This window comes from Engystomops pustulosus, chromosome 6 (assembly GCF_040894005.1).
Source record: "Engystomops pustulosus chromosome 6, aEngPut4.maternal, whole genome shotgun sequence".
Lineage (NCBI taxonomy): Eukaryota > Metazoa > Chordata > Amphibia > Anura > Leptodactylidae > Engystomops > Engystomops pustulosus.
Genome location: NC_092416.1, coordinates 51,673,426 through 51,745,514, shown reverse-complemented (window position 1 = coordinate 51,745,514; position 72,089 = coordinate 51,673,426). Strand labels below are relative to the sequence as shown.

At 41.9% G+C, this 72,089-nt stretch overlaps 1 protein-coding gene across 4 annotated transcripts; it reads right to left on the bottom strand.

The window, feature by feature from the left end:
- Window positions 1-13,771: 13,771 nt before the first annotated feature.
- On the bottom strand, window positions 13,772-69,409 carry MIB2 (MIB E3 ubiquitin protein ligase 2). 4 transcript variants are annotated; one of them, XM_072156061.1, is made up of 19 exons: window positions 69,255-69,409; window positions 43,690-44,012; window positions 42,871-43,042; window positions 37,857-37,963; window positions 37,542-37,736; window positions 37,319-37,461; window positions 34,694-34,801; window positions 33,226-33,330; window positions 30,987-31,149; window positions 30,065-30,198; window positions 29,443-29,591; window positions 28,815-28,971; window positions 27,729-27,883; window positions 19,982-20,108; window positions 18,401-18,619; window positions 17,586-17,764; window positions 17,023-17,204; window positions 16,679-16,744; window positions 13,772-14,643 (listed from the first exon to the last, which is right to left on the bottom strand). In XM_072156061.1, exons 2-19 carry the CDS (start codon window positions 43,934-43,936, stop codon window positions 14,402-14,404), a joined length of 2,850 nt encoding a protein of 949 aa, XP_072012162.1. In that variant the 5' UTR covers window positions 43,937-44,012; window positions 69,255-69,409; the 3' UTR covers window positions 13,772-14,401. The 4 variants fall into 4 exon arrangements, with proteins under 4 accessions (XP_072012162.1, XP_072012164.1, XP_072012163.1 ...); XM_072156063.1 differs by lacking the exon at window positions 69,255-69,409 and adding an exon at window positions 53,550-53,619; XM_072156062.1 differs by lacking the exon at window positions 69,255-69,409 and adding an exon at window positions 52,133-52,439.
- Window positions 69,410-72,089: the final 2,680 nt, after the last annotated feature.

Genomic DNA, 72,089 nt, shown 5'->3' with positions numbered 1-72,089 from the left:
AGAATGTATATTTTTATTAATGACCCATACTGTTTCCTCCTGCAGTGCTAAACACATTGGCAATATCCATGTGTTGACATTCATGATGTATTTGTTGTGAGTTTTGGAATTTTGGGTCATACCAGCCCTACCACCCATTATGGGGATGTGGTAACAGTTGTAAATATATTACTCCATGGCTAAATGTAGCAATTCAAGACTCCAAAACAGCAGGAAAATGGACTATTCAACATGTATTTATACCTATATGAGGACTGAGTGCATAATGCTTATTTGTGCAGAAAATCTGATGTATGTCCAATGTAGCAGTGCTGAATTTATTATGTGGCATGGTATATGGTGAGCATTGTGTGATTACTACTACTGAATAATACAATCTTGTGGGGAACATGCAGAAGAGATGGAGCACTACAGCAAAATATCCACATGGACACCTTCTACGTGCTGAGTTTAGTTTCCCCCTTTATGCCTTTTCTGCAAATTTCTTTTAATTTCAGAAATGGATAGAGCAGTTGACAATACACTTTATATTATTCTTTTATTAAGTAAAGTAGCTTCGCTGTGCCTTTTTTCTGTTTCTTTGTCCTGTAGTGACCAGAGTATATGAAAGCCTTCAGAGATCTATCCACTTCAGGCAGATAAGGAGGCTAATGATTTACACTTTTCATACCCAGAGATTGTTTTCATTGATGATTCAGCACCCTGAGGAAATAAGACTGTCCAAGGTTTGTCCGCAATTAAGTTATCAAACACTTTATAATAATAATGCTTTATTTATATAGCACCATCATATTCTGCAGCGCTGTATGGATCATGGTGGAAAAATGTTAATAAAATAAGACATTAAGGAGTAATAACATAATCAGATGAAATAATAGGAATTAGGGTCTTGCTCGCAAGAGCTTACAGTCTATTTATGAAGTTCTTTTATCTTTTAGATGTCAGCAGTGCCACAATCAGGGGGTAATACTGGGACTCCAGTCACAGGCCCAGCCAAAGAGGGGGCCTGTGCCTCAGAGTCCCACTTCCCCCCTCCCAAAACCCCTGACTATCCCATTTTTTGGTTCGGTCTTAGGTGGTGGGAGGTATGTCCGTGCTGAAACTCTATCTGCGCCCTACCATCCCAGATTGATTGATGAATTCCGAGGAACAGGGTAAAGTAAGTGTGTTTTTTTATACAACAAAGAGACGGAGCATATTAGTAGTAGCAGTGGGGTCATAGTGTATTGAGGAGTACCGGGCCCACATTCTAAGAAGGAGTAGTAAGGGGCATAAAGTAAGGAGGAGGAGGGGGGCATCATAATGTAAGCAGGAGAAGAGGAGGTCACAATGTGAGGGAGAGGAGGAGCCATAGTGTAAGGAGGAGGGGGCTAGAATATAAGAAGTAGGGGGGCATCACGATGTAAGCAGGGGGAGAGGAGGTCACAAATTAAAGAGGAGGGGCCACCGAGTAAGGAGGAGAAGGGGGACCACAATGTAAGGAGACACATAAGAGGGATCACAATGTAAGGACAGAGATAGGAGCAAAAATAAGAGAGGGAGGTGGTGTCAAAATGTGCAAGCAGTTTTTATTTGTAAACTTTTGTGGTACATACAACTCTTTGATCGCTTTTATGGTGACAAATGTCTATGGGCTCACACACATGGCCAGGGAGGCCTGTGTGTGAACCAAGTATCTGAGCAGCAAAACTCAGAGCATGTCTCATTCCCGTCCGTGATTGTAGCTGTGACACAGTCTTTTCTGCCGTCATTGATAATGAATTGATAACGAATTGTGGATCCGTTGTTTGCAGCCCCATAAAGCACTGGTTCTTGTCAAGGTAGCCTAAGACCTATTGTGCAGATCAATGGTTAAAATATTTTGCACTTACAACAGGTCCAAGATTATAAGATTTCTGCCATAAATTCCTTAGCTCCTCCACTTCAGATAAGGGATCCAACATTTTTTCTGTGATCTAGTAAGAAGGGCCAGGATGTGGGAAGCCTCTCCCGTTCAGCTGGATATATAGAGATTATGGTAAGAAACCTCAAATTGAAGGCTAGAGCTGTAAAAGGGCAATGAAAGGCAACATGTTCTTGGTGGTGCTGAGATATACTACTGTTATACAAAGCAGAACACAAGAAATGTATGTAGATAACACAAATATTTCCCCTGGTCTGGGTAATTTATGAGTAAGCGGAGGAGCTGGGGAAGTAGTCTGCCATGCACGTAAGAAAGCCATCAGCTATCTCCGCCATAATTATCCATATTCAGACTGGCGGAGCATGCATGTTTATTTCAGTGGGAGAGAAGGGAATCAGCTGCTGCCAGAAATCTGTAGTCACATTAATCTAACAGGGAAATACTAAAATACAACATCTAACTGTCAGGCTGCCCACTTACATATTGCTATAATTATGTTTTATCATCTTAAAATTTACCTATACAGCTAAGTACAACATCCCCCACAGGGGCCTAGCCTTTCTTCGGTGGTTGTAGACAACCAGGGCCCTGAATACCAGAATGGCTGGCTTATGCGGCCTTGGGCACGGTATGTTCACGGTGCTTGGTATTAGGACTGGAGGAAGGGCCTACAACCTGCAAGAAATATGGAGGGAGAGACTGATGAAGGAGGTTTCTCCCAGGGGCAACCCCTGAGGTGTATATGGGAATCCCTGGACGATGGAGACTGGGGAGCCTGTGATGGTGAAGCAGCCTGATCCAGGGATCACACGGAGGCACTTTGTGCAAATCAATTCACAGTTATTGGAACTTGAACAGCAGGCAACGGCTCAGCAGGTTCAGCAGGCTGGAAATCTGGTAGGAGATAGCTGGTCCACAGAAAAGGTTGCTCACATCCTGGTAGTAACTTCAGGCTGGGCTGGGTAAGATGGAGCCGAGTCCGTACAATAGACTTCTGCTCTAGCCTAGTCTCCTGCTTCCCATGAGACACCTCTGCTTTCTGGTAGTGTGACTGACTGCTCTGGTTCTGCTTAGACTGACTAAATGGGGCTTATTTACTACTGACTGTTCATGGTTTTCGGGATTTGCACAGCTTTGACAGGTATTTAGCAGGTATTGTGCCGCAAGTGATCGGATTTTGCCACGGCTGTGCAGGCTTTCATGCGACAGAAATTGGGGGGCAGGCCACCGGACGATCCGACGTATTCGGACTGAGCGCGGGACTGAGCGCGGATTCTATTCCCTGCAGTGCCCCCACAGGATAAATAATGCATTACACAGTGGGGATATAACATTGGTGCCATGTGACTGCTGCAGCCTGTCACTGGTCTCTGTTGTGTTTGGCTGAGGCCAGGATTGGGTTGCATCATGAGAGTAGTTGGGAATAGTGTCTACATCTGTGATGGGAGGTGCCTCACCAAATAGGAGCAGAGGAGAGACTTATTTGTTATTATATAGACAGAATTTTTTGTGCTGGACAATCCCTTTAAACAGAGAGAGATCTGCAGATGAAGATGGTGTCTGAGCAGTGCTTCCCCCAGCTGACCACCTGTTATATGATTTAAGTACAACTGGGTGTAGAGTTTATGTAGTTTATAGTATAATAATTTAGTCATTTGCTATTTCTTTGTAATGTCCATTAATCCAGAATATGCTGAATTGTCAGAAGTTTTCTATATTTTTAGTTTCTTTTAGTTCTGAATACAGGTCCTCATTTGAAGGATACTTTTGCGACCATCTGTATTTTTGTGATTTTGGTTTTGCTGTTACTGGCGTGTGCTGCTGTTCTCTTGTCAGGAGGTTAAGCTATTAAAGAAAAAAAGTCCTGAATAAACAACACATGTAAAGCAGCTGGTTCATTACAAGCAAACAAATCCATCAACACTCATCTAATGAATGTAAGAAAAAAATAAAATGACCATCTTCATGTGTGAGGTCTTCCAGGTCCACAGCTCCTCTATGTATGGGATGGTCACATGGATCTTTATGACTTTCATTATTGCTTTTACAGTATTTCACTTTTAAGAAAAATCTCAAAAAGGATTGACAATACTTTTGTGCAGTTAGGAATTACTGACTTCTCAATGAATGTCTTATAAAATGCAGTTACATTTGACTTGTGGCAATATCCTTGACCTTGAACAAGCTCTTTAAGATTGTCCACTTCCAGCCCCTACATGCCCTTATCTCACAGGTCAAATGGACCCATATTCCCTATTTACCTGACATCCTTGAACTTATGATTGCCCCATCAATCTGATTCTTTGTTCTATTCCTCCTCCTGATCATACATACCCGATGTTATACTATACCTCTATCTGATTCAATGTCTGACTATGTGAGGACCAAACGCCACCTGCGTCTGTGCACAGAAGACGCTGTCGGAGGAAGACATGGGAGAAGAAGCGATTGACTTCACTGACTAGCAGCCGGCATAGCATCGCTGCAGGTATTAGTTTTATTATTTTAACATTTGCCACAAGTTTTTATGTATATTGGTGTGTGTGTGTGGGTGGGGGGGGACTGATTGGAGGTGGTTTTGTTAATACATTTTTGCTGGATTGCATCTGTTTATGGGGATGTGCATTAATGGAGTGGCTGTATATAATATACCTGGGGACTTTGTATGATGTTCCTGAGGGGGCATCTGTATATAGGGGCTGGTTTCTAATATAGGAGGATGGATGAGGCTATATATAACATAACTGGGGCTGCATCTGTACTGGGGATACAGAGGCGGATACTAATAAAGGGGGCTGTATAGAATATAACTAGCACACAATTTGTGTTTTGGAACACATCAGGCAAAACATATCCCAAATCCACAAATGTTATTTAAGTAGTAACTTGTATACTTTGTTAATTATCATTATTAATGTTAAAATGAACACATTTTACTTATAGAACACAATATAAAGGCATCATGTGAACCAAGCAATAGGCTGTATATTAATTAATTAATTAGTGGATGCTGTAACTAATGTAATTGATATGCTGTAAGTGACTGTGGTATTTTTAGCGGTGTAGTGCGAAGATGTGCTGCATCGAGCTGGCCGGGAGAAATCATAAGAAAGTCCCCTTCTTGAAGGAGCAAATCGTCAACTTAAGGGTACTAGATGCCAATAATGTCTGTGTCACTAACTACTAGTGTGTAAGACACCGTCAGTCACAGGGGCCATGTCTTTGCCTTCTGATTGTGAGTCTGTGCCACTGTGTGGGGATATAATCAATTGCTAGTCTTTTTGACAGAACAATTAGATCAGGTTATAGATGCTTTTTAAAAATTGTCTATAAATTCAGTGAAGCAATGTGGCACCAGTGAACCAAGTAGTAAGCTGAGTAAGGGGGGGGGGGTTGCATTTAAATTTTCGCCTCAGGCTGCAAAAAAGGCTAGAATTGGCCCTGGGTGTAAGTACAGGAGTAGCAGCCATAGACGTGGGGTATTGGGTGTGCTATATGCTGTTTTTGTGGAGTGTATATACTGGGAGGAACATTTATCAGAGCTTTTACACCAGTTTTCCAAGAATTTGCAATTACTATTGTGACTTCTCCACGCCATGTGAAGAGGTGTAAGGTCTCCGGTGGACCGTGAAGACACACAGCTTTCCTGCCCTGTGCATGCACACTTTTTAATAACCAGGTCGGACCTGGCATAGTTTTACCCGGCAGCCTTACTGCCCAATAGACAGGCCTAAGCCTCTTGATGTATCTGATGGGACAAGGGGGACAATATGTGTGTATATGCTGCATGTTAGTATGTGATGTGTTTGTTTATACTCTATATGCGCGTGCATATGTGATGTGTATATGTTGTATACCTGTGCATATGCTGCATGGGTGTTTAATGTACTGTATGTATGTGTGTATATGCTGTATGTTGTGTATAAGTGTGTACGTTTATGCTGTATGTGTGTATTTAGTATGTATATGCTGTATGTGTGTTTATGGTATATGGCACGTATATACTGTATGTCTGTATATTGTACTGTATGTATATGTTTATATAAGGTTTGTATATACTGTACATGTAGTAATATGATGTATAGAAACTATATGTATGTGTATTTGATGTTTATTTACTGTGGGTGTGTATAGAAGAAATATATAAACTGTATGTGTGTAAATGATGTGTATATACCGTTCGTATAAGTATACAAAGTGTATAAACATATAAGTGCATTACTGTATGCATATTATAGTATAAATGTGTATGTATATTTTTGAAAGGGGGAAGGAGACCCCATTCAGAAGTCTGCTATGGGGCCCAGCCTCTCCTAGTTAAGCCCCTGCACAATATGGTTGTGATATGATGTGACTGACTTACCCGATTTGCTGAATTACAGGAAGAATATTCTTATGGTTCTAAAAAGGTTATGGGAAAATAGACTTCACGCTTAACTGAAGACATGTTTTCTTGAGAAATGTGCTTTGGCCATTCTTGGAGACCACAACATGTAAATGGACCAGCAAAGCCTTTCTCTAACCTTAATCAGCTTAGACCACAAGTGCTCAGCGCTACCCAGTGATTCTTGGTGTTTTCCACATTTCTCTACTCACAGCAATGAATGCCAAGAACTGGACTTTTCTTAATGAATCAGCCTTTTAAGAACTAAAAAGGGCCTTCAACTCTTTAGCTATCCTGTATAATCCACACATTTCCAAGAAGTTCTTTCTTGTGGTTGTCATATTTTTTGTCAAAGTAAAAGCTGTTTTATTTCCCGAAGGCCATAGTCTTGCATTTTCTATCTCTAAGTTTTTCTAGTTTCATTCTATTGGGGGTCATGAACCTCTGGCCTTCAAGTGGTCAAGTGGTCATAGAATGGAAGTATTTTCTTAGGAGAGCCCAGTCACCATTTATACTGATAACAAGAACACATGTAACAGAATATTACTAATATCCTCGCCAAGCCAGATGGTCACTCTCTTTTTTTCCTAGCTTAGATTTTGTTCTTTGCTTCTGGCTGCTGATAAAATCACGAAGAAGTTAAACCCTCCCTTTTAGTTAAAGTATCTAACCCATTTCCAGATTGAAACCAAAAATTCATCCTTCTCCTTAATTTGAGCATATTTCTCTTACAAGAAGTAAGTCCAGTAGTCAGTTTCCTTTCTACATAGTTTACGGACAACATCATTGAGTTCCGTCACCTCTAGCATCTTCTTTCAAAGTACAAGCTACTATATCCACCTGAAGGGACTTATTTCAATTCTTTCAAAACACCAAGGCCTCCTTGGTCCAAGCTGTTTCAAATATGTAGAGATTTCTAAACCAAAACTGCAGCCTCCTCCTTTGCTTCTTTTAGGGTGATAAATACTGGCTTTCCTATCTACAGGAACCCTTTTTGCTCTGCATTTCTGAGGGGTGCGGTCACACGTAGCGCTTTGACTCTGTGTAGAAATGGAATCATCACAGGAGCGATTGGTAACCAGTTGTCACCGTTTACAAGGAAGCTGGTAACCGTATAACCATAGGAACAATAATTAGGGAAACAGGGAAGGGAAAACTGTCCCTTACTCTAAGGCTAAGCTAGTCCTTACCTGTGGGTGGTGGTCAGCTTACCTGGTTAGCCCCGGACCCGACAACTTCTCTCACTCCACACAAAGATCTTTCCAGATAATAGGGAAAATAATGGTGTACTAAATTTGGCCCCCCCAACAAAACAATTGCTGAAAGTAAAACTTGGTGAACAAACATAAGCAATCCCAGCAAGCACACAAACACACAACCGAGACTGAATGCAGGAAGAAGGGCAATAGAGCGGACATGAATAGAATGTAAAAACCAGAGCAGGTCCAAATACACTCAGTAGAAAATAAACACAGACAAAGGGCAACAGACAGGAAAGTTGTGAGAGAATACAAGAGAACAGACAAACTTCACAGAATCTCTCACCACAGTCAAAGAAACAAGCTACTTAAAATGTATAGAGATTCCTACTGAACAGAGCCAGAGATAAGCTGCAGATACAACAATACCTAGCAAATACTGAATAATAAAACCAGCATTAAATGGAGCTCGACTACTCCTGATAGGATAATACAAATTACCAGAAGTGAGACACCAGCAGGTAACGCAGAAACATCAGACTGGTAAAAGACAGGTAAAACAGACTACATAGCACAGTGGTAGAGAACCGACTACAAAGGCCACAGGATGCAGGTTCAAATCCTGACACCAGCGCCCGGTGTCTTGTATTGTGTTTTCGTCCGCTGGTTACCGAAATGCGTTTGCGATTGGGCTGTGGCACACCCCATACTCTTTGATTCCATTATTAAATGGAGTCAAAGCGCTACATGTGACAGCACTCTTAGGGACTTTCAAAGTTCAGAAAAAGATAAATATCCACCATCATAAACTTTTTTCACATATGTTCCTGAAACTTTCTGCACCAATGTCCTGCTCCACCCCTGTACATGCTCCGTTGCTGTTTCGGTAATGTTGCCTGTTTGGTTGGTTCTCTGACAATGTCCTGCCTCTATCGGTGATGAGTACAAAGCTCTCTTGAGTGTTTCTACAAAACAAACTCTCTTGATGTCTATTTTAGCCACCTAGGTGTTCATTGGGGAGTTAAGGGCTACATTTTGTAAAGCTGTTACTTTATAGGAGAGGCAAATTTTGAAGTGTATTTGTATGTTTAGTAAAATCACCTTATGTTTGGATCCCTATAGGTAGACAATTTGAGTACAGACGCATCATTATAGACATCTTTACCAAATTATATTGTGACCATTAGTTAAAGAATGGAAGCAGTCCGCCAATCACACTGGATTTATACGTTTCATGTTTTTGTGTCATTATGTAATTTTCCTAGTTACATGAGGCTTATTCATCCATACTCAGTGATGAGATGGTACTTACCACCTGGTGTTGGGCAGCACTAGAAGGTTAACAAGCGATGGTTAAATTTAGCATGTTTTTGTACACGCTCCACAGCCAACAGTAATAGAGCATTTAATTGTGTTATGTGGCCATTTTGGATGGTTTCTGTGTTTGGAGTAGAAGCGCAGTGATGTGGACGGTTTTCTGGAGGGAGTCCAGAGCCGATGTGTAATCTCCTAGCTGAACTTAGGGTGAGTGTAAGCACAAAATAATTACTTCTAACATTTTACATTATATTACATTTTCTATCTATGCTCCCTCTACTATTCAATGGACATCTTATGAATTTCTAAGACATTATTAGGGTAAATTGTGATGTAATTTACAGATTGGAACATGTTTACAGACCTCTACAAGGCCCCTAAGCAGTCTGCTAAGGCATAAGAGATGTTTTTCTTTTTGGAATTTTTATCAAGATCTTGCTAAGTTAGGCTCATTCCTTACCTCCATTAAAAAAAAAGGAAAGAATGAAGGTTTAACGGAGCAATTAAAAATCCCATTGACGTCAATGTAAACTTTATGTCATCTGTTATGTTCCGTTTAGGCAGGTATTCATTGTCAATGGTTTTATGGACTTTAAAAAATGACGGACGCTGCAGTATTTTTCCTCCGTTGAAAAAAACGCACGGATAACGGATCCATGCTAAACTGACCATAACGGATAATCTTACATTTACATTGATGTCATTGGGATTTTTAATTGATACGTTAAACCTCCGTTCCTTACTTTTTTAAATGGAGGTAAGCAACGGTGGTCTGAAATTAGCCTAAAAGTGTACATCTGTAACATACTTAGTAAACTATATAATGATAGGAATGATAGCAATATGCCACTTCATTGCTGTTAAGCTCTGTCATTTATTATTATAGAGCAGGAGTAAGTCAGACTAGAAGGACCCTTGGGTCATTACAGCCCTTTACTTTCTACTTACTGGGAGTGAATAAAAGAGAATGAGGGTTACAGGCAAAATAACTTTAAGATTTTAACCCAAAAAGGAATTGAAAACATTGGAGTACAAAGCATGATAGATTTCCCCCAATGTTTTTTAGAAGGAATGAAAGCCCTGTGATCACAATCAATCTGTGATCACAATCAATCTGTGATCACAGCAGCATCAGCACTGATTTGAGGATCAAGTATCTCTGTAATATCAGAGAAGAGGGGACAGAAGTTAAAAGTGCAATGTGAAGTACCGTATTTTTCGGACTATAAGGCGCACTGGATTATAAGGCGCACCATCAATAAATGCCTGCTAAAATGTCTAGGTTCATATATAAGGCGCAGCGGATTATAAGGATGAGTGACCAGCAGGTGGCAGACCTGTGCACAGCTCAAGGCAGCTGTTGTCTGTAAGTACAGTTCATATAATAGGCGCACTGGACTATAAGGCGCACCTTTGATTTTAGAGAAAATCAAAGGATTTTTTTTGCGCCTTATAGTCCGAAAAATATGGTAACTGGAAAGAGTAACTATGGTAATGATCTAGCTACACTTTATAACTGACAGTAATGACAATTGTTTAGTAAACTTTTAGAAAGTGAAAATGGCTGGGTCATGAATAGTAGAGAAAGTTCTGATACCTTCTATACAACCCTAATCATGAATCATCTGCATTGAGGAAGGGGCTTGCATTGATCTTGATGTACTCTTCTCAATGAGGACTGGTCACAAGTGAATTACACCTTAACTGGACGAAGTAAAGTCTATGCATGAAACGGCAAGGCAGACATTACTGTTGTAGGCTGTGGCCTATAAAGGTGGAGGGCAGGGAAGGTTGGAGGTATATATGTAAGTTTACCCATCACTCCATAACCTCCAGCTGTGATGCAGTAAATCTCCCCCAGTCTACATGACATAGGTCTCAGTGTTCTTTTATGGGCTTCTAGAAGCTTCACACAATTTGTTGAGCTCCCCATGCTGTTCTGTGTGCCCTGGCACCAATCTATGGGTTGTGCCCAGAATCTGTCTGTCTGCAAATAAATGTCTGTCTGGATAAATCCAATAACTAATGATAGTGTCCATGCAATTAGAAGCTTGTAATATTTTATAGCAAAGGTCTTCTGTTTAACCTTTTAAAAGGACAATGAATCAGATCCATCTGCTTTTGATTCACTGTGTATAGAAAATACACAATACATTCATTATACAATCCAGATGGAAATAAGTTGATTCCAGTGGAAAAAAAACCAAAGCACTTGCTAAAAAATATCCACCTACAGGGTTAAAAAGCTGTTCCAATGAGACATTACAGTGCACTTACTAAGGTAAAATGTCCAGTACTTGTATTGTATCTCCTACGACTTGCCACACACACAATGATCCTTATTTATTACATTTTTACTATATTCCTCATCTTTTACGATCTACTTATCCACACTGCAACTTACAGTATGTAAGAACTGGACGTCTGTTGCCCATTTACTTAAGATTTAATATGATTTTGCAGGTTATGTGACATGACCGGGGCCCGGATTGGAATGGATTTAGGAAAGACTACACAAGAGCTTTATCCCCCCTCCACCTAACTGGACCTGCATTGTCAAGGAGAAATAAGGGACCAAAAATATGTTTTGGAGTCAAAAACAAAAGCCGAGCTCTATTTGGCTTCTTAGGCAATAAAGTCAGTGCTAGTCATAGACAGCTTTGCAAGATGAAGCCTTCTGTGTTATCACATCACTTAATCTTCCAGTTAGAGAGAGGCAAATCATCCAAGTATCGAATCATCAAATTTTGCTTAAGATTTGGAGTGTCTATTTGGTCTGAACCGATGTTCCTCCAATTGTCCTGCATATTGGTATATAAACTCCTCTAATCATCTAAAACACAGCTTGTTCATGAAAATCTCCTATTTTGTTTTGTTAATTTTTAAAGATTTTTTAAATCTTCCCTTGCCGATTCCCCATGCTTTAGGATGAATATAAGCAGTAGCTAAGCGCCATATTACAAAAATTACTTCAGTGCCTAAAAAATGGGAGCTTCCGATGAATATACATATATTCTCTAAACAGGTTTTCCCTTTACAGGGAAAAAAAACTAGGCCAGGGATTGTTCTGACCCATATCTTATCGACTTCTCTTTGGTATTTGCTTTGTCCTGCACCAAACATCAACTTGTGCTTCACTGCTTAGGGTTGAAGGGGCAATTAGGTAGGGACAGCCTGAAAAAAGAAGGGACCTGTCTAAAAAAAGAAAAAACATATTTTATGAGTTTACCATTGTTACTTTTACACGAGTATAACTTGATCATCAATATTCCGTATTTTCCGGTATATAAGACAACTGACTGGGACTATAAAATAACCCCCAAGTTTTCCCATAAAAATATAGAGTTTGGCATATACTCTCTGTAAAAGACTACACCGCATCCAACGCACATATGGTAAAAAAAAAAATAACTAGATTTAATTTCAATATGGTAATTCTTGTTAATTAAAACATTCTGTACAAAACAAAAAATCTTAATTTCTGCCACTTTTGTTGCTAATAACTTTTTTTTATACTTTTTTGTCCGGGACTGTTTGAGGTGTTTCATTTTTTTTGCGAGATCACTCTTCATTGTTACCATAAAATTTTTTATGTTGCATAATGGCAAAAAAGTGGCTTTTTGGACATTTGGGCGCTATTTTCCATTACAGGGTAAAACGATGTGAATAACTGTTTTGATAGATCGGACATTTTGGGACGCGGTGATACCTAACATGTTTATGATTTTTACTGTTTATTTCAGTTCTAAAGAGTGGGGGTGATTTTTATTTTTAGGTTTTTTCATTTTGTACTTTTTTCCATTTTTATTTTACTTTTTCTAGACCCCCTAGGGTACTTTAACCCTAGGTTGTCTAATTGATCTTATCATATGACAGTATGGCAGTATATGGGGCTTTTACTGATCATTTATTACAATGTGCCACTGGCACATCGCAACAAATAACCAGAAAAAATACAGTCTTGGGTATTACAAAGACCTGAAGCTGTCATGGACACAGATTGTTGCTCCCCGTTGACTACATGGGGAGTGGCGATCCAAGGCAATATGGTGGTGCTCATGCGCCACTGGCTTACTACTGCCGCCGTGTGTTAAGGGTGAGTGTTTGCTGCAAAGGTGTCTGGTGTACAAGACGACCTCCGAATTTTGAAAAGAATTTTGGGGGTTAAAAAGTTGTCTTATGGTTAGATATGTAAGTCAGATATGCCAACATGTTACTTTGAGGGGATTATGTTACTATCTACCCTGCAGATTTTCCATTACAGTCATTCCTTATCCTCTGGCTTGGGAAATACACCTGTGTTGTGGTTAATAAATGCTGCATATTTTAATTTTATATTTCTCCTAAATATATTTATAGGGGGAAATCTGTGGAACAACCTCATCGCTTCCACAATGTACATATAGTGAAAGTACAGATAGTTTGGATTTGCTATTGAGTTTCCGCTTGTGATCACATTTTTAGCATTCATTACATTTCTCTGTCAGGTCATACCAAAGGAAACATGGAATAGAAAACTGCGATGGATCCAGTACATGATATGGGCAGCACAGTGGCTTAGTGGTTAGCATTACAGCCTTGCAGCCCTGGGGACCTGTGTTCATTTCCCAGGGTCAACATCTGCAAAGAGTTTGTATGTTCTCTCTGTGTTTGTGTGGGTTTCCTCTGGGTCCTCCGGTTTCCTCCCACACTCCAAAACATACTGGTTGGTTGATTAGATTGTGAGCCCCATGGGGACAGGGACCGATTTGGTAAGCTGCACAATCTGTGTGCGCTATATAAATAAAGGAATTATTATATATTATTATGATGGACATCGAATGTGCCAGACAGATCCCATTGACTGTTATATTATCTGTAGTCCATAGTTCCTATTTACACAAAATAGGGGTTTAGGGGGAGAAAGATCAAAGTGCAAGATCTGTCAATAACTGCAAAAATGAAGAGAGAAAGACTAAAAAGCATGAATTTGGTAATATTAACAAGCCTGCATTTATTTCAGTAATATACACATTTCATACATTGTACACAAAAATGAGCAAACTTGAAGTTTTTAATTTACTCAATCGTCAGAAAATGGAAGATGTGGAATTGTGTATCTAATCTAATGTCATGTATGACCTCGGTCTCATCTACTTGGGTCACTGGTTATACCCAGCAAGCCTTTCTATAGGCCCACAGACACTTTCCAGGCCACTCATGTGGGGTATTGACCTCATGTATTGCTTTGTCACGTCCCATGAACATGTATGAAAAAAAACTAAATGCAGCATTTCTGTATTGGAAGGCCGTGATCCAGAAACATAAACTAATGATGACTCTTACACAGACACCATGATGGCAATGGGCAGTGGTGACCCAGTATAATAGGAGTGATGGGAATTGGCCTTTCTGTCCTAGGAAGACTATAGGATAGCCCTTCCAGTGTGGAGAGATATAGATTATAGAAACACACAGCAGCCACACTTCTTCATAAGCAAAGTAGGTCGGCTCTGCTCCAGACCTTGTCCTGGTGGAGAGTCTAGACCACCATGCTGAGCTCAGGCAAGACTTCTGTCCTTAATGTTGCTGACCCCCGCACTCGGGCAATACTCACTATCAAACAAATAACTGTATCCTCTCCCGAATTCCCTGCCTACAAATGGGGCACGAGGTGAGGGAGGTGCTGCAATCTGCGCAGGAGCCATGTCCGCACTGGAACACCAACTTGATGTGACTGTCAATGCAGATGGGGCAGGTCATCCTTTCCTCCATTTGGCGATATCGGTTTTGAAGTTCTTCCATCATCTTGCGTTGATCTGATGCTTCCAGGCTGGGAACAGTGTCTACTTCTGTACTGTCTACATAGGAACACAATACACAAAACACATCAGTAAATGCAGTTTTATAGTGGATTGGTAGAAGTCTGATGCCAGGGTGGATCTTGCTTCTTCATGCAAATTTTTGGGACTGAAAAAGATCTAATATAACTTAATGCTGCTGAGGGATTAAACTGGGTCCTAGAGGGATGTTTCATCATATATGGCTACCAATATGTGTACATACACTTAAAGGGAACCTGTCAGCAGAAATTGACCTAATAAACCACTACCAGTATGTTGTCAAGCAGCTGAACACCTTCTAAATTGTGTTTCTTTCATGGCCCAGTGTGTTGGCATCATCCAGAAAATCTACTTTGAAATGAGATGTAAATTGGATGCATAAAGTCATGGAGGTGGAGATTTTAACACTGAAGTCAAGCTCTCTCTTCCTCAGAAAACCCCCTCACCTTGACTTTATGGTTCTGCACCCAAAGATATCTCTAACCAGATCTTCTGAAGTCCGATGCATGATGTCAATTACAGAGGAGGAGGCTTCAGAGCTCCCCACCTTGACTTCAGTGTTAAACTCTCCTCCTCCTTGACTTTATACAACCAATTTACATCTCACTTCAAAGTTGATTTTATGGATGATGCCATCACACAGACTAGAAGGTGTTACTAGAAACAAAAACTAGAAGGTGTTACACTGCTTGCCATTATTCTGGTAGACATTGTCATTATTGCTTATGACAGGTTCCCTTTGAAAGAAATCTACCATCAAAATCAAGCCTGATAAACCAAGGGCACTTACTCATAGACCTAATCTTCTTATATTTGTTATGCAAGGCCTTCTACTTTCTAAAATCAACTTTTATAATTATGCTAATGAGTCACAAGGTCTCTGGAGGCGTTACCCAAGCCCTTTCACACGCTGTTACACTGTGCAGGAACACTTCCCCCTTTGAGCTGTGTGCTGAATGTCCTCTGCTGCAGTGAGATTACATCAAGCAAAGGGAGGTGCTAAGGAAACAGGTCGGAGGCGGAGACAGTGTAACAGCCCGCAAAGCTGCAGCTCGGGACACTCTAAAAGATTAGCATAACTTCAAAAGTAGATTTTAGAAGGAAGGAGGTCATGGATAACAAATATAAGAAGATAAACACAGTCACAGTGTCTGGATCTATAAGTAAGTTATCATGCTGGATTTTGATAGTAGATTTCCTTTGACTCCTTAATGACCAAGTTTTTTGTTCTCCTTTACAGGGGTTGTAAAGAATCTGGCACCCAGAAAACAGCAACAAACCTGTCCAAAGTCTGTGTCAGATCAGTGGAAGTAAATATGGTAGAGCTGCAAAAGCAATGGATAGCCATGGCTAGCAGGTGTAGCAATGCTTTTGGAAGAACATATCCATGTTTTCCTAATTTTGTACAAGCAAGAGGATTGTTTTCTGTGAAAAAGATTTGATTTCATGTGAGGGTGTTTCAGGACCCTTTTAACAAAAAAAGCAATAAGTAAATAACCCCATTAAACTTGCTAAACACAAGAGGTCCTTGCACTGTGCAGCGGGTGGTAGATCCCTCAGCAGGATGATTCATTACATTTAGGATTTACAGGGCATTAGGGAAAAACAAGTTCAGTGCCCAAATCCAAAGCAGAAACTTCAACAACAAACAGGCCTCATAACCTATGAAGCGAGCCTGATGCTATGTAAGAAATACGTCATGTGTAAGGAGACTGTTTGCTTTCCTATTCACATGAAGCCGGAGACAAAATTGACTCCTTAACTTTTTGATGGAAACAACCCATTACTCTTGACATTATATGGATGCAAGTTGTCTCAGAATCATCAGGTTTGGCTATATCTAATATGTATCCCCCTACCAATACAATCTTGACTATAATTGTGGTTATATAAGGAGGGGGTTTCACAGCATCTTATGCCAGGATTATGCTGTGTTATACTGATCCATATTGGTTCTCAGAAGCACTTGGTACCTTCCTATTCATGACCCAATAGTGTTCTCAAATATTAAACCTGGAAAAAACAAAGAGGTAACAGTTAAACGAGGCATCACCTTGTCTAATCTTCTTGGTGATTGATACTTGACACTTTATACATTTCTTCATCCTCCGGGAGCATTCTGAAAAAGAGAATCATATGGCAAATGCTGACTAGTTCTTATAAAGACCAGCAGTCCCCATCAACAGAGTCCCCATCAACATTCTCCTGGAATAGCTCCATACTTTTAGTAGTGGCTGTGACTGGTATTGCAGCTCAGTTCCATTCTAGTTAACTAAACAGAGTTGCAATACCATAAATAGCCACTTGTGAAAGTATAAAGTTATGCCTAGGACAATTCTAGCGATGTCCTCCTAGCCCATGTTACCAGTATATATGACTGCTGCCATCTTCTCTTACCTTCACATACTATGCTGTGCTGACACGGGAAGAAGCTGATGAGCATGGCCAGTTCAGAACACACAAGGCATTCAGACGGAGTGGTAGCACTTGATAGACTGAGGTTGGTCATTGTGTTTGGAGTCGTGTGGACCCTGCGGAGGGTGCAGCTGATGGTGGATGAGTCTGTCTCAACCTGTTCCCTGAAACCAATATAATGACATTTACTTTATTTTGCAGCTCGGAGCGATTATGACAATACCATATTCATCATTTGTTTTAGTATTTTACATGGTTTGCACAGTAATTGCACATAAACATTTACTGTTTTGTCATTTTCTGGCACATTTATTGGATGGATATGGACTTGTTTTCTGTGGGATGAACTATAGTTTTTGATGTTCAGTAGCGACATCAGCATTCTTGTTTTTACATTACCAAGACCTATTCTCTGTTTTCCTATTCTAATGTTAATATATAGTGAATATGACCCACAAAAAACTTGCTGACAACCACACACATAGTATGATCGCACATTGTTACATGGAGCTCTACCCAGAAGATGCAGATTCTATGTCACATACCTGAATTTTTGAGAGAAGCTCTTCACTAGATGTGCTATCCTTCCATCAATGATCAGGTCCAGAGGTGACTTTCCCCTGTGATTGGCGTAGTTAATGTCTGCACCTGACTGTGCCAAAAAGCAAGCGATTGCTGCACTGACATTCAGTTCTGTATTTCCAAGCAAACCAGTAGCCTGCAGCTGAGAAAATATAAAAAAGAGGTTTACCACATAATAACCAAATTATAATAAATGATCTTAGATCTAATTTAAAACATGGCTGACAAATATGTCTCCTTTTATAGCTCACAATATCAATAATTGTTAATAGCCTATAAGGAGGTTTGGCCCCACCCCAGGTGAATGTTGTTTTCATCAAAGTGATCATGTATAGTCTTATTTTTAAAAATCTTTAGTGACCATTTTCAGGGAATATGAATTATTCTCCTTTATGGATTATTATGTTCTAAGGAATATCAATCCGAGTTATTTTTCCTTCTTTCCAATGTTTTTCCGCAATGTTTGTCTGCTCTGAAGACTGAGTTACCGCGTATTTGCTAAAGAGGTGTGTGCAGCCCACGAGGATGCGCAGGTAGAAGGGATCGCAGAGGCTACTGGGGTGTGAAGTAGCCTTTGCTCTCACTGCCCAGGGAGAGGCTTCTCCACAACCCATTAGCCTCTGCTGCTAATTAGCATATTAGTTAGATAAAATATGGCTTAGTTTAGAAAGTATTTTAGGATTATCTAAAGATTGATTAGCGCTTAGCATGTGAATAGCAACTTCCCATCAGATCAACCTTAAAAGGTACATTTATGATGGTAGGTTTCCTTTAATACCTTTGCAAGAATAACTGCGCCATTGCCCTCTGGTTCCAGGCATGAGAGGTGCTGCTGGACAAGCACTATGTGCATGGGGGTGTCACCATCTTCATCCTCTGCATTCACATCTGCCCCTTCAGTTACCAGCAGCTCCACTAGGTTGATGTGGCCATGTGTCACCGCCAGATGCAGGGGTGTTTGGTTTCTGTTGTTCCTGAGATTGACATCACATCGACCCTGAAAAGTAAACCAAAAATGTTATCATATAAGACTACACATGGTACCATTAGCCTGTTAAGAGTTAGAAGTCATCATTTTCCTGTAACGCATCCCATAAAACTGAATGACCCCAGAAACCAGCCCCACAAAGTGCTCGGAGGCAAGTTACAGAATACTTCGGGACCAGGGAGAAGCAGGATAAAGACCCGGATCCTACCTGTCCACTCACTGATTTGACAAGGTGGCCACTGTCATCCTTGTCTATTTCTTCTTTCTTCCCATCCCATCTCAAGTGCTAGCCAGAGGGGAAGAAATTTACCAATAGGGCACATAACTTTACTTTGAGCCCCAAATCTGCCAAATCTGACAAAATCATCCCTTCTTACTTCCCCCACAGGAGGCATAACCTCAACTATACTGGCATGATACTGCAGAGGCTCTGCTCCTTCCCTGACAAGCAGGACAGAAAGCCATTTCTATTGGCTGCCCTTCAACTTACCTGTTTTGGATCCATATAACTATCTTTGGGCAGAGTGACTGATCATGTGCGTCCACTAGTACCCAGCTTAGTACCCACCTTACCAACCAAAAATTCAGTTAGGGCTTCCCGCTCTTAAAGGGGTATTCCAGGAATCAGCATAATTCATATACAAAAGAGTCAGTAAAATATAAGCTAATATGTAATTAGTTGTTATTTAAAATGTGCTCCCCTTAGCAGAAACATGCAGTGGACATACACTATAAAGAAGAATTGAAATGCTACTGGCCCTTTAATCAGTCCGTGAATTTCCTCTGTGTGGAGAAGACACAGGACAGAAGACGTCCGCTGGTCACATGTCCGCATCACATGTCCTGCACTTGCCTGGGCAGGTCATGTGATCACCCCTATGTTTGGCTGTAGTCGGTTGGTTGCAGTGCATCCAGTATGGCCAGTGTTGTGGTAATGTGCAGTGATGGCAGTTACACATCATTACTATGGTACCAGAGCAGGAGAGTCTGTTACATCATCAATGGGAGCAGAGTATAAGAGGGAGGAGGAGTTACTAGAACTAAAGGATCATGGGACTTGTAGTTTCCCATGACAGCCATCTTGGTTATAACTTCACCTACTTTAGAGAGGCCATAAAATTTTGTGAATCATAAAATCAAACTATTTGAGCTCCATTTTGTAACTAATGAGATTGAGTTTTGTTACATTCATTTATTTAAAGCATCATGGGTTTTTGCAATAGACGTTCATATTCCCGGAATACCCCTTTAAGATTAAAAGGTGCCAAATGCCACACATCCGCCAGCCAGCAAACATGTCATCAGAGAAACGTTTTCATTAGAAGAAGAATAAAGAGTTGCATCACAAATAGTTAATACTATGTGCCTCACCTCTTTGATTAAGATGTCCACGACTTCTTGATGGTTGTTGAGCGTGGCCAGATGCAGTGCAGTGAATCCATCTTCCTTCTTGGAGTCCACCAGCTGTCGGGCCCGATGCAGAATCTTTCTTACAGCTCTGGAGAAGAGCCCAGGACATGGATTAGAACTTATTGTCACAATAGCCATGTTGGACTAGTAAGTAATACTAACTTTCAGGCTTCAGGCCCCTTTCACACTTGCGTTTTTCACGCGCATTTTCTGCACGTGTTTTTGACACGCAGAACTTGCATTGCACTCTGACCCATTGTAATCAATAGGTCTTTTCAGACTGGAATTTTTTTTCACGCACACACGCGCGTTTTTTTTAACGCACGTTTAAATCTCGACATGCTCTACTTTTGCAAGTCACTGGCGTGAAAAACGCACCATACAAGTCTATGGAGATGCATCAAAAATGCATCGCACTCTGAGACACATGCAAGTGCAATGCAAGTGCAATGCGTTTTTCATGCATCAATTGCCATAGAAAAGATAGAGCTCAGTCCTGAGTCCATTTCACGCGCATTTTCTGCGCGTGAAAAACGCATTGAAACTGCATTGAAAACGCGCATGAAAAACTGAGACACTGAACAAACTCTGACTGAAAACTGATTGCACGCTGATGAAAAATGTGCGTTTTTCACTGATTGAACCCTGATCACACCCTGATCAGACTCTGACGTGATCTGCAACGCAAGTGTGGAAGGGGCCTTAGTAACCCAAAGCCACATATATGGTATCAAAGTTTGATTTCATAGTCAGTAAAAGGTGACTGAAACTCAGATTAAGCTTTCATGCACATGAGCATTGTTTTAGTATATGTTTTAGTATATCCATTGATTCAATCCATGGAGCACACAGACAAATTCATATCAATGGGCTCAAGCAGTTCATGCGCAAATGCCCTAAAGGCAACCTGTCACCTATTTTTACCCCATCAAACTACTAGCCTCTCAGCTATGGTATGAAATGTCCTTTCTAGAATTCCCTTTTATGTGAAATATCACTTGTTAAATGAGCAGAATATTTTGCCAGAGATGAGTCAAGTTCAGAGGCTGGAGGAGGAGTGTAATTTTAGTCCTATTTCTTCGATTTTATAGAAGCTAGAACCATGGTATCTGGTATCAGATTAAAGGGAACCTGTCACCACATTACCAGGGATCTATAGGAAATTGCCACTAGCTGTATTTGTGAAAAATGTAGTGACCCATTTCCCTTTAAAGATGACATTACTAAGTGAGGTGGAGAGGGATGATATTGAGAAAAGCGTTAGGCCGGCGGCGTTTTGAACCCGTTTTTGGGCCGTTTTTAAATAGTCCGTTAAAAAACGCATGCTTTTTTGCAAAATGCATGTGGTTTTTGAAAACGCATCCATTTTTTGACCCGTTTTAATTAAGATAATTGGTAAAACGGACTGCTTAAAAACGGCCCAAAAACTGGTTCAAAACTCCACCTGTGCCTCCAGCCTAAGGGGGGAATCACACAAATTTTAGCTTGCAGTAATATTAGTAAAATTAGCAATTATAATGGAATTTGACTGGTTGAAGGCCTGTAACTCATTATGAGAATACATGTTGATCCGCTTACTGTTCTGTGGATTTAAAGGCCTGTGTCATATACAAATGTATCCTGATAGTCTTTGGAGAGTGGGATAGACACTATTTGGCATTTCCTCTAGTGATTTAGGGCAGCGGTTGCTGTGGTCTGCGAGCAGGATTGCAAAATATGTTATGGAACAAAAAATTTATATTTCACAACTGAGCTGTTCATCTGTCATTGTGAGACGTGAAGCCAGGGACAAAGTGTCTGAGCTTCCTCTGTCTGCTATCCTTAAAAGGGTTGCCCATTTTACCTCATGTTTTTTGTTATGTGTATGTAAGTGTGGGGGGGGGCAGGATATTAGGTAATTTACCAATATACATCCATTAAATCCATCCTGCTCTGCTTTCTTGATATGTGAAGTGAAGCCTCCTGTACTTTACCTCATCAGCCAGACATTCCTGACCATAAAATGGCCGCCTATGGAGGGTCATGTGACCTCTATCTGTCCATGAACAATCGCCAGTTAGAGATCACATGACCCTCCATCTGCGGCCATTTTATGGACAGGAATGTCTGACTGATGAGGTAAAAGTCAGGAGACTTCACTTCACATATCAAGAGAGTGGTGCAGAATTATTAATAGATGTATATCGGTAAATTACCTATTATCCTGCCCCCCCTCCCCCTCCACACTTACACACATATTACACAAAACATGAGGTAAAGAGGCCAACCCCTTTAATGAAATATGGCTTTTGTTGGATTTCTAGGGCAGAGTTGTGCGTCACACTTTGTGACTCGTCTGCGGACAAAACAACCAGATGTGTTCGGGTCTGACTGATGTGATTCCAGCTCACTTCTAAGAATTTCATATTTCGTATTCTCTGACCTATATACGAATACACCACTTGACTTGTTCATGGCCGTGTTTATTAAAAAGGATTGTTACAGAGCAGAAAGATGTGAAATAACATCCACTGCCGGTGTGTGGTCATGCTCCAGTAGTGCTCTTCTGCATAATCTGAGGTAAGTATCGAACCATAGCACTATTTACTTCCATAGGGATTTTTTGTACTGCTGGACAGATACCTGAAAGAGGATCTATCACATGTAATTGTGACAAAATATAAGTATTAGACTGCATTCACACACACGTATATACAGCCAATATACGTCCCCCATACACTTCTATGGGCTCACGGCACCATACGGGAGCGGTACGGTGCAGCATTCCGTACCCCATAGAAAGAAAGGACATGTCCTATGTTTCTACGTGATACGGCGCCGTGCGCTGTATATGCCTATGGAGAGGGGCGGGAGTGAGCTGCGCTTATCCCCTCCTCCTCTCCGCAGCGCCGATGTATGCCCGCCATACAACGGTACGGCAGGCATACATCGTCTGAATGTAGCGTTACAAAGGGAAACTATAAGGTTCCTACAGATATTGTGGAACTAGTATGTATCTATATACTAGTATATGTCTCAAAAGTATTAAAGCTGATCGTGAAGTTCAGACTGCTGGGACCCCAACCGATCACGAGAATAGTTAATGTTTGATTGCTGGATATAGCAGAGTCCGATCCCATACTATAATAGGGAGTGGCAGGACACATGCTTGATCTGTGGTTCTATCCTCTGATGAGAATGGGATTACCATTCTCTGTATTGCTGAGGGTTCTATTCTCCTGATTGATGAAGGTCCCAGTAGAGCTCAGCTTTAATGTTATAAATAGCTGTGGGAAAATAAAAGCTGAGCTGTGATTGGTTAGATTGGCAACAAGAATAGGTATGTTCTCAGACACATGTTTGTGGGCAGTAGGGCAGATTTTGGGCAGTAGGAAGAGAAGAGGCAGGAAGTCATGCACGGTTCTCCATGTTCAGCCTGTAAGGCAACATTCACATTAGTTTTATGATATGATAATCATATATGCCAGGAAAGCTCCCGCCATATACACTCCATAGACATAAATTGGCAGACAAGGCCATCCTTTTTCCTCCATCTGCACAGTACACATAGCAAATGATGGAAAGAAGCAGCATGGTACATCTTTCCATCTTCCTCCCTCCTGCTAAGCAACGTATACGCTTAGCGGAGGCCATACAAGGCAATGGGGGATGGATGCGATACAGTTGTATTCATCCACCATAGCCTCTAATGGCCTCCACTGTCCTTAAACTCAGGAAGATCCTCAGTGATGGTAATTCCCATCATCAACTGTGCATTATCCATTTAGTACTCATTCACATGGTTGTTCAGGGGGCAGTGATTTGCTCGCATGTTTTGTGACCAGGTAACGGCCCTCGTTGACTTCTATGGCACCGGGTGACCGAGTCGGGTGGCCACGCTGCAAAATATTGGATATGTCCTACATTTTGGCACGGCTGCTCACCTGCCTATAGAGGGAGGAAGGATGAAGAGCGCTCACCCAGCCACCTCCTGGCCTGGGATCCAGTCCGGGGGCGAGTACATGGCTACCCTTAGAGTGTAGATGATCCCTTACAATGTTCAGTCACAAGAAAAATGTGCTGTTTTTGATACAAATTAGCAAAACACATTTTTCTATATAAAAGATAGGCAAAAAATGAAAGATATGTGAATATGATGTGATATTAGAAGGGGTTTCCTGGGGTGGTGGTATATATATTGCCTATTTCTAGGTCTGGACAGCAATTTATGATTTCTAAAATTACATTCTCTTCCAAAATGTCCTATCCATTGAAATAAGTTATGAAGAATATAAAGTAGGTTCATAAAACACAATGACTAACATAAATAAGCAGAGCATTGTGGCCGGTAAATGCAATATATTAGCTTCATCTGGAGGATGTGAGGCTTACTCACGCTTTCCAGAGATTTATTGAGCACAGTCCATCCTCCATCTGGCAAGTGGCTTGGAAGCGGACGGGTATTTTACTTGCCCGGAGGTGGTTGCTATTGTGTTTATGCACCATGTTAACACAAACATATGTAAATCCTACGCACAATCCAGCAGTCTCCTCCGTACACAAATATTGTGCTTGGATTGGCTCCTGTAATACCGTGTCCTAATACCTGCCATTCGTGTTTACAGAGGAATTAATTCAATATTCTATTATTTGTCTTAGCCTGTGCTCTCAATGTTAAAATTCTATTTATAATCTGGATTTTGTCTTAGAAAAATAACTGGAAAGAGTCAAGTTTCAGGTCATTTGAGGTTTCAGTACACTAAAACATGTGAGAGTGATCAATACAGCCTGATCAGTGGTGAAGCTATGAGGAAGATCACGACTACTATGGCACATGGTAAGCAGACTTCCCTTATTATTATAGCAGGATTCCTAAATCATAACTAAGGTGTAAATACAATTACATAAATGAGTAGTGTAGATGATAAAAACAACTTTATAACCTACTTTATTATAGAAATATGTTCCTGTGTCCTTTTCCTTTGTTTTTCTTCCTCATTTAATACGTTTGTGTAAATCAGCTTTCTACCCTGTTCTCAGACAGCTGAGTGATAAAGTAGCCCGATAAAATGTCTTAACTCTTTACAGTTCCTGAATGGTCTAATCTCATCAGAGCTGTACGCCTACATCAAGGGGAATATTTTCTAAGTATGGAAAGATTTCATCATTAGCCTCCTTATCTGTCTGAACTAGATGGACCTCAGCAGATACACTGCTCACCGCAAGAGAAAGAGCAGAAAAAAGGCACAGAGAAACTACTTTACTTAATAAAGTATATCACAAAGTATTTATAAAGTAAAGTATATCACAAAGTTTACCATTATCACCTACTTTATTCATTTCTGAAATCAAAAAATTTCTTTGAAGGATTAGTTTTAGCTTTGATCGACAGATGTAGTTGTATGGTGCTATATGTCTATATATATGTCTATATGTCAATGTCTATAAGGATCATAACTGAGTACAGTCCTGATCTTTTTCCTTCAGCCTCACAGGCCTTAAAGGGAATTTTCCTATAGGTCCTAGCCTGCTGATTGGTGGGGGTCTCAGTGATGAGACCCCCACAGATCATGAAAACGAGGGGTATCAGGTAACTCAGTCGGACCCCTCGCCACTCCCGGAGAGCAGTCACACGGTCGATCATGACTGTTCTGCTCCATACATCTCAGTGGAGAGTTACCTCCGTTAACTCCATTTATCTAAATGGAGCTAACGGAGGTAACTCTCCATTGAGATGTATGGAGCAGAACAGTCATATGTAACCGTCTGCATTACTCTCCCGGAGTGGCGAGGGGTCCGAAAGAGTTACCTGGGACCCTATCGGACCCCTCGTTTTCGTGATATGTGGGGGGTCTCATCAATGAAACCCCCACCGATCAGCAAGTTAGGCCCTATCCTGTGTATATGAGTATCTCGTACACACACAGGCTGCAGGGGGCTCCAGCACCAGGAGTGTCACATCATTATACAGGCTGTCAGTCATCTGTATAGGAGTATCTCATACACACAGGTTGGAGGGGGCACCAGCACTAGGAAGCACATAGAGTAGCCGGCACCAGGAGTGTCAAACCATTATAAAGGCTGTCAGTCATGTGTATAGGAGTATCTCGTACATGCACAGGCTGCAGGGGGCTCCAGCACCAGGAGTGTCACATCATTATACAGGCTGTCAGTCAAGCACGGGGGGTGTTGCTGTGCCTCCCACTCATGAATAAGCTGGACAGTTGAATATGATAATGATTCATTGGACATCTCAGAGAACATTTGCATACAGCTTTAGGACTTGATTATATAAGTTTACAGGAACGTAGAGGGACAATGAAAGGATGGGGCAATGCTTTCTAATGGCAGTTCATGAAAATATATTTAGTTTTGGGGTTTAATTTGCCTGGCGGGTTCTCTTTAACTAGTGGGAAGTTTTGCAATCATTGAGTAAGAGATGTGGAGAGTAGACTTACAGCCTGTGGTGAATAACAGACTGTTGTACATGTTTTATCTTTGTAGACTGAAAATAACAAGTTGCGTAATAGCGGAGAAGAATTTTTAAAGTTTGTGATAAAATAGTTCCACATTTCTTCGTCATGGTTTATTCTGTTCAATAATAGTCAGAATATTTGTGCCCCCTAAATAGGTATAGTTGTTCTCAAACGTAATATTCAACCCGTTTGTGGTGCAGCCGTGCTGGCTTCGACACAAATTAGGGGGTGTGCCGCTAGGCAGTTTGACTGATTCGGGCCAAGCGCCGTATTTAACTTGTGTTGTACGCCATATGTTTAAGATGCACCACAAAAAAAGATGGTAAACTCTGTCAGACCTGAGCGGGGAAGCTACACGTTCATTATAGACGGACAATGCACTTTCAGTGAAAATGACTTGAGTGACTTGAGTGTAAGTAAGTGTGCCCCAATATCTCTTCAGCGTACATTGATCTGTTAGAGATCACTGGGTCTCTATGTGGTTTTCCTTATCCCATCCTGGAAAGCTTTACATATTTCCCAGAATCCCTCTAGTGGAGCATCAATGGCTATAAGACTCCACACGCCTACACAGCGGCCTTAATTGTCAGTCTATGTCAGGAGAACTCTTACTTCCTGACCCTAGGCACAAGCCTCTCACTCAGCTAAACCAGTTGCCTACACTGTACTGATGAGACCCAACCAGGTCGAAACAGCGCTGTCTACAGCTGGGAGTCTGTTCCTTCTGGAATAGATATAATGGTTTGCTTTTAATCCTGCATCATGTCATAAGGCCTCTTGTAGGTCATGCTTGATGTCAAGGGAGCTGCCTCACAAGGAAGCTAAAAGAGGCGTTGTTTTCCTTATTCCATCCTGGAAAGCTTTACATATTTCCCAGAATCCCCCTAGTGGAGCATCAATGGCTATAAGACTCCACGTGCCTACACGCCGGCCTTAATTGACAGTCTCTGTAAGGAGAACTCTTACTTCCCTCTTCTATGTAATAAACAGATATACCAGACCCTGCAGAAGAAAAGCAGACACCCATCAAATTGCAGCATGGGTGACCCCCAAACATCCAGGGCTGCAGCTACTTGTCATATGCACTGTGTCCTATTATTCTGTGTCTGCTCATAGCATTAACATCTTCTAAGCAAACACTTAAGATAATCTGTCTTGCTGATATAAAACACGACCCGTGTTCTTAAATTAGTAATGTATCTCGTCGATGTGTCCTGTGATCAGAAGATGAAGAGGATAAAACACAGACTTACAAGACATTTCCTTTCAGAGCTGAGTGATGTAGAAGATTAAAGCCTTGCTGATTCTGGATGGTGAAATCAATATTCGGTACGTCAGTGAGGATCTCAATGATGCTTCTATAATCTGCTGTGATGGCGTAATGCAGTGGAGTATCACCATGCAAGTCCTAGAAGTGTAGGGAGAAAGTTACTATTCTATACACTTACAGCTGGGCTAAAAATTCTGATAAATACAATCAAAAAAGCAAAGAGGGAAGGGGAATGTAATAAAGGAATACAATGTATTAAAGGTGAGAAAATGTATTAACTTTATTAGATACAATGTGAGTTTAAAACATACTGGATAAAAAGGATGGCTTCAGGAGAGACAGAAGTTCATACAGACCAGGACATACATGAAATACAGGTAAAGAGTAATTACATATAACAGGCATGCTATTGACAGTCTCAAAATAGAGTTACAGCATTGTGTGTGCCCAGACGGTTAGACAGCGGTAACAATGTAATACCATGACCAGAAACTAGTCCACGGACATATGCAATATAAAAAGCTGTGCACCGAACCCTGTATTCATAATTACCTAGTCAGAAAAAATCCCCAACGCGCGTTTCAACCCGCTGGTCTTTCCTTGAGAAAGACGCTGGCGGCATATTGGTCCCCATTACCATTCGTGTGAATGAGCCCTTAGGGCAAGTTTCGATATGATATATTTTGCAGCATGGATTCTGCAATGCTGATTACAATAAATAAAAAGGACACTTTCTATGTGTGGCAGCAGTGAAAAGAAACCTGAATGCTGCAAAACGGAGGAGATCATTATGTCGTTAAATGCAGAATTTTTTTCCCCTAATCATCATTGCTTTATGCTGATGCATAAATTTGGTGCAATGTCGCTGTAGGACGGGCTCGACTTCAAAGAGTAGTCTCCTGAGATGCTACTTGGGCCTTACATAACCTAACTTTACACTGCCAAGACTATGTTCACAATGGACTATGGTTTGTGATAATTTACATCTTGGAGTCAGATGGCAAGTGGAATACAGTGCTTAATGGAAACTTCTAAAGACTAAGTGATAAATTTAACTGTGTCCCCTCACCTGCATATTGATGGCAGAATTGGGAAGACATAGGACCTGCACCACTTCTGTGAAGCCTTTATTGACAGCGATGTAAAGAGCGGAGCACTTGGCATTGTTTATGAGCTCTGCATTGGCTCCCTTGGCCAATAAAACTCTGACAATAGCAGCCTGGTTCCTGTAAGGAGATGAGAAATATTACAAAGCAGTCACTATGACCCTGGAAACACACTAAATATAAGGATTCTAAATCTAACTATATAGGGAGGGGGATTTTCATCCTACAAAGAGATGGCACATCCAGCTACTCAACTATGTAATAGACATAGAGGTGTCCCAGATAATGCCCTTACATTCAATACTCAAGATCAACGGGAGTGAGACTAGTGGTCATATAGGCTGGACCTCCACCGATCAAAACATTTTGGATAACCTTGACTTGACTGTTACTTTAAAAGTAATGAAAAAAGTATGAAAAAACTATTGTGAATTAGTTATTATTCTAAGTCATTGGAAGACATCTGGTCATGATGGTCATGACATCTTGATAGGTCTCTTTAGGATGTGCAATGTTAATGTTATAATCTAGCCTAAACCAGGCAGGTGTAGTAAAAAACTCATCTCTCTTTATATTCATGAAACATCTTACCCATACGCAGCGTAATGCAAAGCTGAATCCCCTTCGTCATCTTTAAGGTCAATGTTTGCATTGGCTTGAAGCAAGACCTTCACCACCTCCAAGTGTCCCAAGTGGGATGCCACCTGTAGGGCAGTTCTCCCTTCATTCCTTATATCCACCTACCATGGAAAAAAAGAGGCAATTGTGAGCCTTACAAACATGCTGTAGAGAACAGGGTCTCTGAATAAGAGCGAAAATCTTTTAAACCTTGCCAGGTATTGTCCTTTCATGGTAAGTTTTCCAATATACTAGTGCCCAGCTTCTTCCAGCTGGAGGGGACTCGGGCCAAGGGTGACACAGTCATCACTTGATGTGGGTCAAAGTGTAATGTACTTGAAAACTCTTTTTAATCAGCCAGAATGACGGTGATTTTAAGCAGGCTGGGTTCTGCTTTGCCTCATTTTAAGGGGAGGAATCCTGCTGGAGGGCAGCCAAATCCATCAAGCCATTCCCCGGTCAATCAAGTAAAAGGGCTATTCTACAGCGAGGAATCCACTGGGTATACAGACGTAATCCAATGACTTTTCTGATTGCAGGCATAATGATGACAATCATATGATGCCATAGTAAGTCTGTAGAATATGAGAAGTACCTTGTCTGGGTGTTTCAGGAGCATTTCCCTCACTCGTCCCGTGTTTCCCTGTGCAGCTTCGATAACCAAGGAGCTGGGGCTATCACAGTCTGTCTTCTGAGCAAGTAACTTCTCTAAAATGGAAACCAGTGTACCTGTCGGATAGATAGTAAGTGACTATTTGCTTTAAGTTCATATCATTATAGAACTTCAAATCGTAAATATTTTAGTAGTTATCAAATACAATTTTCAGTGGGCAAATATAATATTGGTCATTGGGAAGGGGGTAGCTGCAGCACCCTGTGTGTCTGTGTCTCAGTCTCCTCTCCTCCACACTCAAGAAGATCCCTTCCCCCATTCCTGTCATATGCATTGAGCAGGAAGGGGAGGGTGATGGTGTGGAAGAACGTATGAGGAGACTGAGACACAGGCATATAGAGGCTGCAGCTGCCCCTGGACCTACCACACTCTGCTGCCAGGGGTCCAGGTAATGTGTAATAATGTTTTATAAAGTACAGAAATTATTCAGAATGCTGCCAAAAGCATTTTTAAAATCAAACCTACACAGAAAACATCATATTGCTATAATATTATAGGTCCTATATACACATCAGGATAGGGAATATATGTTGGATCTGTTTGGTAATAAATGGGTCTGTAATAATTAGGGATCTAATGTAGGGTCTTAACTTCTACTTTTGATTCATAAAAAAGTGAGAATTTAAAGGGATTATCCAGTTTAAATCCATTTTTATATACTCTGGTAATTCTCTGGAAGTATTGGGTTCCTGTTCAGGGCCCTTTGCCAGTCAATGATCGGACAGCCTATACGGTCGACTAATGGTCCTTATGAATACAGATAACAGCCGACCCAGTGTGAAGTAGCCCTTTAATTAAAATGGGATTTTTATGTCACATTACATAAATGTATTTTTGGACTTACGTTTAGGTTCCTTGGCATTTTCTGTTGTCATCAGGTTTGCATCATCATCTCTCTGATAAGACGTCAGGCAGGCCGGGTTAAAGGTCCAAGACTGGCCACCTACAGACACTCTCATGTCTCCGTCTTCAAACACTTTGATGACTTTGCCAATCTGGCCTAGTGCCTACAGCAACACAGGGATTGTAAAACAGCGATTAGAGTTTTTGTGTTAGCTTGTAGCTACTGTGAAACGTTCCCAGCTTCCTTGCACAGAAAATAACAGAAGCTTTAATTAATCCAGTATAAGTCTTTACAGAAGAAGACAAGAGGACAGATTTATAAAACCTAGAACAAATAGAAGACAGTGCTGTTGCCTACATTGATATATAAAGGCTACCTTCTAGGAACCTGTGGCTTCCATGGATATCTGAGATCTACTCCTTGCCTGTTATCAGTAAGTGTGATGAAAATACAGAAAATAAGAAAAAAGGCTTTGAGAAATTTATTGTAACATTCTATCAACCACTTTGAACAAATTTTAAATCCTACTTATTGGATTATAAAATGCCTTACTATATGCAAAGGGCTCACAATCTACCATCAAAATCAAGAATAATAAACCAGGGGCATTTACTCATAGATCCAGGCACTGTGAAAGTGGTCTTATATTGTGAATCTTCTTATATTTTTCATCCATGGCCTCTTTCCTTTCTAAAATCAACTTTTAAAAATGTATTAATGAGCCAGAAGGGCTCTGGGGGTGGCGTTACCAAAACCCCTCCATGCTGCAGATTCACAGGTTGTTACACTGTGGTGCTGGAGCACTTCCCCCTGGGAGGCAGAGGGGAGGTGCAGAGAGAGCAGGGGGGATGGTGAGACCTGCTGCAGCCCAGTGTAATTTTAACAATTTTTTAAATTTTTAACATAGATAAGAAATATAAGAAGATTACCTCAGTCATGGTGCCTGGATCTAAGAGTAAGGGTCCCTGGTTTATCATGCAGGATTTTAAATGGTAGATTTTTTTTAAAGGGTGTTTCCAGTTAAGTGATATTGATGATATGTCTGTAGAATAGGTTATCAAGTTTGATGGGGGTCCCAAACATGGGACCACTGCTAATACCACTAGTTTAAGGTTCCAGAATAATAACAGAAAACAGAGTCAGATGCCAATTCTCCATTCTCAGTGGCCGGCTCCAAGAACTGCAGTATACAGATATTTTACACGGTTCTCCAATGGGAGACTGGCAAAGCAGCAGGAGTCCGGAGTATTGGACTAACACGGATGTGATATTGATGACCTATCCACAGAGAAAGGGAAGGCTATGGTAACAGTTTGCATTAGCCTGAGCCATACTTTTTTATTTGGTATGGTTGTACAAACAATTTAAGTTATCCCCTATCCACGGGGCAGGGGATAACAATATGATCGGTGGGGGTCCAACTGTGTGGACCTCCAATGATACAATAGAACAAAAGGCCCAGTTCTCACTAATAGGTGCAGCAGCAGCTAGCGCATGTGTTCAAGGGATTATCAGAAATTGCCAAATCCTTCCATCCACTATCTCTAGCACTCCCAATGTCTATGAGCAGCAGGATGCATGCTCGATCTGTCGCTTCATCAATTAGTGAGATTGGGTGGAGGGAGGTGGTTCCTGTATTTGTGATAGTGGGGGTCACAATGATCAGCTTGTTATCCCTACCATATGGATAAGGGGTAACATAAATAATTACCACTAGTTCCCTATCCGTCTAACTTGCCAAGTTCCAGCAGCTATTCCATGCAATGCGGTTCCCAAGGCTGAACTGGGACAATGGGAGTATCACTTCCTCTTTACACTAAATTGTGGGGACACACACAGTGTGAAATAAGAAATCATTTTCTATATGTCTATCCATTAAAATGTCACCGCAACATCTAATAAGGAATATAACTGGGATCAGAGTTTACTGAAATCCTGGGATGGTGGGTCAATTCTGGTATAACAGGAAGGAGTTAAAAATGTCCCATGAATACAGCCATATCCATAGACCCTATTATACATAAAGATATCATACTGCAGATAAAGAAATCTACTACCTGTGCATTACATGCCCCATAATCTGATGGAAAACTGTGAAGACCCAAATTTGTTCAAAATGGTGACTGATCTTAGAGCAAAGAACAGACAGATGAGGAAGTGACAAATTTGTACAAGAAGTTATATGATACTGCTAAGCAGCACTGCGTAGGGTTAGTGCTTGCCGTGTAACATCACTCACAGGGGCCATATCATCTGTCCATTCCCCATGACCAACTTGTAGCTTCTTGACTGTATCCATGTCATCCATCACACGCACAACATCACCAACCCAAATGCTGTTGTGCTATAAAAGGAAAGAAAAATAATAAAACAAAAAGCTTTTTTTCTATCAGAAGCACAATGGAAAGGGAGCAACTTATAACATTCACAAGGCGGTTTGAGAAGCGTAAAATATAGTTTCATACTCGGAGACTAGGGAGGAGACACAGCGATCACATGAGGAAGAAGCTGCACATATGTGATGGGATGCACAAGTCATTCCTTACAACATCTACAGCACGAAAACACACAGCACAAAATACCCGGAGCACCTACCAATACACTCATGGATACGTCAAGGAGTTAAAGATGAATATGTGTTTCTTTGTATCAAAACAATCTCCATTCTGTATCTTGTACTACTGAAACCACTGTTGCTCCAATTTAATCTATGGTACCTATGTAACTGTGTATCGATTTCTGTCTATTGATCTATCTCTGTCTATATCTATTAAACCATTCATGTGTTTACATACATAAATACAGTGGGGCTGTATCCAATGAATCTATAGAGGGTGCGGGGGGCTTTATATAAAATAACCATGATGGGGCTGTATATATAATAACCATGAGGGGGCTGTTTGGGATGATAAACTATGGAATATTTTAGGGAACAGGAGACTTTTTTAGTTTCTGAATTTTCAATGCTCTTAAGTGAGTTCACTGCAAAGGGGCCTACTGAGGCTCTGTCACCCAGGGGCCTACTGAAACCTGGAGCCGACCCTGTAGCACCTTTAGAAATATATTTACTTCAATACTTATTTTACCCACTATTGTCAATCTATCATCTACTATCTATCTATCGCTCTAATGTTTATCTGCACTGTAGCGCTATCCAAATCACAACACATGCAAAAAAAAGAATTTCAAAGTGTAAGGTCCTGTATGTCGGCCCAATCATATGGACTGTAATTGCTACATTGCCGGTGCTGCAGTTCTGCCAGCAGATGGGAAATCCTTGCATGAAAGCAAGAACACCTATCCAGTGCAATGTGTGCAGAAACAATAGAGCTGCATACTACATGACAGACACCTTGGTGTAATCCAATGAACCCTGGAATAGGTCTACCGAGCATTGCTGTGTTATGGATCTGGCACTACGTTCTAGTTTCCTTATGAATGGAAACCATAACGTAAATGTGCGCCTAAGACATCCCATCTTATAGTGATTATCAGTAATTACATGACATCAGAAGTGTCCCTGAATGTAATCAATATGGCTGCACATCGCTTGGCCAGTGAGTGTAATCTACCAAAACATCCTGTACAGAGAGTAAAAAGATGTCAGGGGAGAGGAATTTACACCTCACATCTCTCTTATACCAATAATAGTCCAGAATAAATCCTGCTAGAATTACATGTACATCTGCACTCCCCCCTCCAGGTACCTTAGTTAAAGCTCCCGGATGGAAGGTCCAACGCGTTTCACTGTTGTACTGAACTCTGACATCTCCTCGCTCTGTGATGCGGTGAACGGTTCCTGTCTGACCTATAAACTGCACAACCAGTCAAAGTTATAGAAGGCTATGGACAAAAAAAGTACAAAAAAACTATAAAACATAGACAGTGGTAATAGTGGTGACACCATACACGGCTATTATAAGGCTTCTATAGAACTAGCACAAACATGTAAACCCCCAATCCAATTTGTAAAAACAAAAAGGGGGTCACATACTTGAAGTAGACAACATATCTTTCTTTTACCAAGCCATCTTATATATGCTGTAAATATATATATATTTTTTTCCTACATATGATATACATCACCTAGGACAGGTTATCAGCGGATCATGGGATCCCAGCATCTCCTGCATTCCTGCTACCTCTCCATCCACTGTCTATGGGGCTGACAATAAGAGCCGATGGTTGTGCTCCATTGTCTCCATTACTCTAATAAGCGATGGGACAGATTTTGTAATCATCTCTAACATGTAGAAAGTTGAGGCTTAAAGGCAACCTGTCACCAGGTTTTACCCTACTAAACTACTAGTCCTCTCAGGTAGGGGATGAAATGTCTTCTCTAGAATTTACTCTTTAATGCAAAATCTCACTTGTTTATCTATAAAAAATTTCCCAAAAGTCAGGCAAATATCATCCCATTTTCACAAGAGATTCCATAGTACCTGACTGATTTGGTAAGCTCTGTGCAGCGCTGCGTAATCTGTGTGCGCTATACAAATAAAGGAATTCATATTACTATTAATTACCTGCAATCATATAGCTGGTGTCATATTAAAGATAGAAATCTCATCTTTCAGGTCACATTAGGCTTATGTTCTGTGAGCTACAGAACTGGACATGCAGGCAGTTAAAACGTGGCAGGAATCTTTATCTAAAATGTTCAACTATATTTTTAGCTGCCTGTATTTCTGGTTTGGTAGCTCACAAAGCCATCTTTTAGCTTTCCATGCCCTTGCAATTAAGAAAAGAAGGCTTTCAAATGATGCAAATGAGCCTGAGGGGCTCTGGGCACCATTGCTGTTAATAGTGCCCAGAGCCCCTCAGGCTCATTTGCATAATTTGAAAGCCTTTTTTTTTTTGTAAAAGCAAGGCCATAAAAAGCTAATAGAAGAGTGTATCCTGACAGAGGTGGCACACAACAGTGTGTCAGTGTGGTGTGACATGTGGTGTGACAAATTTAGGTTGGCAAGTTACTTTTAATCGATTTGACCTCTTACCAAATAATAATAATAATAATAATAATATGTATCCTGTCCCCTGGCAGTCAGCCGTATTCATGAGGGGGCCGGCCGACACACCCCCTCCTCTCACCTGTCAGCGGGGACCTGTTAGAATGGCAGGCAGCAGTGCATATATTGCATAATCGCAATATACTGGGGTGTGCCCCCTCTGGCAGGATCTTTTATAAGGTTTTTAAAATTATGCAAATGATCCTGAGGGGCGCCAGGCTCCATAGATGTTAACTTTTAAAAGCCTTTTTTTCTTAAAAAAAACAGGGTATAAAAAGCTAAAAGAAGAGCAGATCCTGCCAGAGGGGGTACGCACCAGTATGTCAGTGTGCTTGGTGTACAATCCTTCATCCTAGTGGTAGATGTCCTTTAAGACCCCCAAACACACTAGACAGCTTCGGCTGAACCATTATTCATCCAACAGCTATCTCTCCAGACTCCCTGCTAACCATATATGATCTGCTCGTCTGAAAGCTCATGTAAAGTATAGAGAGCTGCAGCAAGAATAATAAAAAATATCCAACCAACTCCACCAGATAGTTGTAACAGAAGATATCTCATAGTGGCTGTTGGATCATAAAAGTGGGGAATCTTTACACTGTCCAACTTTTTAGGCTGTAAGCAGGCCATACAAATTAGATGCAAATCTGCTCAATCCCCAAAACTCAGTTGGTTCATCCAACAATGTAATGTGTATGGAGCTATCTGACTGCACTCTGATTGTAGATATCAGAAGATCTGAACATATAGTTATACCGCTACCGCTTGTGTAGTCTAGATACTGGTCTATAGAGCAAGACTCTGACTCCCCACTAGTTCATGATCCTTTAGACAATTCAAAGACCAACCACTCTTCGAAGCCATGGAAATGTAGCGTGGACTTATAAATCGACTATGGCATATTCAGCCGGAGATTGGTGATGTCCTTATGCCTTTTATGTCTTGGATTGAATTTGTATATAAAAGAAGTTGAATACATGAATTGTCTATGAATGTAGATATCAGAAGAACAGGCAATTATTCTTTATAGAACCACTTCTCAAATGTGCATTTCAGTGAATATTTGTCTTTCCTTAAAGATAACAATACATATAAGCATCATCTCAGAACTTTGTGTTGTTTTTAAATTTGAATACATTGACAACTGGTGTTATCATTCCCTCTGTCAAAGGGGTGTGTCCCTACATCAGCAAAAACTGGACAGACATGTCAGTAGCGGCGACAGATTCTCTTTAAAGGATTCCTTATTATTCATTTCTTACATGTACCTGAAGACACAAAGCAGGTCCATTATAAAGAGACAGATACAGTATCGCCAATTACCTCTGCCATTTTGGGGTTCCAACCTCCGTGCCCCTCTTGCATTTCCCGTAAGATTTCCACATCCAGGAGACATTTGACCTTGTCGCCATGCTGGAATGGATGTCGCTCTGAGCTCTCCTTCCTTTGAATTTCTGCAGGTTTACCTACATTGCCAATAATAAATGTAACTTTTGGATTTTGTAGTGAGACCTCAGCTATATAGAGAAGTCCAATGATATCATACCAAGTTTGGGTAAATGGTCTTTGTAATAATGTCCCCCCGGAGCATCGGCAATGCATTTCAGATCTACTTTGCCCTTGTGCCCAACTCTGTAAACATTGGTGGTTCCGTCTGCCCAGGTAACACTGGCCACGCTGCGTCCTGTCTCCACGTCCCATCCACGAATATCCACAACCCGTCCCACCTTAGATTCTCCACCTAGATAACAAATTATATAGAATATACCATGGCTACAGGATAGATCACCAAAGATGGGGCCACAGCAGTTACAAGGGACTGCCCTAATGTACATCCCTTATCAATCATCAATAAACTTACCATCCTGATTCCCCCATTCCCAGTCAGGTCCACGCACAACTTTGGCTCCTTGGAAGATTCCTTTAAGTACTACACGAGGCAATCCTTGACGAGGGGTCAGCATGACTCTACAAAGGAAAATACTAAATATAAATCACTCCTCTGTGAAGACTATGCTTAGTAGGTTGCTTGTGTGCACAAAATACATTTATGGAGACGCTTCCTATCAACAAACACTTGACGGGGACACCTGTGTTTTTAATCACTTACTAAGGATTGTCTGATCTGGATTGTCCGTTATTAGGGTCTTTTATTGATTATGAAATTCACAATATTCACTGTCACTAAGATTCACTTTTGGAGTATAGTTCTCCTCTTTTTCAATGTATTTTATATGAATTGTATACTTCATTAATTATGCATTACGTCACAAGGGAAATGACGTCACTGAGTGTGTTTTGTATATATATGTACGGGCGTCAGCCATTTTTTATGCTTGATAAAGATTCATTGTGAATCGAAACGTCGCGCTGATCATGTTTGGATGCACATGTAAATAAATCTTCTTGAATTTGATCCTTGGTGCTGTGGCTCCCTCCTTCAAGTGTACTGACTCCTGGTTTCCGGCATCAGAAACTTCGGCCGCGGGCACCACCACAAACTGCTCCTCATTAGAGAAGGATTGCTGTCCTACCCCTCCATTCGTTTATTAACCTTCACCATTTATTAACCTTCACCATGTGATCAGATAACTGTCTACAACTACTGGGAAACTGCTTTGTTCCAAAGATGGTGTCTGTGTCTGCGACTGCACTCAATGATGGCGTCTGTGTGTGCAACACAACCAAAAGATGCAGCCTGTGTCTACAACTGCACCAAAAGATGGCATCTGTGTCTGCGACTGCACCGAAAGATGGCGTCTGTATCTGGGACTGCACCCACAGATGGCGTCTGTGTCTGCGACTGCACCGAAAGATGACGTCTGTATCTGGGACTGCACCAAAAGATGGCATCTGTGTCTGCGACTGAATCCAAAGATGGCGTCTGTGTCTGAACCCAAAGATGCATCTGTGTCTGTGACTGCACCCAAAGATGGCGTCTGTGTCTGTGACTGAATCCAAAGATGGCGTCTGTGTCTGCGACTGCACCCAAAGATGGCATCTGAGTCTGAGACTGCACCCAAAGATGGCGTCTGTGTCTGCGACTGCACCCAAAGATGGCTTCTGTTTCTGCGACTGCAACGAAAGATGGCTTCTGTGTCTGCGACTGCACTCAAAGATGGCGTCTGTGTCTGAGACTGCACCCAAAGATGGCTTCTGTGTCTGTGACTGAACCCAAAGATGGCGTCTGTGTCTGCGACTGCACCCAAAGATGGCATCTGAGTCTGAGACTGCACTCAAAGATGGCGTCTGTGTCTGCGACTGCACCCAAAGATGGCTTCTGTGTCTGCGACTGCAAAGAAAGATGGCTTCTGTGTCTGCGACTGCACTCAAAGATGGCGTCTGTGTCTGAGACTGCACCCAAAGATGGCTTCTGTGTCTGCGACTGCACCCAAAGATGGCGTTTGTGTCTGAGACTGCACTCAAAGATGGCGTCTGTGTCTGAGACTGCACCCAAAGATGGCGTCTGTGTCTGAGACTTCACCCAAAGATGGCGTCTGTGTCTGAGACTTCACCCAAAGATGGCGTCCGTGTCTGAGACTGCACCCAAAGATGGCGTCTGTGTCTGAGACTGCACCCAAAGACCAGTGCCTGGTGTGATTCTCCATGCATGCAGTTGGTCCACATCAATTAAGACAGGAGGATAGTGCTCTACAGTACAGAGGGGCTCTGGTAACACCCCCGAAGCACTCCAGGCTCATTAGAACAAAGTTGAGTTTAGAAGGAAGAAGGCCATGGATAACAAATATGAGAAGATTACCACAGTCACAGTGCCTGGATCTATGAGTAAGTGTTCCTGGGTTATCATGATTTGAGACACAACTGTACTTTAGCAGCTTATGATTAAGTGGTGGGTATCTATATTTATTGATATAAAGATGAACATTTTGGTGTACCCACTTCCCAGGGGGAGCAGTGTGCTGTCAACCCAGGCTGGCTGAGAGCGGTAAAACTGGGAAAGCCACTATGTAACGCCTCACTTTCCCTGTGGTGGTGTTAGACCTCCACAAGGGGGCAGCATATGAATTAAAATTCAGGTTTTGACAAGCTGAACACCCCCCATTGAGTGGTATAGAATGACTCCCTATTCTGGTTCATAGAGCAGATTAGGGCCTCCTCTTAAATATCCATATGTCAATGGGTACTATTGTAATGAGGATGCCCCTATACCCATCCTTTCAGCATGGAGCCCTTGCCTACAGAAACTCTTCTAGGCTCCTTCCTTCATAAAGCTCTGCAGGGATGTTGATGAGAGACGCCGCTGGTTTTCTTTTCTGAGAGTAATGCTAATAACCTCAGAGATTGTCTCCAGTTACATTATATTTGACATAACATGACAATTATCTAAGAAGAGGATGTATCTATTTACAAACAACAATTATCCTGTAGCAAAAAGCAACATTGCATTAGGGATGAAACATTCAGCATCCGACAATGATAATAGAATGGATCCATTTTACTTCTGTAGTACATGTAAGAGTGAAGAAATAATGGCCAGTGGTCTCTGCTCCTGCGCTGATCTTACATTAACCTAATACTAACATCTGTATTACATATATAAGGATGCTGTCTCCCTCTACTGGTGGAGGGTAAAATTACAATGTCACAACTTTTTTGCGGGTCTGCATTGCCCCTTTTTTTTTTCTAAAGAATTTAATGATATTTGGCAGGGATAAAAGAGACCCATTTACACCCCTTGGTTTTCCATTTTGGGAATTAAAGACCTTGTTTTCTATGGCTGACTAAATTTAAAGAACATCTACCATCAAAATCCATCATGATAAACCAGGGGCACTTACTCATAGATCCATGTAGTAATCTTCTTATATTTGTTGTCCATGGCCTCCTTCCTTCTAAAATCAACTTCTAACACCATGTTAATGTGACTAAATGGCTCTGGGGGCGTTAGAATAGCCCCTCCATGCTATGGATACACAGCCTGTTGTTACAATGAGCATAGCAGGTCTCATCATCCAACCTCCTGCTCTCTCCCTCCTCCCTGTGTAATCTAGCAGCAGCAGGAAGTGCAGGGGGAGGGGAGTCCGATTCTGTTCATTGTAACAGCCTGTAAAGCTACAGTACTGAAGGGCTCTGGAAACCCCTCAGTAACCCTTTAGGCTCATTAGAACAATTATAAAAGTTGATTTTAGAAGGAAGGAGGCCATGGATAACAAATAAAAGAAGATTACCACAGTCACGGTGCCAGTGCGCAAGTGCCCCTGGTTTATCATTATGGATTTTGATGCTAGATTTCCCCCCTGATCAATCATAGACATGGCTAAATTTGCTGCACTGGCTGTACGGCTGCCAATCAGGTTATATGTCTGGGTCAGGTGGCCAAACCCAAATGCTCACCTCTAGTTGAGAGAAGACTCTGGACATGTCTGTTTTGGTAAATATTTGTAATGCCAAAGAAGTAAAAACTCATTAATTTCTTTAATTGTCTTGAATGTTGTACCACATGATGGTGCTGATAGGGGGCAGTATATTAAATGACAGCACTGCCTACTCCTCAGACTGAATTGCCCCAGTGATGTCACGAGTTGTGTCAACCACAATCATGAATAATAACAGGGGGAGTGTCTCAGACTACTGCTTCCCTCATATTGGCTGGAAGTAGGAGAGTTATGGGGACCTTACTAAATGATGTCAGCACTGAATCTAACTATGCTTTGTATGCTGAATAATCAATATTTCATGCTCCCTGCAGCTACATCCCCCTCCTCCCCTCTCTAGTATTAACTATTTTGCATTAGAGATGGAGTTTTCTGAATATTTGCAGAGATGAGTTTCATTCTGCTGGAAGATGAGGGGGTGCACCCTCCTATGTAACCTCATCTTGCCATTCTTTTATATTTCAGTTACAAAATGGATAATTTAAGTAGCAGCAGCACCATAGAGGACCATGTGATATAAGCCACCCCCTGGGGGAGCGGATCCCCTTATATTATTACAATGAGCACTGCCGTGTGTGTTGGCTTTTTCAATAACTCTTCTGGTGACACAACATTTGCTGAGTTGACAAGACTCCCCCTCCGCGAAACAGACATCAGTAATAAAGCAGGCAGGTGGATGCTGAGCTCACGCTCCATAGGAGACAGAGGCAGGATCAGTAATCTAGGGCACCGACTCCGTTCTGAGAGCATCCTATAGATGTTCATTATCAGGATCATTGTGTAAAAGCCAAAGATGCTAATAACATTTCTGCTATGATCAGTGCAGATCAGAGATATTGGGGGTCATTTACTAAGGGCCCGATTTGCATTTTCCCGACGTGTTACCCGAATATTTCCGATTTGCACCGATTTTCCCTGAATTGCCCCGGGATTTTGGCGCACGCCACGGATTGTGGTACTAATAGCACCATTCAATCGCTTGAGTCTAGCAACGTAGCTCAGCTCCATTGAAGTGTATTATGCTGAACTGTAATACCACCAACAACCAGTGAACAGATGTGGCACTGCTTTTGTGAGAATGTTAAAGGGGTTGTTTGTTCAGCAAATTCAGTAGACAACCCTTTGTTGCCATTTACGGGTCCGATTTGGAGGAACCTACTAATAGTATGAGCGATGAAATTCAGAAATTCAGGTAATGTGCAGATACTAGCACAGTTCTTTGCACAAGGTTTGGACCCCCTAGACTATGATGTGCAGGGAAAATACTTGGGGTCCTTTACTTTCATGTACCATCCATGTTGTGTAACCTCCCAGTGATGAACAGGGGACAGCTTTTCCCTGCGATATGATGTTGTGTGCACTGCCTGCAGCATCGCTTAAAGCCAGGTTGGAGAGATACACTGTATATATGATATATTTGACAAATATTGCAAGTACGGATGATGGTGTAGTTTCCTTGCTCACTAAATCCATACTTACGGACGAGAATGGGCAGTCTCGTATCTCTCGAATGCGTGGGACAGGTCGTGCTTGTTGTTCATGTAGCACTGAGTGCACAGGTCGTAGTCGAAGCAGACTTTACACTTCCAGCGCATTCCTCGAATCCCATGCTTCTTGCAACAGTCGCAAATAATATTCGGATGACGAACACCTGAGGAATAGGATAACCTTTAGTGACCAGGTCATGGCTACGCAACATCGATGACATAATACTTGACAGCCCATGTAAGCGACTAAATGGTCTATGGACTCAGGGATCACATATCTTTTACAAAAGATTCTAGAATGTTTTTCACAATATTTTATATTGGTGTCTATGCAAGTTCTCATTTTCTAACCACTAAAATGGGTTTCCCCCCCACATTAGACTTAGGGGACAGTATCTGTTTGCTGGTGGTCTAATAAGGAGGACCTCCAGCAATTATTATAGCTGAGGTCCTGAGCATCCCATGAGACCCATGAGTGGTGATCACAACTCTTCACTTCTATGTGGCTGCTGTTAAAGGTGGTACCCAAAGTTCATATAGAAGTGAAATAAAGCACTGGTAAAGCAATGCATGTTTGAGCATACTCTTATGGTCCAAAAAGTTATGGTATAGCCTCCCTATTCTAACTTACAGACACATAGGCTCCTATATAATATAGAAAATTATGAAGAATGTACGAGCCTGAAACCATAGTAGCAGAACTGATATGCTGGGTTCAGTTCAGCTTGTCTAGGTTTAAAATTAATATGAATAAAGCCAAGTAAAGTTATAGTTTGGGAAGATATAAAATATGCCATTGCCTGGTACATACCTGTCTGGGCATTATCATACAGCAGCAGGTCGTAGGCCCCTTGGAATCCAGTGCGATAGTTTGTCCTGGTGCCGTGATCCCACTGAACTACTACAGTCTTATCAGGGGTGGTGGGGCTACCTTGCCGTCCGATTTCCACCAAGGTGCCCACACTGCCCTCGCCATTGTCCTGGTTGGCCCATTTCCAATCCACTCCGCGCACCACACGCATTCCAACTAGCATGGCTGCAGAAGGGTCCCAGTCCATCTCAAGCGCCCAGTGGGATTATTAGGAACATCAGGAAGGCCAAAAACTGGAGATAGAAGTCCCCAAGGTGTAAAGTCTGGTGATCATTGAAAGAAAGAAAAAGATAGTTTACATAAATGAAATAGGACAAGTGTTGTTAACATGGACAAGTCATTCATCTATATGGGAACTGTGGGGTGGCACTGTAGAAATAATGGTGGTAGTAGTACCCTTATAACCGGAGCACTAAGCAGTAGATCAGAAATGGCCGACATCCTCCTGTCACACCTATGTCCTAATTGCCACAGAGGAAACGGCTTTCACATTTTCCTGATTATCCGGTGATGATCCTGAGACTATTAGCAGCTCCGATAATTCATTCATTTAAATGCATTACGGCGAGGTGGTGTTTGGCGTCATTGGCTCTCAGATTCATCGACAAGACGCAACAAAATCAATCTCATTATTACACAAGTGATAAATCTGTGAGAACCGACCCTACAGGCAGCACAAAGCCATCCTTTGCATACTTTACTTCTCCCTCACAATATCTATATGACATATCCACAGAATATCTCTCTTTTACATTATTCTGTCCTGATTTCTACAGTATGTGATAAGTTTTTCATGGCGACACCTGACAGGAATCCCAGACACGTGATTCTATGAGAACGCCTCAGTAGCGCAGCCTCTGCCGCTAGGCCTATATCTTTTATGTATGATATCTCACCACATAGATTTTACTACACTGTTTTTGTATTTTCAATGTCTTCCCCTTCTAAAAAGTTTTTGCTCTAGATAAAATATTTCTCCATGAGAAGATGTGACATTTGGCTCATGTCCAACATACACCGTAACGCTCAACGTGCCCGCCAAGTCTGTGCAAACACGAAAAAGTCAAATCCCGGAGACAGAAAGATGAAATAATGTACAGTTCACTGAAGCAATACGGCTTAGACAAACAATACAGACTAATAACAGGGGTGTCATTTCTGTCTGTCCTGCACCTCATCACATCAAATCACAATCTGTCCGTTATCTATAAGCACAGATAATCCCAGTACAGGAAAAACAAGCACGTTTTTTAACATCCTGACTAACAATATTTTGTGTTACCCCACTGTATTTCAGTAGCTGTTACTTTTCTATTCTTCTGCTCACATGAGGGATTATTTTTTGCAAGGCAAGATGTATGTTGTAATGGCACCTTGGGCGACATATCATGTACGGTATTTTATTTGAGGTGGAAGGGGAATAAAACCGCAATTGTTATTCTTTTCCTGTTACAAGGTTTTTTTTTTTTAAGTATACTAAAGAACCCCAGGGTGGTGGGAAATATGAAAGAACACATACTTTCCCTGATCTGGATAACAATCGCTATAGCACTTTTATACTTACAGGAATCCAAGTTCCAGCGGACCACAGGATCCACAGCATTATATGAATTCAAGTAAGGAAGTCCCATGGATAATGGAAGTCTTGTTCCAGTGCAACGCAGCAACCGGAACAATGTGAGAACTGAGAGACAGAGCAGGGTAAGTATGTATGGGCTGGACCCCTGGGGACTTTCTATTCCAGACAAACCCCATTAGGGTTTTCAGTGTTAAATATGCAGTATAAATACTATTTTAAAATTTAACAAAACCTTGGAAAAAAACACATTGGAGGGTATTTATGAAGCCACATTTTTTTTACACTTCTTAATTTTTGGCAAAAATGCCTTTTGACACATTAATCAAGGCTTTTAGAGCATTTTTTCCACTTTCCCCATTTGTTCGACAAAGGGGGCATGGTCTTCTGAAAAGGTGCGTGGTCTTTGGAAAAGGGGGCATGGTCCGCTGAAAACTGAGCATGGTCTTTGGAAAAGGGAGGATGTTTGGGCTGGAAATAGTGTGTAAAAAAAATCAGCTTAAAGCATGCCTAAAATAGAATATGAGGGTCTCTATCACCATAAAATTGGTGTTGCAGAGCTTCAAACACATTGTTAACTTCCCCCTGCTGTACTTCTCACGTGGCTTACTTTATGTGTGATGAGCTACGGTTTTGGGAGCAGTGCAACTGTTTTTTTTTAACACATTGCGCCACATTTATTATTGAGTTGTGTCACACACATCACACACTCTATATTAAAGGTGCACCAAAAAGGAGCTGGTGCACACTTCCCGAGCAGTGCAGGGGGTGCCAGATTAATGAAGACCGTGCACCAGTGATAATAATAATCTGGTGCATCCTGCACATTAGTGAGGCAAACACATAGTACAGACTGCACTATTTTTGATAAATGTGGACCAAAATGTTGTTTTTGTTTTGAGTCGATAGGACAGGGTAACTCTAGTCGTCTCTGTTGAAGTGTTTAAATGTGGATTCCTTAGAAAGTTCTAAAGTTCTATATACATTTTACTACTTTGTTCTTTTCTGCTGAAAGAGTTCAATTAGGACTTGAGTTTTGCAGGACAAGTTTTCTTTATTTATATGCTTTGGGGGTATTTGACTGCTTCTACCTCCCCATGCTTTTTGTAGCTCATGTTTTCACAAATGCATTTTGTAAGGGAAAAAAACTTTTTCTAGTTCCAATTGGGGGTCTGGATCACGTACATGACACACTGAACTACTTATGTAGTGTAGCATTTTTCTCTTTCGTATATCAACCTATAACCTGTTTTAAAGTGTTTTCTGGCTAAAAGCTATAGATCACATATCCATAGATTAGGTCCTTAATATCATATTGGTGGGTGTCCAAAAACAAGTTACCCTTCAGAGAAGCTATTCAGCTGAGAATGAAACAGAAAGCAGACAGCTCCATTCCCTGTGTAGTGGCCAGACCAGGTTAGTGCTGTCATCCACATACAGTGACTTGGTTAAGCCAATACACTGAATATGGAGCTGCTTCCACGTACATTCTCTATTCACTAGCTATGATAACAGATGATCTGTGGGGGTGCAGTGTGTTGCACCCCCACCAATCTGTTACTAATGACCTATCCTTCATAGAGTTTATTAATATATTGAGCCAGGACAACCCCTTTAACTTGGAACTGCTTAAAAGATTCTGAGAACTTACTATGGGTATTGTTGAAAGCAAAGAGCAGCTCTGTGGGTGGTGTAGGTTATGCCTCCCAGTTTAGGAAATCCTGGTCATCTGGATTGTTATCAAATTTGGGCAGTACAGGAGCACAAAGACGTCTTGTAAACATGTGAAGAAGACATGGGACTAGGCAGTAGGATAAATGCAGGAGATATTTGTGTAGACTAATAACATTCTAAAATCTATCCTCTATTTATGAATATTACATCCCTAGATAAAAGAGAATCCTGCCTATAAAAAGTATTTTTCTCCAGAGACTGCTATGACCTGCGATGACCACCAGACTGTGAAATAGGAGTATGAATAACTCTCCGCCTCGCTCTAAATTTAACCTCTATAAAAACAATAAAGAATAGTTGTAAAAATAGCAATACAGACTCAACTGTCCCCGAGAGACTTTCGACAAAAATGCAAGAACTCATTTTGCTTTTAATCCAAGCAAATCAATAAAAAAGGAACAAAAACAATAAGAGGAAATTAGATTGAATCTGATCCAGGGAGGAATGTCTTCATGGGAATCTGAACTACAGGTATTGCCAGGGCAGACAGGGAGGATTAGGAGGGAGAGGAGATAAATGCATTGCAGACTAGAAAGATAAAGGACCAAATGTGGAAATGTTCTTGAATGTGACTCACAGGCAATCCTGGATTTGGCTACAAAACTCCATCAACTTAGCAAAAGTGATTTCCAATGTTTTCCAAATCGCAGAATGGGGTATAGAACATTTCACCACAAATGTTTAAAGATGACCTCTAACCACCTCACACATGTAGAGATAAACATCTTATAGGAGAGTGGTGGCGAACCTATGGCACGGGTGCCAGAGGTGGCACTCAGAGCCCTTTCTGTGGGCACTCAAACCATCACTTCAGGACAGAGTTCACCATATAGGACCAAATCCTGCAGTCGCAGGCAACTTAAGAGATAATGTTTTAAAGCGACATTTCATTGGCTGTTTGTAACTGCGGGAAAAGTGAGAGGCTGTTGACAGAACTGCAATGTCTTTGGAGATCCTCCTACTGGACCCACTATTCTCATTCAACAGAGAGACCCCAGGGAGAAGCTACAATGAGAGTCTGCATTTGTCCTTCTTTCAACTGTATTGGTGGGCTCAAGGAGCCGATACGATTGAAAATTGAGGAAGAACAGGTTGCAATGAGTTACTCCTTAAAATGCCATGTTGGCACTTCACGGTAAATAAGTGGATTTTAGCTGTAGCTTGGGCACTCGGTCTGTAAAAGGTTCGCCATCACTGTTATAGGAGCTGCTACGGAGATTGAGGGGCACTTTGAATTTTTTTAGTTTCTGAGATATCAGTAAAGATATCTGACCCTTATAATCCTCTCCACTGTCAGAGAGAAGGAGCTGGAGCAGAGGTAGGAGTGTCAGAAAAGATCAGCATCACACATGCCCTCTCCCTGTACCTTCTCTCTGACACTAGAGAGGATTATGATGGCCACATACTGCAAATGATATCCCAGCAACCATGGGGGCTAGAAAGAAAATGTGCCCCTAAATCTGTGTAACCCCTACATCACCACGTGAGGTGGAAAATCAATCATGCAGGAATACCACCATAGAAATTCTGATATTTTGGCAGGAGCCTTCCCAAATAACTTCCAAATGAGCTTCCATCATGGCAATCATCCTAAGGGTACATGCACACACAGCACGCAGTGTTATACACGGTCCGGTGTTTGCATCCTGCGTGTCATCGGAGGGTGTGCCATGCAATTCTAATGCTAAAAGGCTGCCCAGGCCTGCAATGCGGGCAGAAATAGGACCTGCCCTATCTTTTGCGACAGGGTAGTCAGCTCCTGCATGGGGCATTGAAATCCATGGTCATGAGCCCATAGAAAGATAATAGAATATATCCTGACTGTAAAAGTTAGCACATGTCTGTAAAACCTTGTCGGGTGCATGTAGCCTTAGGCCGGTTTTACACTTGTTGTGTTCGGTCTGTGAACCACTGACCATGCAGGGTCCTACTTCAGGGACTGAACACACTCCTGAGGATGGGAATCCAAGCACCATTTTGATATATTGATGCACAGAATTCCTGCATCAATATGGTGCTCACATTCCCGCCCCATGGAGTGGGTTTGGTCCGTTTGGTTCACGGTCCGAAATCAGCAAGTGTAAAGCCCCCTTAGTGGACATCCCCTAGATCTGCCTTGCACGATGGTGGTCCAGGAGTTTCCTAACAGTGAAGCTCTCTCCAAACCCTTCACGTGTGCTACTGAGTGACAGGTCTGAGGGAACGCTACAGAGTGAAGAGTTTAGGAAGCCCTGAGTAATGAATTTCCAACTTGTTTTCAACTAGCTAAGTTCCTACTCATGTCACTAATCTAGCACTATGTGCAATTCTGTGTGGTCATAGTTCTAATTTATTCACCAACAGAACAGTTAATAATGAATACTAAAGGCATTTCCATAGATACTTCCACCATGTATGGCATGTATGGTGAGGGATAGTATGAGGAGGATGCCACTGGTGTTTTCCAGCCCTCTAATGGTGTTACACGTCATAAAACTACAGAATGATAACGTTTTAAAAAGTATAACAATACTATGCTCCCTGCTGCATGCAAATGACCTGAGAGAGGTCCAATGAGTCATTATCATATTCAGCTGTCCAGCTTATTCATGAGTGTTAGGCACAGTCACCCCCCCCCCCCCAGTGCTTGACTGACAGCCTGTATAATGATGTGACACTCCTGGTGCTGGCTCCTCTATGTGCTTCCTGGTGCTGGCGCCCCCTGCAGCCTGTGTGTGTATGAGATACTCCTATAAACATGAATGACATCCTGTTTAATGATATGACACTCCTGGTTCTGGCTTCTCTATGTACTTCCTGGTGCTGGCGCCCCCTGCAGCCTATGTGTGTATGAGATACTCCTATACACATGACTGACAGCCTGTATAATGATGTGACACTCCTGGTACTGGCTCCTCTATGTATTTTCTGGTGCTGGAGCCCCCTGCAGCCTGTGTGTGTATGAGATACTCCTATAAACATGACTAACAGCCTGTATAATGGTTGGTCTTTGAGAGAAGGAAACCAAAAGTACCAGATCACCAGTTCTCAATCTATGGATGTCCTCCACAGCCAGTCCAGAGCAGAGTTTCTACACTAAAAGAGCTGGATGCCCACTGAAATCAACAGATGCTCTTTCCTCCAAGTGGGCACCACTACCAAGCACTTTGTCCTTGATCCTAGAGGGAAGTTCCAATTACGAATCTTTTATTTTTGGGGGGTAAATATTGACGATAACAGCTTAGATATTCAAATTATTTGCATTGGTCTCTAAAGCACATACTATTATCTGAGAATACCTCTCTCCTGCAGCTCGGCTTTGCCATACAGACTGGGACAGGGTCAACAGAGGGCAGATGATTGGACAAACGCTTTATTTTACACACAGGAGGTCAAGATAAGGCAGAATATTAATCAAATATGCATAGATAAGTCTCTGTATGTAACTACCCTATAGTTTTCTGGTCTCCTGGGGACAGTCTGTACTGTAATAATCTGTGACATTTCTCTGTCAACCAACTTTCATACATTGTAGTTGCCAAATAACAAAGCAGGTGACGCCTTTCGGAACATACATATCAGTCCTTACTATATGTAAATTGAATTATTTGTAACTGAAATGGAATATTAAACATGATCTTTAATAGGCTTCTAATATAGACAACCCCTTTAAGAAGAAAAATCTAACACTATCACTTCCTTTGATAGACATTATGAGAGTCCCAGCAGCTTTACTGTGATGTTTTTAGACTACAGATCAGAACCAGTAGAGCCTTTGATGGTGGCGCTGTGTGCTGGGCTGGTGTAGAGCATGTTAGAGGAATATGACCTTTACTATTATGTCAATAGCTGGCGGCAATGAACTGTGGATTCACAAGGCTCGGCCATGTGCTGCAGTTACATCACAGAAAACATTATAGCTAAACAGCAGAGCACATGCATGGAGAGCTTAAATCCTCGCTTACAAATTACAAGGCAAAACAAGCATTAAAGGGATCCGCTGGATAATGCTGCTTTGCTGACACAGGCTGTGTATGGAGACAGCACTGAGCTACGGAGGCCTGGAATAAACAAATTACGTGCAAGCCAAGGCTGAGAGCGTTACATGTACAACACGCTGGTAAAGATCAGATACTTGATGTCTAACCTGACAATTTCCATTTCTTATGATTAAAAAATGTTTTATTTCCATTTGTCTATTTTCCATGAAAACATGACCAATATTAAAGGGATTGTCCAAAAAATAAATCTCAATTTAATCAGTTTTCAATTAGAATCATATAAAAATGCCCTTGTGTATAGATATTGCTGTAACATACTTGCCATGGCGCCCCCTGCTGTTCTTTTAATTGTCTCTCTGTATGTCCACCTGGTGCTGATGGTCACACATGCCTAGTAGATCATTTGCATGAATCCTCTTGCACATGGGAGGAGGAAGTAATTCCTACAATTTTGTAGGCCAACCAATAAGATTTAGCCCCAGAAATGGAAACTTCTGATTTACATAGAACACATTAAGAGAATGAAGAAGGAATGAAGAAAGCATTACTATTAAATTTTGCCCAGGTAAAATTTTAGTCATACATTCACTTCAATAAGGCAACGAGTACAAGTCCTGATCACCACAGGTCTTGGCATCTCATTTTTTGGGGTGTGGGGGAAACCCACAAAGCTCAGGAAGAACATATCAACTTCATATAGATGTTACTTTTGGTTGCCTTTGAAGGCCGGACCACAGCGCAGCCACCATATGTAAGGGATCAATCCGCTTACCAAACAGCACGCAATATGTACGTTTATATTTACAAAGCATATATACTAAGCTCTATATGATACATAAGCCATATATATTAAGCGGCTTGGTTTCTGAACATGTATACAAAACTTTCCTCTATAGTCATGCACTGCAAGATGAGCAACAAGAGATCAAAAGGCGAGTTTTGGCCAATACTAATTATGACGCAAGTACCAAACAAATTAGCAAAAATTAAGATATTTACTGTAATATAACAGTAATAAAATCCCCATTGTTGCACCTGCAATCAGAACCCATAGGAGATCCTCCTTCCTCCTTCTTCCTTAGTGATATCTTACCATAGCAGCCCTGCGTTCAGCTGTGATTGGTGAAGAGCAGATATTAATAAGCTGCTGTTGTCATGTTCCCCCGGCCGGTGGTCACATCAGCATGAGGAGCGTCACACGCTGGACTTTCTACAGAATGGAGCGTCTATACTCAGGTTGTAATGGTTTCCCGGGTCAGATCAGGATCTGTGACTCCACAACATGTGATACAGGAAGAGAATCATAGGAGACAAGCCGCAAGCTGCACCAACCTTCAATGTGGCTGCCAACTGCGAGACAGCGAGGATACGAGAGGGAATAACCTCAGGGCATTTCATGCTATTGTCCCATAGCTGGAATAATAAAGGAGGAGCGATGTAAACAGGCAGCAGACTGTGATATACTTGGCTACCCCTGGTGTGAGGCCCTGGTGCCTGATACACAGATGTCATAGCAGGACTGACTTACAGCTAGCCCTCCTCTCATTGCTAATGCAAATCCCAGGGATAGCAGGCGGGGGAGCAGGCAGGAGGCTGCAAGGACCACCAGGTGATACATCTGCATCAGGATGGAGGATCATAACATATATGTATATATACTATCACAGTATATACATCATATCTCAAGAACTGGAGCAATATGGTAGCAGGCAGTGCTCATATTGCATATACATAGTTTTCCTATGTTGAATGTTTTGGCTCAATACAAATCCCTCCATTTCTCTTTCCTGCCCGCACTAGCCAGGCTTGAATTTCTACTACCCCATACCAGTCACTGCCCTGCTTGCCCATATAATATCATATTTAATACCTGCCTGTGTTATGTTCTACTAAGAATCCATCATACTCCATAATATGAATCTCTTGAAGCTGCACCAGTTCTCTTGAATGTGCTACCCTTCCAATATCAACATTTTTGAAAATGCGCTAAAAGCATAACTTTTCAAGCGGATTTATGAAATTTCTTAAATACACTGCTGCCCCTTTTATCACAATTGTTTATAAGAGCCTAAGTTATGGGTCTTCAGCTGTTGTGAAAGCTACAACTTCAAGAAATGGAGTGGCAAAGATCATATCATGCGGCCCATTATGGTGTTAAAGGGGTTGTCCACTTTCAGCAAATATTCGATATGGTTTGTGTAAGGAAAATTTATACAGTTTTCCAATATACTTTCTGTATCACGGTTTTCTAGATCTCTGCTTGCAGAGGACACATTCTGTATCACGGTTTTCTAGATCTCTGCTTGCTGTCCTGCTATAAAAGCTTCTATTTTTACTTCCAGTGGATATAAATCTGTCCATGTGATGTGATGGAGGTTCAGGTGCACAAGCTGTTATTATCACACATCTCCTATTACTCTCTGTGATAATAACAGCTACCACTATTCCAGCCACCCCTTGACCTCCCAGCATCCCCTAACAGGCTTGTGTAGGTACAAATACAAGATTACCAGAGAGAGGCAAACTTTTTCATTTGCGTTGGACTGCAGGAGACTTTCTGCTCACTTCACTATCCCTTCAATCTGTGGCTCTTCAGCTGTTGTAAACCTACAACCTGAAGTCAAGTCCTGTTGAGGGTTGTAGTTTTATAACCTGGAGAGTCTCCACCACATGCAAAACCACACTTTGTATTCAGCAAAGATCAGGGTGAGGTAAAGTATGTAATGCATCCGCATCTGTGTCCACCAGCAAGGAAAAGCCACACTCCTCAGTAATGTGCAAAATAATCATCTCCTCCCTGAGCCTCAGGCCCCTCATTACTAACAGGGAAATCGAAGGGAGTAATATATGTAATAAATAACACAATGGGGCAGATTTACTTACCCAGTCCTGTCGCAATCCTGCAGTGCGTTGTCCGACAAGGATTCTGAGCTACCGCGATTCACTAAGGTCGTGTGTCCAATTTCCTGCATGTGTCGCTTCCGCGCCGAGGTCCGCCGGAGTTCACCTTCTTCTTCCCGGTGCATGTAAGTGCGTGTCTTGCGACACAATTTTAAATGTTAAATCCCGCGCGTTGTCCGAATCTGCGGGATGTCCGTCGGCCATGCCCTTGATTTCTGTCGCAATCAAGCCGGCGCAATACGCCAAAATCCGATCCCGTGCGCCAGAATCCTAGGGCAATTTGGTGCGAAACGGAAATCGCCGGGAAACCCGACGAAAATGTCCCCTTTTTCGTTCTTTTAAGGTCAGCTGATCTGCTAGACAAAGATGAAAACACGTGATACCTTGTGGGTTGTAAACATGAAGATTATGGATCATTGTCCTATATACAAAAAGTAAAGACCAGATCTACTGAGCAAAACTACAATGAAGACGTTATGACAATAGTGTCTTAAGGATACAAGAAGAATGGTGCATTCTGGGGTTAATAATAACAATAGTAATAATTGTAAAACAGTAAAACTGTCTGCTATGGGTGACATTTCATTTGCTCAGTGTAAATGAACCGTGGTATAAAAATCAAGTTCTGCAGGTATAGTCAAGAAAGTGAGAAAAACAAGACAATAAAACATTGTTTTGCATCCAAAAGAAACAACCTTCTACAAAAAAACCCCTAAAAGTACTACAGAAGTTACCCTTTCTGCATCATGTCCTTGCTGCTGTGTATAATGAGGGCATAGAAAATACCTGATATACATGTTGTGATGGGTGCATGTTCTCCTACACTTACTTCATACATTTGAAATAAGGTATATAATAGATAATTGCAATAATTCAGTAAGGACATAATATAATATTCTTATGGAGAATGTCCTGCTCTGTGACCGTACAGGACACTCCATCTGTTGCAGAACATGGAGTGCAGACATAAGTGCTACCCTGTGAATGTGCCTTCCCTTCCATCCTCTTTTGGCACACTGTGGACGTCTCCAGGCCGAATTTCAGATGAGGACGTGGGCGATGATTGCTCATGAATATATTCAGATGTGCCCATATGTCAACGCAACTGCTCTTTTGTGTGCCCTTACTAATAAGTTAGTGAAACAATCCTTGATTTTGGTCAGGAAACAAGATCTTCTGCATTTTAGGAAACTATCATTAAAATCCATCATGATAAACCCGGGACGCTTTCTCATAGATCCAGGCACTGTGACTGTGGTAATCTTCTTATAATTGTTATCCATGGCCTCCTTCCTTCTAAATTCAATAATTATGCTAACGAGCCTGAAGGGTTCCTGGAGGATTAAAACCAGAGCCCCTCCATATTGCAGCTTCGCGGGCTGTTACACTGTGCAGAAGCACGTTACATGTCTGACAATGGCTACCAACCATCTATAGATAAATGTAGCGCCCAGTGTACAAAATAAAGGAGATATTTGCCCTAGACCAATAATGGAAGAATGAACATATTGATAACCTGTGCTTAAGGTAACTGAGGAATATCAGATGGGTCCAAAATGTGTATACAGGCAGTTACGTACAGGCGGTTACGTACAAGATAGGCTCTGTAGGTTTGTTCTTAAGTTGAATTTGTATGTAAGTCGGAACTGTATATTTTATAATTGTAATCCTGCCGAAATTTTTTTTGGTCTCTGTGACAATTGGATTTTAAAATTGTTGGTTTGTCATAAGAACCAGGATTAACAATAAAGCTTAATTTCAGACACCTTTGATAACTGTTATAGCTGATTATTGTAGCCTAAGGCTACATTCACACTGCCGTTTGGGGGACGTATATACGGCCGACGTATATGCGGTCGATATACGTCCCCCACAGACGGCAATGGGCGCACGGCGGCACCGTACCGCTCCGTACCCCGGAAAAAAATAGGACATGTCCTATCTTACTCCGTAGTACGGCGCCGTGCGCCATAACTTCCTATGGAGAGGGGCGGGGTGAGCTGCGCTCACCTCCTCCTCCTCTCCCCGTGCACTGCCGTTGCCCGCTACGGTACGGTACGGCTTGCAACGGCAGTGTGAATGTAGCCTTAGGCTAATGTACAGTAAATTACCAATTACCAGAGGGCCGTTTGTAACTAGGGGTCGTCTGTAAGTCAGGTGTTCTTAAGTAGGGGACCTCTTGTATATCAGTTGTATAAAAAGCATCAGAGCTGCAGTCTCTTCATTAATTGTTGGTATTGCAACTCATGCCAATGAATGTAACTGGGCCTTGTATCTGATGGACATGATGTCACAGGTCTGGTAAGCGGTGCTCATAATCGGTACGGTGCTGGTTGTCCGATGCCTGCAATCTAATATGTAGGATAGGTCATCATTACCTTAGGCCTGAAGAACCCCCTTTGTCTTCCAAGCCCTTTCTATTTATTATAGCTGTAACTTTTCTCGTTGTTGTTATTGTTGTTGTGTGCTGGATACATTGTATATAAACAATCGCTGGTCAGTAAGAAGTAAACGATTTGCCCTTTGCCTTGTGTTTTGTAGATGCTTCAGCTGTGACTCAGTGTTTGATGAAGCGGCTCCATATAACCCGCACGGCTAGGTTCATGTGTATACACTTCCCCTGCAGTTTATGAGATGCAATGTTTATTCCAAACATTTCTGTTATGTGTAAAGTGCAGCAGATGTGATCTATGACTCCACTAGTAATGTAATAACCGGCCCCATCAGGAAATAGCTGGAAAGGTACATTGCTCCCTTCTCTAAACTCCACAACACAAGATGCGTCTACTTATGCAGCGATACAATTCTTGCTCCTGTAGGATCTTGCCATTATGGTTATTTTTAGGAATAGTGGACACAGCCAGGACCCTACAGGTGCCTACAAGTCCTGTAGTGTCAACGTCAGAGACAGTCTGAGAAAGTCAGAGCCAGGCACAGACAGAGACACTCTAAGAAAGTCAGAGACAGACACAGTCTGAGCAAGTCAGAGACAATAAGAGACAAAGACAGTCAGAGAAACCCGGAGTCAGAGACAGAGATAGTTAGAGACAGAAACAAAGACAGGCAGACAGACACAGTCTGAGCAAGTCAGAGACAATAAGAGACAGAGACAGTCAGAGAAACCCGGAGTAAGAGACAGAGATAGACAGAGACAGTCAGACACAGTCAGAGACAATTGGAGACAGACAATCAGAGACAGACAGTCAGTGAGGGAGACGGTCATTTCCATTGACAGTCGTAGACAGAGACAGAGATACTCAGAGACAAAAACGTTCAGATACAGTCAGAGACAGAGAGAGAGAGAGATACAAATAAAATATGTTTTGGTAACCCATTCTATTTTGTTATAGCTAAGAGCAGTTATTTACTATCCCCGGCAATGCCGGGAGACACAGCTGGTCTAATATAAATGGTAAAAATAGGGGGCCATGGCGCAAATTTATGGTGTGTGATCCTAATGATGATTAAGCAAGTTTCATACATGTGTATTAATAAAAACATCTGTTTTTTCCATAAGTCCACCAAGTAGACGGAACAGAAGTCAGACACAGTCACATTCAAGTCTGCGTCACAAACAAATTCCAAAGCAAAGGCTAAAATACTGTACATACGGTAGTGCAAATTGTAGAATTCATAACTATGGTTTCAGATGAGTAAAAACAGCCGCACAGTCCTATGTATAAAATAGATGCTTTGGGTGCTATCCTGTCCTGTCACCAGAAAGAGTCCATAAATATCAAAAGGAATAAAGGCAGCACTCCATTTACTGACATTTTTCCTTTTGATATTTATTGTTTCAGATGAGATATCATCTCATATCATTGAGACTGGAAATCTTTGCCAGTGATTTTGGTTGTACTTACACTCACCTATATCTGTTGTCTGACTTGGAATGTCATTTTCTGTCCTATCGCTATTTTTTCACTCCTACCTCTGACTATTCTCTTGACTGTGATTATTGTCTCTGACATCTCCGACATTATGGTTCAATTACTTTATTGAGAGAACAGAACAAATAACGAGAGAGCAGGAAGCCCACAAGACGGGCAAATGTTTGGGTTGACATCTCTGACTTTGGACCACTGTTCAGTTTGCTGACGTTAGTTTTTTCCCCTTCTCACTGATCCCTACTCACGAGTAGGGCGTGTCGCCCAGTTGGGGGCCATCACCTAGGGCAGTGATGGCTAACCTATGGCACTGGTGCCAGAGGTGGCACTCAGAGCCCTTTCTGTGGGCACTCAGGCCATCACCAGAGATGACTCCAGGTATCTTCCTGCAGTCCCAGACAGCCCAGGACTTGCTGTGCACAGAGCTATTTTAAAGTGACAGCTGTATCTGGGACTATTTTCTGCTTTATTGGTGTCCTCAGGGGCTGGTATCAATGAAAACTGTGACAGAGAAGGGAGTATAAATCACTAATTACATTTCTGTGTTGGCACTTTGCGATAAATAAGTGGGTCTTTGTTGTAGTTTGGGCACTCGGTCTCTAAAAGGTTTGCCATCACTGATATAGGGTGAGAGGGACAAGTAGAGAGGGACAGTGGAGGACATGGTATCAGAGCTTACTTTCCCATTCCACATAGACTGAAAAATATGACTCTCCAACATAAGCCTGTATACAAATGCCTGACTCCAATGTACACATCCACCCTTAGATCTTACTGTTTTTGTAAGGTTTTTGGGTCAAGATTCAGTAAATATTTCTACACAAACTTCAAAAATTTCAGGAAAATGCTTGTATAAAATGCTTAGTATAAAGACCAGCAACAATTTAGTATGCTATATAGGGTAAGGGACTATAAAGTGTCCCTTTTACACTGACATTCATCCTTTTTATGATTGTTACTTCAGTAACTGGAAGAGTTAATTTTCTCCTCTGCTCCACTTTCTATTTTTCCAAGCGCTCTCATTTCTCTACTAGGGATATAATGTGACCTATTAATTATGTTTTCCTGTGAGATTGTCCAAATCTCAATCCTTCTTTTATACAGCAACGACATCAGCACCCACAATGGACGGTAAAGCAATAAAACATACACAGCACTTATAGTTAGAGATTAGATTAGAGATTAGAATTTTGGGCTCAGGTTTGTCCCCCGTGACGCTACATATTGCTGGATTGGCAAGCAAACAACTAATACGGCAAATTGACTCCCCTACCTACTAGGCATGGCTGGTAGGGGCTAGAGGCGACACCCAAGGCAAATTACAGTCATGGCTAGTAGATAGGGGCAGCAATATGTCCGGATCATGCGGGATGCTCATCTCTGCTTATAGTTGCATTTTTGTAGTTTTTCAGGACTCATAATCCTATCAGGGGGTCCTGGATCCTTGCTTGGAAGGAAGCTATTTCTCTTCTGCTTATTTCCAAATAGGGAGGAGAACAAGACATTGCTAGACCCCCATTAGATAAGAAGAAATTCATCAGGCAGGTAGAAATCCAACATGTCTGATCCTGCTTACTCTTAAGATGCGTCACTTTTCACAGATCTGGAAGTTGTAAAAATTCATCCATCTCTCTCCTGATGCTTTACGTTATTATCAGTTATGTTGGTATTATTATTCATGAACCAGGAAGCACAGGATGAACAGTGATTTCCTGGTGCCTCTTCTGAATGCAAATATGAGCGCAGGACAAGAGTTCCTATTTCCTTACATCACCCCGCTCCACCACACCCAGTGACTGACAGGTGTCCGTATCTCTGATGCTTGGTCATGAATAAGCAGCTTTGGACTTTCTAAATCAGAGCAATGTGGCCGGGGCACGAGTATGCTGAGGCAGATATTTTCTAGACAGAGGATAGCAGCAATCCCTTACTGAGATTAATAAATCCCTCTATAGGATTTAACAGGATTGAACAATCTCCTGGCCGGCGATTGGCTAAATCAGGATTCAAGTGTCCAAACCCGAATTAAGAATGACTGCAAGCAAATGTCTTGGCGAAATGATTAAGGGAGGACCGTTCTATAAATAGGCCAGGACAATAAGCCTCGCTAAGTATATTATCCAAGTCTCGTACCTGCGGTCCAGCAGATGCGCTGGTGAACGTGTGACACTGGGATTGGAGGAATCATACTACGATATCAATAGCGATCACATCTGACACCGCTCTCAGTACCTTATATTACCCATGACTACCCATTCTATTCTCAAGTACATTTTCTTATATCTCTTATCCTGGAATTGTGTTCACAATTTAAAGAAGATCCAAGGGCAGGGTCGGCTCCAGGTTTCAGTAGGCCCCTAGGCGACAGAGCCTCAGTGGACCCCTTTGCAGTGATTTCACGTGGCAGGATTAAGTCTCCTGTTCCCTAGTTTTAGCAAACAGTTCCCTCATGGTTATTTTATATAAACTCACACCCTATGAAATAATTAGGTATAGTTCTCGCTCTCCCCCAAGGATTCCTTATGTACAGTCTAATGTGGGCCCCCCAGCAGCTCTGGGCCCTGACAGGTATGCCCAGTGCTAGCGCCGGCCCTGTCCAAGGGCCTATACCATGTACATTTGACTTGCCATCAGTTTCTAAACAGAATTAATAAAAATTTATTTCGCAGGGATGAGAGGAAATTCCAATATTTATCCAGTGTGTCAAGAGACCAAGGAGGAAAAGACCAAGCCTTCACCAGAACAGGAACAGCTAAGGCATCGATAAATATTTTTACATATAAGACCCAATTATGAGGCTTTATGAATCATATTTTTTTTTTAAATGTAAAATGAAGATTCTGGCCGTGTTCACATGTGGCGACTGCGCTGTGTTTCCTTTGCGTTTCAAAACACAATGCACAGACTGCTCCTGCAATCACCTATTGTAGTAAGATTGGGGCAGATTTACTTACCCGGTCCATTCGCGATCCAGCGGCGCGTTCTCTGCGGTGGATTCGGGTCCGGCCGGGATTCATTAAGGTAGTTCCTCCGCCGTCCACCAGGTGGCGCTGCTGCGCTGAAGTTCCCCGGAGGCGCGCTGGAATGCCCTGAAATTCACCGGCCTATACCTGGTGAAGGTAAGTGTAATTTTCGCGACACATTTTTCTTCTTAAATGCGCCGGTTTTCCCGAATCCGACGGGTTTTCGTTTTCGTTGCGTGCATGCCAGCGCCGATGCGCCACAATCCGAACGCGTGCACCAAAATCCCAGGGCAATTCAGGTACAATCGCCGCAGATCGGAAATATTCGGGTAACACGTCGGGAAAACGCGAATCGGGCCCTTTAATTTTTGAGACTTTTCATGGTGCTTGTGCTCATTTGCACCTTTTTTGTGCCTAAAAAAGTCTCCTTTCAAAGTTCACCATTGTCTAGTTTTCTGCAGTTCTCCCTGAGTTATCACCTGAATCCAGATGTGAAAGTTGCAACTTTCTTAAAGAGTTGCAAATTTTAGCACAAATCTAAGACTGCCCCTGATGAGACATAGAAATTAGCTGGGGAACTGATTGCAACTTTTGTTTTAATATAGACCAGACACCACATGTATCAATAAGGAAACACTGCTACCATACATCTGACCAGCAGAAAAGCCAAGAAAAGTCCCAAAAAGCAGACGGACAAAGCCAGATACATGTGTGTTGCATTTTGAAATGCAATTAAATCACCACATGTGAGTGTGGCCTTGATATTTCTCATCTCCCACCCATACTATGTCTTCAAAGCCTGTTGCTTAAGAAACTCGGTCTAAGAAACTCCATCTTGTGGGATTTCCCAGACCACGGAAGAGGCTTGGCTGATCGCTTGCGATCAGTAATAAACACCACATGTTTTATATTGTTTACAGGCAAAACACATGAGAGGTGATTTATCATCAAGTTTCTGAGGTAAAACTAATCTACTTTCCCATAGAAACCAATCAGAGCTCAGCTTTAATTTTATAAAGAGCTGTGGGAAAATGAAAGCTATGCTCTGATTGGGTACCATGGGCAACTAGAAATGCATCTGTGACCGGGTAAGCCTCTCCCTTGCAACACAAACGCTGCATGTGAACACAGCCTGAATCACTGAACTAAACGAACAAGCTAAGTGAAATTTAGTGATTCTCGTTTCAGTCTAGGAATTCCTGCAAGCGCAAGAGGTGAGTTTCTTGGACCGAACTCACTTGTGGGAAGCGCACTTTAAACACATCTAAACTAATACAAACCATCTAAACAAGTGTAAAAAAAACAACCAGTTTTCCATTCATACAGGTTGCTCTCCTAAAGGGGTTGTTTGGATTTAAGATATTGATAACCTATCCTAAGATTCCGATCATTGGGGGTGCAATAGGTCATCAATATGTTAATCCTGGAGAACCCATTTTAACACATCAACTCTTGCAAGAGAAAGGATCACGGTCCTTACACAATGTTAGGGGGTTTTGCTGAATTCCCACCCCTGTTTTTCTCTATAACAAAGGGGAATTGTTATACAAGCCATTCCCTTATCCCCTCCACCCCGATACACGTTGAAAAAAACATCTCCGGACCGGATGAACTATTATATACAGGCTATTAGCTTTCTATAAATGGATTATTAGACTATTAACTACGGATGGATGAGCACTATGGCTCATAGCATAGGAAATACATTAATGAAAATGTTCTCTCTCTCTGCCATTACTGCCAATTTCTGAGTATTATTAGAAATAGATGGCTAAGTGATCCCCGCGTCTTACTTATCGCTTTATATTCTCGCTGTCAGTCAAGATGTAACACAACTTGACACCAATAATGACGCAAAATCTCAGAGAGAAAACAAAGGCCCAATTAGTGGTCTAAGAAAGCTAAAAGCTAAATGTAGGCGATCAATAAGACAGGTCTGCAGCTCTCCTACCATAATGCAGCTTCCTGGAAGGTATAAGGGAACCATAGGAGATACTCAACAAACTCTACATGGGTCGGGTGGATGTCAGGCCAGTGTTTATAGAATAATGGCTCTCACCTTTTCTCCAGCTGTTACAAGACTACATCTTAGCATGTCCTACGTGTGTTTCTTAACATCTTCTCGGTCAGGGGTCAACTGAAAACTTGTGGGACAACTTTGATATTGAAAAAGATATATACGGTAATTCAGGAAGTTTTACCTGACATAATAATAAGTCTTTTCATATGGAAACAAACTTAAAGCGAATCGTCATCAGTTTTTACCATGTAAAACTGGAGATAGCAGTTATCCTCGAAATACCTTTTATTAGTAGCAGCACAACTGCATAAAACTGATTTATATTACAGGATTGTAGCTGGACTTTGAGTATCTCGGATGCGCTTGTGTGTGAGATCTCTTCACTGCTCAGAGTACCACACCTTCCCCTGAGTAACTGCTGTTGTTTTTAAACAGATGCAACTACAGCAGTGACGTAGAGCAGAGGGGAGTGGCTGTGTTGAGCAAATTTTCAGGTTTGAGTGACGGCGAGAAAATATCTATGTAATGTTTCTTCATCTTCATCAAGAAGAATGGTTGCTCAGATACATGTTTGCCGCCGGACAAAGAGAATATTTAAGCACCTTGAGTAATGGATGGAACATTAAACCGCTTATTAACGGACAAGGCTGATGTTTTCCAGACAAACACAGCGCAAACATTGTAAGACTTGTAATGACAGGTCACTTTGTCTTGTGGTATGATGGATCTGGAACTGGCATTACTTTTGATGACACTGGATACATTGGGATATATATATACATTATATATATACATTAAATCAGCAGCATGGCAGTCTGACATTGCTTGTCTTTCAAAATCCAAAAGCACTGTTGAGAAAGAATGCTGCATCTAGTGATTCACGAGCAATGAGATGCAGAAATCATCTCCCATCTGTGCCCTGGAGAAACTTAAAAAAATTGGCAAAATCTTAAATAGTAATCTTACACAGCACAGCGACTGTGCATGGCATTGCAGCTCAACTCTATTCACTTGAAGCAGGAGGACGCCATCTTTTTTCTCTCTAAGGGCCACCAACTTTCTAAGATTCTTGTCTGGTTTTCTTCTTATTATGAGGAACAACCACAATTGAGGGCTAGTATAAGAGCCTGATCACTGCCCTGCCATACTTGTCGTATCTTATTATTATCAGAGCTTTCTGAATGACTGATTTCCAGATTCTACAGAAAAAACATACCATAGAGTCAGTCAAGATGACAAATATGAGGCCACAATAAGTCACCACATTGTTCTTCTTCATGGGTAGTATGATGATGGACAAGTCTCCTTCACAAAAAGCTCAACATTTAAAGGGAAGGGGAGAGCAGCTTTGTTCTTCAGGAAGTACCACAATGTCCTGTTGTGAAGATGGCCTGGATCAGCACCAGGACACGGCCCCCTATTTTACTACTAGTTTGGACTCCACTGTCATCATTATTTAACCTTGGCACATACTGCCCTATAATAGGCCATATTTTGGCATAGTAGCACTTTCAACCTTGAGGACTGTACAGCGGGTCTACACAACCCCCCTTATGTGACACAGGGACGTGTGAACTTTTGTACTGTTTGCTCTGTACCACTCCGCTCTGGGTTGAAATGTCCTCACTTGTCACCACAAGGCTTACATGTCACATAATACATCCCAGTTAAATCCACAGTGAGTGGTAAATTTGGCCATAAGTACTAGGACAGAATTTGGAATTCACTTCAATAAGTAGGAGGAGATATTTGAATATCTAATAACAGAACTAAAATAGACGTATGTTAGATATATGGTTTCTCCCCATCCATTGATGGACATATAATAGTCAACTGGTTCTCAGGTTTGTCCAAAATAATAAAAAGTACATGGATAGCTTAAAGCTTCACCCACGGTCCTAATGGACCAGCTTGGTTTCAAAATTTTGGCTTAACAAAGTGTTATTTGACCCAGGCTTTCTACTCCGGATTCAGTATAGTTAGACTTCGGTCTAAGGTCTGACACATGTGCAGTAATGTCAGTTTTAATGTACCACCACGCAGTCCCTGTGAGCACCAGCTTTAGGTCCTGGGTAGTGATAGGACAATATGAGACATAGTACCACCAGCCCATAACAATCAGTGGATGTTTCAGTGTCCCAAATTCCCCCGACAGGTTCCATCTGCTCCTAGAACATAACTGCATCAGCACAGTAAATAGGATTTCATTGTATTACATGGATGAACACAAGTCTACATTGGAGTTTAATGCAAAAATAAAAAATAATTATTGATTTCAATAGAAAAAAAATATAACATTGTTGTAAAGGCAGATATTTTATATTGATTGAGTTTCCTAAAAAGAAACTAAAAGCCTGACTGTCTGTTAAATCCGATTCATTTCCTTATCAACAGAAGCCAAACATCATGTACAAAAAAAAAAGTCAAGTAAATTCCACACTTTTATTTATAAACCTCGATCTGCCCTTGGCAGCAGTTTTGGAACTTGCTAGAAAAGTCCCCGGAGCTCTGACCTGATAACTGCTGTTCACATGGGGGGGACTGAGCCGCCCCTGTAACACACAAAAACTAAGAGCTACAGCCATAGTGTATTCTCCTTCTGAAATAACAGTAAAAAAAGAACACACACAAAATGATTGTTGGAATAAAACACACAACAAGAACCCAGCAAGATCTGCAGATAGCATCAGGAACATATCGGTGCTTGTGCTCAAATCACAAATTACGGTATTATAAAATTTGGTTACAAGTCATAACCTACCATTTACAGCAATGGTTCCCACATTGGGATCTGACCTGGGACTAAAATGGACAGGTGGGGATCACTGCCCCACTCTTATTCTGTACCTACCCAACCTCCTTGGGTGCCCCCAAAGTATAATACCCCCTTACTGTCCCCTTCCTGTGACTCTGCCCCCTTCTTATAATAAAACAATCATATACTCAGCTTTCCTCATTCCCATGCAGCAGTCCCGCCCTCTTTGCACCTCTGCCAAAGCTGTGTGCGGCTCTGAAGCTAACAGGCGCAATGTGATGACATCATCAGGCCTGCCGGATTCAGAGTCATACACAGCCGTATAGAAATAAGAAAAGCTGGCTTATTTATTACACCACCACTGGAGCAGTTACAATAACCTGGTGCTTTGCGTATGGTGTAGCTTAACTTCACATAATAACACTATGCGGCTTATTTACTAGGGTTTCTCGGATCGCATTTCCATCGGACTGTTAAAGGTATTCGGGATTAGGTTTTTATGCGTCAGAAATCTAGGGGGGTGCTGTTGGCCGATCTGACTGATTCGGACTGAGCATGGGATTTAACATTCAATTTGTGTCGCAAGACAATGCACTTGCATGCACCAGGAAGAAGAAGGTGAACTTGGGCAGACCTGAGCGACAGATGCAGGAATCGCGGCAGATGTGCATTCCGGTGGGACAATACACTTTTGGGGATCGCGCAGGACAGGTAAGTAAATGTGCCACTATCTCTGAAAGGTAGGAGAGATAGTGGCCGCTCTATTGTACTGTTGAAGGTCTAGTTGAGACAGAATAGTAACACTATACTCGACTATACATTGTCTCTTGTAAATTATATAGTACAGTCCTCCTGGTAAAGAGGTTACATACAGAGTCAATTGACTCCCATTTACTAGGATAAGTTGCAACTTCCTAATGGGTGGGGGGCTGACTGCTCCAAATAAAGAGGCCACAGTGCTACTTTAACAAGGTCGCCTCTTTACCTATATTCACTGCAGAGAGACACTTTTAGGAGTAGAAAAAGAAATGTGTTGCAGTTCCCCATACGGGGGGCAGATAGGAGCCCCCCAGCAGGAAAACTACTGAAGGGACCCCTGTTCCTTTACTTTTATACACCAGATCCCTAGAGATCGTATCCTAGCCATTTGCCATGACATCATGAGATCATAATACACCATGAACATGAGTGCGTGTGTCTGCAGATGTCATGTGGATAGATCTGCATCTAACCTGATCATATGAATAGTAACCACCTCGAGGGATGTGCTATAAAGCAGATCAAAAACACCACAAAGAAATCAGGTCATAAAAAGTTATGACGGCAGCAGCAGATTAATGTGTTGAGCAGGGAAGGAAGGAAGCAGAAAAACCCCTCTAACATCTCCTTGATACAGTCTGAGCCCGGCCAGCAGCCCCTATGCTTCTTACAGCGGTGGTCTCCATTACCAAACACTATATGACACTTCCACGCCTTTTACTCATTTCTAACACTGCCAAAAAAAACTATTTATGATTTTCTGAAAGATGACAAAATAGTTTAAGGATAATGATGCTGAGACAGCTTTAAATAAAGTCTGCAGAAATCTCATTACTTTTCAATGTGACTTCTAGCAGGAGCGAAACGCGCTGGTTCTTGCAATGCGTCACTACTGCTTCTCCAAGATTTAGAAAAACACATGAGGGCTCAATTAGAGTCATTTTTACTACAATGGGGTTACACACCAGGCACATCATACAACTATGTGATTAGTGTGGGTCCTAATGTTTAGCCCCCCCCAACGATTACAAGAAAGGACCCCAACATACCTGAGAATTGAGTCCTGTTCTCACTAATGGGTGGAACGGCAGATGGAGCATGTATCCTGTGCTCCATTCAATTGAATGTAGTGTTATAAATTGCTGAGCACAGCGCTTAGGTATCTCCCGGACTCCCAATTACTGTCTATGTGAGTGTTAGAGATGCACAAGTGCTGTGCTTCTCCTGCCGCCCATTCTCTGGATTACTGGGGGGCTATTTTTTTATACATTTATGGGGGTCCCAGCAGTCAGACCATCATCAATCTTAAACAGTTGTCCAGGATCAGGGCTTTTCTTAATATTGGCCAGGTGGGGGTCCTGCTAAAATCATCCTATTCATCCAATCTCCTTTTCATGTATATGGGACCTTTCAACAAACTTTGCATAATACAATACTACAAGTGCATATAAGAACCTTTGTAATATACAAAGGGGGGAGGGAAACTGCTAAACAATGCAGAATAAAGTTATAGCCAGTAATAGTGCAATTTTTCATTCGCACAGGCAAAGTTGGATGTTACCTAATTCTCTTGTTGCCATCGATACCCTGTATTCTACCTAATGCTCCACAACTGAGAGATTCTGATAACATTTGTGTCAGGTCCAGCATCATAGATTCATATCGCCGAATACAATGACGCCCCACATCACTGACACCTGCTAGGATGGCAATTCAGTGACATGAATGACAACCCTGCACCGTGTTCATATCACAACATCTCAGTAGTGCAGCCTCAGGCTTTGGGCCTGGTCTGGACTATTTCTGAGTCCAATGGCAGACCCTACACCCCCTTCCCCGTGTTTTAGGATATGGGGGGGACAGCCGTGTTGAATAGCTTTAGATTTCTCATGTTTACACAACATTAACCCTTTCATTGCTGTAAAACAGCCTTCCCTGTCATCCACAATAACGCATCAGAATTCACCCGCTAAACATAATCTATATTAATCCAGGGACATTCCCTTATCTCTTTTGTAACTAGGGACAAATAAGACAATGCCCATGATCCCCAAATGTCCCCCCTATGCTCCATGTACAATGATATCACTTAATCCACTAGTTCTAAAACCTCTGACCAAGGTCCCTTTTTTTACTTCTATACTTGTTCGTCCAACCCAACTTTCTTAGACTCCTGAATGGTCATTTCATAATACAATAATAATGGCTGTGCAACAACACAGGGATCTACGATGCTGGGTTACAGCTCATATTTTGGGGGAGAAGGGGGGAATCATATATGACCCTGCTTTTCCAAACTCCTGGCTGACAAATAACCGTATAACAAGTCTAGGAAAGTTTTGGTACAGCCAATCGGAAGCTGAACATCAGTTGTCACCCAACTTTTCCTGGAAGAGATTTAAGGGATAGTAGAACTCAGGAACTAGATTTGTGGTATGGTTATATAGATAGAGAATATGAAATACAACAAATATATGACATATGGTGAAGAATCTAATACAAAACTATGCCAATTGTATGCCTCTCATGCCACCATCCTCTCCCGGGGGGATATAATTGCCTTCTGCTTTCCCCAACATGAATTTTCCAATTATTTTTACCATTTCGCAGTCATATAGACCCATAAATTCTACAACTCCAACCAGATTAACCCTTTATGTCCCAGATCTAATAAAAGTTGCCTTCTACAAACAAACCCCCATGCCATGGGGGTGCAAATGGGCACAAATGTTCACACCCACCATTAGGCTGAAATTTTAGGGTGCCAATGTCTGTCTACCTGTGGTTGTGCTTGCAGGTCTCAGAATCCACCCCACTGTGAGTATGGCAAAAGTGTCATTGTCACCTGGTGCCAGTGTCACCCGTGCCAACCTATGCCAGGTTGCAGTACACTGCGCTGCGCTATGGTGTAAGGAGTATAGGGCACTCACCAGGTGTGTGTGGCAGGGGCAGGCACGGATGTGTCCCCGGTGCGTGTCTTCTGCTCACAGCCGCATTTCCCTTTCCACTTACATCGTTCTCTCTGACAGTAGCGACAGCTAAATCCTGGCCGCGCACGGCCTGACGGGAGTCGTAGTTCGCGCACTCGCTGACGATTATTATGCCAGGGTTAGAGAAAACTACAGCTCCCGGCGTACCTTGCGGTGGGGCCGTCTGTAAGGAGCTGTGAGGGTTTGGGGCTCCCCTAGTGCTCTCTGCAGTGCTTACATAGGAAAGCCCTGTGAGAATGGTGACTAAACACGAATCATTCGTGTGTACTGGCAAGCTGACAGGGCTACTGTCTCCTCAGGCTATAGCTTGTCATGAAGCAATCCTCACATGAACTGTAATGGCACACGGAGAGATAGAAGGTGTTAATATATATGCACAAGGCCCTCCTGCTTGTGTACAGTGCCTAAGGGTCTGTTACTACAGTACACACTACAAGCATTCCTCAGAGGTTATATGTGGTGGCACCCTGTGGCCGTGTTCACACAGTGCTTTTAGAATGCGTTTTTAAATGCACTTCAAGTACAGTGGGAAGGAGCTTTTCCTCATGGCAGATGTGTTCAGACCTGAATGCTTAACATTGTGAAGGAACAACACACATTTAGTATTGTTTACAGGCAGAATGCGTGGTGCTCGCAGTGTGTAAACGTGGGCAACTCGCAATCAGGCGTAGATCTAGGCCTCTGCTTAAAGGGATTGTCAAAAATGACAAAACAGCGCCACATCTGCCCATGTACGTCTCTGGTATTGCAGTTCATCTTCATTCACTAGATTGTGTATGAGCTACCGAAGTAGACATGGGGACACATTTACTAAGGGCTTTGCGCCAGTTTTCTGTCAGACTTTGCACGCTCTTTCTAGTGTAAACTGCTTATGCAGGTATTTAAGAAGTGTCTGCACCACAAATATGGTGCAGCTGCACTAAGCATCATGAGACACAAGGGGGCGTTCCTGTGCTCAGTTGCACCGTGCGCCAGATTTAACATGCAAAGTCTGTTGCACGCCCTATGCCAGTGATGGCGAACCTTTTAGTGGCTGAGTGCCCAAACTGCAAACCCAAACCCCCCTTATTTATCGTGAGGTGCCAACCAAAAATTAAAGAAGTAATTTATTGATCCCTGTTCAACAACTTTCAATCATATTGGCCTCCTGAGGACAGTAACATAGTAGAAAGAAAGATGGAAAATTTTCATCATTTTAGCTTCTTTCCAGTGTCCCTCTGTACACAGAGTTGTGGGGCCAGCAGGAGGTCCTCCAAAGATAATTCGGCCCTGTCTACTCATTCTCCCTCTTCCTACAGTCCCTAGTAATGAAGTAAGTATCAAAATATGACTGAAAGCAGCATCTTTTAAGTTGCTTGGAACTGCAGGAGGATTCTTTGAGTTCAGTCTGGTGTGCTGGGGCGATGGCCCGGGTGCCCACAGAAAGGGCTCTGAGTGCCGCCTCTGGCACCAGTGCCATAGGTTCGCCACCACTGCCCTATGCTAAAGGGGCGCCAGAAAAAAGTTGGTCAACAACGTTGGGCTATGATTCATGATTTCTAGCGCACGTTCTTCATGAATGTGGCGCATCAAGCATTATACATGGGCGGAACACTTCTAGTGCAGTTTTCTAAATTTTAAGTACATACTTGTCCGAGCTTGATGCTCGTTCGAGCATTAGCGTACTCGAAACAGCTCGTTGCTCGGACGAATATTTCGCCAGCTCGAGAAAATGGCATCTCCCGCCGTTTTGATTTTTGGCGGCCAGAAACAGAGCCAATCACGAGCCAGGAGACTCTGCACTCCACCCAGCATGACGTGGTACCCTTACACGTCGATAGCAGTGGTTGGCTGGCCAGATCAGGTGACCCTGGAATAGACTAGCCCCTGCCCGCTAGGGAGAGAGCTGCTGCTGGTCAGGGAAAGCGTTAGGCTGTTCTATTAGAATAGTGTTAGGCAGGAGTGATTCTACAAGAACCCAACAACCCTTGTTAGGGCTAGAATAGCGTTTTATATATATATATATATATATATATATATATATATATATATTTTTTTTTTTTTTTTTTGTTTGCTTGTGGCTGGGCTTGCTGGCGCTAGTAGTGCAGCTAGTACCATATTGTGACAAATTTGCAGGGAGACTTGCGAATGTTATTTTTGGCTCTTAGTGACACACATATCCATTTCAAACAGCTAAGTGGGACAATTTATTGGGGGTTTGATTGAATTAAGCACAGTCTGACGATTTTTTTTTTTTTCAAAAGTGAAAGTGAAAGTCACAGCACAAAATCCTTTTGTGTGCTGTCAGTTGTGCAAATACAATTTCATCTAGCTTAGTCTGCCTGCTACTGTTTAGCAAGCTAGTCTCCAGAAAACCCAATCCACATTCTCTCTGCCGGGGAAGCATACTGTGCGTCACGTGTGGCGTAATCTAATATGGTTTTTTGTTCACATTAGTGTCATCGCCATGCTGTTAATTTGGGCATAATGGTGCGATTAGACAGCCTCAGAGGCATCCATGCATGCTGCCCCTGCTGTTTCCTGTCCATTTCCGTGGTGTTTCCATCCTTTTCTGAGGTTTCCAGGTGCTTGGCCAAGCTTCCCTGTGCAGAGCCTTGGTCCCCTTGAAAAATGCTCGAGTCTCCCATTGGCTTCAATGGCATCGGAAAAAGTTCGACTCGAATAACGAACATTCGAGCATTTTAGTGCTTTTAGTGCTTTTAGTTATTTCAACATATCCATGTGCACCCTTACACTTGTTTATATGCTGATATACATTTATGTGCTATTCCCAGG

Bases quoted from the DNA above. Each gene is read 5' to 3' on its own strand.
- MIB2 (XM_072156061.1), bottom strand. From the start codon at position 43,936: ATGGACTGGGACCCTTCTGCAGCCATGCTAGTTGGAATGCGTGTGGTG. The intron at 27,884-28,814 runs GTGAGGGGACAC...CTACACTTCTAG, and splicing joins ATTCTGCCATCAATATGCAG to GACTTGCATGGTGATACTCC. The intron at 17,205-17,585 runs GTATGTGACATA...TATTGGTTTCAG, and splicing joins AGCTTCTCTCAAAAATTCAG to GGAACAGGTTGAGACAGACT.